This window comes from Microcaecilia unicolor, chromosome 3, assembly GCF_901765095.1.
Source record: "Microcaecilia unicolor chromosome 3, aMicUni1.1, whole genome shotgun sequence".
Taxonomy (NCBI): domain Eukaryota; kingdom Metazoa; phylum Chordata; class Amphibia; order Gymnophiona; family Siphonopidae; genus Microcaecilia; species Microcaecilia unicolor.
The window spans coordinates 240,938,761-241,010,849 of record NC_044033.1 but is presented as its reverse complement, the minus strand read 5'-3'; the positions used below and the strand labels follow the sequence as shown (position 1 = coordinate 241,010,849).

At 43.5% G+C, this 72,089-nt stretch overlaps 2 protein-coding genes across 2 annotated transcripts; one reads left to right on the top strand and one right to left on the bottom strand.

Annotated features, from left to right (window-relative positions):
* Nucleotides 1–64,742: 64,742 nt before the first annotated feature.
* On the bottom strand, nucleotides 64,743–65,907 carry LOC115464504 (DNA (cytosine-5)-methyltransferase 1-like). The gene is made up of 2 exons (XM_030194871.1): nucleotides 65,903–65,907; nucleotides 64,743–65,754 (listed from the first exon to the last, which is right to left on the bottom strand). Exons 1-2 carry the CDS (start codon nucleotides 65,905–65,907, stop codon nucleotides 64,743–64,745), a joined length of 1,017 nt encoding a protein of 338 aa, XP_030050731.1.
* An 86-nt stretch (nucleotides 65,908–65,993) lies between these two features.
* LOC115464501 (vomeronasal type-2 receptor 26-like) lies at nucleotides 65,994–71,196 on the top strand. Its single transcript, XM_030194868.1, has 3 exons — nucleotides 65,994–66,038; nucleotides 66,558–66,684; nucleotides 70,298–71,196. The coding sequence occupies exons 1-3, from the start codon at nucleotides 65,994–65,996 to the stop codon at nucleotides 71,194–71,196; spliced, it is 1,071 nt and encodes a 356-aa protein (XP_030050728.1).
* The last annotated feature ends 893 nt before the right edge of the window (nucleotides 71,197–72,089 follow it).

Sequence of the window (72,089 nt, the reverse complement as noted above, 5' to 3'; positions counted from 1 at the left end):
CTCCCGTCCTTCCTTACTGACTTTGATGCCTGGCTCTCCGTTTTTCTTGAGCCCACATCCCCATCCCTCATTCTTCGTGACTTCAACATACACATTGATAACCCATCCAACTCATACGCTTCTCAATTCCTCACTCTAACCGCCTCCTTCAACCTCCAGGTGAGCTCCACCACCCCTACTCACCAATCTGGTCACTGTCTTGATCTCATCCTCTCTTCTACCTGCTCACCATCCAATTTCTGTGCTTCAGCTCTTCCTCTCTCTGACCATCACCTGATCACATTCACACTTCATCACCCTCCCCCTCAGTCCTACCCAACACTAACCACCACTTCCAGGAATCTCCAGGCTGTGGACCCCCCCCCCCCCCCCCCACCTTATCCTCTATTATCTCCGATCTCCTCCCTTCCATCATGTCCTCTGAATCTGTCGACAAGGCTGTCTCCACTTACAATGCCACTCTCTCCTCGGCCCTAGACACCCTTGCACCATCCGTCTCCCGTCCCACAAGGCGTACTAATCCCCAGCCCTGGCTGACCCCCTGCACCTGATACCTTCGCTCCTGTACCCAATCGGCTGAACGCCTATGAAGGAAATCTCGCACCCATACTGATTTCATTCACTACAAATTCATGCTATCCTCCTTCCAGTCCTCCCTATTCCTCGCCAAACAGGACTATTACACCCAAATTGACCAATTCCCTCAGCTCTAACCCTTGTCGTCTCTTTGTCACCCTCAATTCCCTCCTCAAAGTGCCCTCTGCTCCCACCCCCCCCCCCCCTCACTCTCTCCTCAATCACTGGCTGACTACTTCCGTGACAAGGTGCAGATCAACCTTGAATTCACCACTAAACCTTCTCCTCCTCTTCATCCTATAACCCACTCCCTCAACCAACCAACCCAGGCCTCCTTCTCCTCTTTTCCTGATATCACCGAATAGGAAACTGCCCATCTCCTCTCCTCCTCGAAATGCACCACCTGTTCCTCAGACCCCATCCCCACCAACTTACTTAACACCATCTCTCCTACTATCACCCCCCCTTTCTGTCATATCCTCAACCTCTCTCTTTCCACTGCAACTGTCCCAGACACCTTCAAGCATCCCGCAGTCACACCTCTCCTCAAAAAACCATCACTTGACCCTACCTGTCCCTCCAACTACCGCCCCATTTCCCTCCTACCTTTCCTCTCCAAGATACTTGAACGCGCCGTTCACAGCCATTGCCTCGATTTTCTCTCCTCTCATGCCATCCTCGATCCGCTTCAATCCGGCTTTCACCCCCTGCACTCAACAGAAACGGCACTATCTAAAGTCTGCAATGACCTGTTCCTCGCCAAATCCAAAGGTCACTACTCCATCCTCATCCTCCTCGACCTATCCGCCGCTTTTGACACTGTCAATCATAACTTACTTCTTGACACACTGTCCTCTATTGGATTCCAGGACTCTGTCCTCTCCTGGTTCTCCTCTTATCTCTCCCATCGTACCTTCAGAGTGCACTCTCATGGTTCGTCCTCCACCCCTATCCCGCTCTCTGTTGGAGTCCCTCAGGGATCTGTCCTTGGACCCCTTCTTTTTTCAATCTACACCTCTTCCCTGGGATCCCTGATCTCATCTCATGACTTCCACTATCATCTTTATGCTGACGACACCCAGTTTTATCTCTCCACACCAGATATCACTGCGGAAACCCAGGCCAAAGTATCGGCCTGCTTATCCGACATTGCTGCCTGGATGTCCAACCGCCACCTGAAACTGAACATGGCCAAGACCGAACTTCTTGTCTTCCCACCCAAACCCACTTCTCCTCTCCCTCCACTCTCTATCTCAGTTGATAACACCCTCATCGTCCCCGTCTCATCTGCCCGCAACCTCGGTGTCATCTTCGACTCCTCCCTCTCCTTCTCTGCGCATATCCAGCAGATAGCCAAGACCTGTCGCTTCTTCCTCTATAACATTAGCAAAATTCGCCCTTTCCTCTCTGAGCACACCACCTGAACTCTCATCCACTCTCTCATTACCTCTTGCCTTGACTACTGCAACCTACTCCTCACTGGCCTCCCACTCAGCCATCTATCCCCCCTTCAGTCCATTCAGAACTCTGCTGCACGTCTTATCTTCCGCCTGGACAGATATACTCATATCACTCCTCTCCTCAAGTCACTTCACTGGCTTCCGATCAGGTACTGCATACAGTTCAAGCTTCTCCTACTAACCTACAAATGCACTCGATCTACAGCCCCTCCTTACCTCTCTACCCTCATCTCCCCTTACATTCCTACCCGTAACCTCCGCTCTCAAGACAAATCCCTCCTTTCAGTACCCTTCTCCACCACCGCCAACTCCAGGCTCCGCCCTTTCTGCCTCGCCTCAACCCATGCATGGAACAAACTCCCTGAGCCCATACGCCAGGCCCCTTCCCTGCCCATCTTCAAATCATTGCTCAAAGCCCACCTCTTCAATGTCGCCTTCGGCACCTAACCACCACACCTCTACTCAAGAAATCTAGACTGCATCAACGTGACATTTCGTCCTTTAGATTGTAAGCTCCTCTGAGCAGGGACCGTCCTTCTTTGTTGATTTGTACAGCGCTGCGTAACCCTAGTAGCGCTCTAGAAATGTTAAGTAGTAGTAGTATTGATTCAAAACTGTCTTTTGACAAACACATTTCTCAAGTGGTAAAATGATTTTTATCGTTATGTAGGATCTGCTCTGTTAGATGTTATTTAGACTTTGCCTCTGTTTACACTCTTTTTCATGTTTTCATCTTATAATACATTGACTATTGTAATATTATCTTCCCTGGATTCCCTAACTTTCAACTGCGGCATCTACAGATCCTTCAAAACACAGCCAGAATGCTTTTTTAGGGTTAGATGTTTTGACTCAGTCACTCCTCTTCTTTCCAAATTGCATTTGCTGCCACTTAAGTCGTATTGGAGTTCTTACTGTCATCATTGGCTAAATAAAACCTCCCGTGTTATGCAAAAACCGTATACAAAAATGTGCCAGAACTTCTCTTTTTTTGTATTAAAGCTTCTCGTTTTTTGTAATGTCCACGGCCAACAGTGACCAAAGTTTTGGAAGAATGCTTCAGGGTCCATGGAATAATTTACTTAAGAACTCCAAACATCTAGCTGTTCATTCTCCGGCTTTTTTGTATATGATTTTTGCACAATGTAGGAGGTTTTTTTAGCCAATGATGATAGTAAGAACTCCAATACGACTTACAAAATATAGATAGTCAGGAGTCTGTTGATGCTTTTTCCTTCTTTATATTATTTTAAGGGGTTTGTACTCACAAAATTAGAAGACTTCCAGCCTGTTTTGCTTGATGTACAAATTTGAGTCCTCATATTGATCTCTTGGTTTTGAAGTAAAAATTTAATGTCAAGATGTGCAGAGCAATGCACTTGGGGTGCAGAAATACAAAAGAGATAGGAGGAGAGGGATTGGTAAGCTTGGCTCAGAAGAGGGACCTTGGGGTAATGGTGTACGAGGATCTCAAGATGACAAAACAATGCGATAAGGCGATGGTCATGGCCAGAAGGATACTAGGCTGCATAGATAGGGGTATAACCAACAGAAGAAAGGAGCTGTTGATGCCCTGTACAAATAGTTGGTGAGGCCCCACTTGTAGTAGTGTGTTCAGTTTTGGAGGCTGTATCTTGCTAAGGATGTAAAAAGATTTGAAGCGGTTCAGTGAAAAGTGACAAAAATGGTATGGGGTTTGTGTAGCAAGATGTATGAGGAGAGACCTGCTGACCTTAACATGTATACCTTGGAGGAAAGGAGAAACCATGTTAGCAACACTGCTAACTGGGAAGCAAAGCCACTGTTGGGCAAGACTTCTTCAGTCTATGCCCTGATCATGGCTGAATAGATTTGGATGGGTTAAGTGGAGCTTTTCAGGGGATTTGACAACTTCAGAAATTTTGAACATGAACAGTGCCAGGCAGACTTCTAAGGTCTGTGCCCTGAAAATGGCAAGAATAAATCAAGATCAGGTATGCATATGAAGTATCACATCATAACATATGTCATGAGTTTATTGTGTTGGTCAGACTGGATGGACAAACAGGTCTTTATCTGCCATCTTCTACAATGTTACTATCGGGCTCATTTTCAAAAGAGAAAAACGTCCAAAAAGTGGCGTAAGTCTGCATTTGGACGTTTTTCTCACAAAAATGTCCAAATCAGTATATTTGAAACCTATTTTTAGAGGTTTTTCTCTGAAGTCCGCCAGAAGTGCATTCAAATCTTAAGGGAGAGTTCCATGGGTGTGTTCAGGGTGGAACTTGGGCGTTCCTAAGACTTAGACATTTTTCAGCCATAATGGAACAAAACAAAAACGTCCAGGACTAAAACAAATGTTTTGAGCTAGACCTGTTTTTATTACAAGAAGGTGCCCTAAATAGCCAGTTGACCACTGGAGGAAATCAGCAATGATCTCCACTTATTCCCCCAGTGGTCACTAATCCCCTCCCACTCACCCCCAAAATATGATGAAAAACATTACTTACCAACCTCTATGCCAGCCTCAGATGTTATACTCAGGTCCATTAGAACAGCATGCAGGTCCCTGGAGTAGTCTAGTGTTGAGTAAAGTGCACTGCAGACAGGTGGACCCAAGTTCCTACCTCCCCCTACCTGTTACACTTGTGGAGGAAATTGTGAGCCCTCCAAAACTCACAAGAAACCCACTGTACCTACATATAGGTGCGCCCTTCACCCGTAAGTAACATAGTAACATAGTAGATGACGGCAGAAAAAGACCTGCACGGTCCATCCAGTCTGCCCAACAAGATAACTCATATTTGCTGCTTTTTGTGTATACCCTACTTTGATTTGTACCTGTGCTCTTCAGGGCACAGACCGTATAAGTCTGCCCCGCACTATCCCCGCCTCCCAATCACCAGCCCCACCTCCCAACCACCGGCTCTGGCACAGACCGTATAAGTCTGCCCAGCACTATCCTCACCTCGCAACCACCAGCCCTGCCTCCCAACCACCGGCTCTGGCACAGACCGTATAAGTCTGCCCAGCCCTATCCCCGCCTCCCGATCTTGACTAAGCTCCTGAGGATCCATTCCTTCGGCACAGGATTCCTTTATGCTTATCCCACGCATGTTTGAATTCCGTTACCGTTTTCATTTCCACCACCTCCCGCGGGAGGGCATTCCAAGCATCCACTACTCTCTCCGTGAAAAAATACTTCCTGACATTTTTCTTGAGTCTGCCCCCCTTCAATCTCATTTCATGTCCTCTCGTTCTACCACCTTCCCATCTCCGGAAAAGGTTTGTTTGCGGATTAATACCTTTCAAATATTTGAACGTCTGTATCATATCACCCCTGTTTCTCCTTTCCTCCAGAGTATACATGTTTAGTTCAGCAAGTCTCTCCTCATACGTCTTGTAACGCAAATCCCATACCATTCTCGTAGCTTTTCTTTGCACCGCTTCAATTCTTTTTACATCCTTAACAAGATACGGCCTCCAAAACTGAACACAATACTCCAGGTGGGGCCTCACCAACGACTTATACAGGGGCATCAACACCCCCTTTCTTCTGCTGGTCACACCTCTCTTTATACAGCCTAACAACCTTCTAGCTACTGCCACCGCCTTGTCACACTGTTTCGTCGCCTTCAAATCCTCAGATACTATCACCCCAAGATCCCTCTCTCCGCCCGTACCTATCAGACTCTCCCCGCCTAACACATACGTCTCCCGTGGATTTCTACTTCCTAAGTGCATCACTTTGCATTTCTTCGCATTGAATTTTAATTGCCAAACCTTAGACCATTCTTCTAGCTTCCATAGGTCCTTTTTCATGTTTTCCTCTCCCTCTGGGGTGTCCACTCTGTTACAGATCTTAGTATCATCCGCAAATAGGCAAACTTTACCTTCTAACCCTTCGGCAATGTCACTCACAAATATATTGAACAGAATCAGCCCCAGCACCGATCCTTGAGGCACTCCACTACTTACCTTTCGCTCCTCCGAGCGAATTCCATTCACCACCACCCTCTGGCGGCTGTCCGTCAACCAGTAAGGGCTATGGTCGTGTTGTACAGTTGGGGTAGTGAGTTTTGGGTGGGCTCAGCACACAAGGTAAGGGAGCAATGGTGAAATGTGTACCTGGGGGCAGTTTATGAAGTGCACTGCAGTGCCCACTAGGATGCCCTATTGCTATTTTGAGATGTCAGGGGGACTAGTCTACTAAAAATGCTGGCTCCTCCTACATCCCAATGGCTTGATTTTGTGCATTTTGCACTTAGACATTTATTTTTTCAAAAATGGACCCCCCCAATAAATGTCCAAATCACTAAACGTCCAAAAAACCAAAATGTTCACAGCATTAAAAAAAAAGACGTTTTTCTTTTTCGAAAATGACTTCTTCCCTATTTAGATTTTGGATGTTTTTTGCAAAACATCCAAAGTCGGACTTAGATGTCATATCAAAAATGCCCCTCTATGTTACCTCTCGTACCATGCCGTGCAGTGGCTAGTGTACCTCTTTTAGGAATATTGCACATTTTATTCCAATAGAGTGGGCATGCATGAACCGCAGCGCATACATCAACCATTGCATATATATGACACCAGTGCAATGACAACAGTACAAATGAAATCTTCTGCCCAGTGTGTGGCATTGGCCAAAAAAATGCAAAAAGGATGGTAAATAAGACCAAGAATACTATAATGCATCTGTATCGCTCGATGGTGCAACTTCACTTTGAGTACTGGATTCAGTTCTGGTCGCAGTATCTCAAAAAAAGATATAGAGGAATTAGAAAAGGTTCAAAGAGCAAGCAAAATGATAAAAGGGTTGGAACTTCTCTCATATGAGGAAAGATTAAAGAGGTTAGGGCTCTTCAGCTTGGAAAACAGACGGAAGAGTGGAGGTATGATTGAGGTCTACAAAATCCTTAGTGGTTTAGAATGAGTAGAAGTGAGTCGATTTTTTCATTCTTTCAAAAAGTAGAAAGTCTAGGGCAGGGTTGTCCAACCTTGGTCCTTGAGGGCTGCAGTGCAGTCAGGTTTTCAGGATTTACCCATTGATATATGCATGACACCTATTTGCATGTACTGCCTGCATGCAAATAGATCTCATGCATATTCATTGAGCAAATCCTGAAAATCTGACCAACCAAGGGCTGAGCTTGTACACCCCTGGTTTCTCAAATCTGGTCCTGTAGTACCCCTTGCCAGTCAGGTTTTCAAGATTTCCAGAATGAATATGCATGAAAGAGATTTACATATAATGGAGGCAGTATATGCAAATCAAGAGCATGCATATTTATTGAAGATATCCTGAAAATCTGACTGGCAAGGGGTACTCCAGGTCTGTAATTGGGAAACACAGGTCTAGGGGACACTCAAGAAAGTTACATGGACATACCTTTAACACAAATAGGAGGTAATATTTTTTTCACTCAATTAATAGTTAAGCTCTGGAACTCTTTGCCAGAGGATGTATTAACAGTGTTTAGCAAATCTAGGTATAACATATTCCTCCTTTAGATTTAAACAAACGTTGAATTGTATGTTTTATTATCCATGTATCAGAAGGTAATATGGAATGTACCATAATTTATGGGCGGAGGTTTGAGCTCAAGTCTAACAATATTTAATGTGAGTAGTTTATGATTTATACATATGTATTATAGATATACGCATACATCGGTGATTAAGATCTACTTGGGCTCAGGTGTATGTACATACACGAATATTAGGAGGTGGAACATCATATGTGCAATGATGGTTCCATTGTGACACCACCACATATTCCTCTTGGGGATATAATGGGTGTAAACAGTATGGTCTGAGCACATTTAAAACAATTTAAAACACTTTAGCATTTTTTTAAGTGCATACATATATATATATATATATAAAAGATAAATTATTCTGAACCCAAGTTTATTATAGTGAGTTTAAGGTTTAACTTGGTTTGTTGGATTTGTTCTTCCTGATTTCTTGTAATTTATAAAATAGGTTTGGACAAGTTCCTGGAGGAAAATTCCATAGTCTGCTATTAAGACAGACATAGGAAAGCAAGCCACTGCTTGTCCTTGTATTGGTAGCATGGAATGTTGCTACTATTTGGGTTTCTGCCACATACTTGTGACCTGGATTGGCTACTGTTGGAAACAGGATACTGGGCTAGATGGATCATTGGTCTGACCCAGTATGGCTATTCTTATGTTCTTATGCCATTTTTTGAGCTGCCCATCACTATTTCTGACTAAGCCAAGTCAGATGAAGAAGAGGAAGAGAAGAATATCATGTAAATAGCCAGTTGCTGTTTGCATTTGCCTAATTTTTTTTTTTTTGCTGTTATAAGTACTGTCTTTTATTTCTGAAAGAGATTAATTTTATTTAAAGTTGTAGGTTCAGAATGAATTAGTATTGAAAGCCAAAAGTGTGCAGCAAATGTGGATGTGTACAGAGGGGCTTTAATTTTAAAAATAATCTGTAAAATAAGAAATATAGTACACATGACATTTCTATTTCAAGCTGAATTTCAGATTCCAGAGGTTTGAAAGTATAAATTTTATTTGCAAAGAATAATATTATGGAACACATGGACAAATATAGTTTAATGGGACAGAGTCAGCATAGGTTCAGCAAAGGGAAGTTTTGCCTTACCAATTTGCTTCATTTCTTTGAAGGCATGAATAAACATGTGGATAAAGGTAAGCCAGTTGGTGTAGCAGATTTTGCTTCTGACAAAGTTCCTCATGAGAGACTCCTGAGAAAATTAAAAAGTCATGGGATGGGAGGCAATATCCTATGGATTAGGAATTGGTTATTGGACAGATTACAGGATTCGAGGCAACATGGCTTTAGCAAAGGAAAATCTTGTGAAACAAATGTGATTGACTTGTTTGACTGGGTGACCAAAGAATTGGATAAAGGACATATGCTTGATGTATTTTACTTGGATTTCAATAAATCCTTTGATACAGAACCTCACAGAAGACTCACAAATAAGCTGGGGTGATGGTGTCTGCCCACAGGTGGACAAATATAGAAACCTGCATTTTAACAATCACAGTTGAATGTTATATTTAATCACTCAGATGTTTCTTTCAATATTTAGACACCTCCTCAAGCCAAGTGCAGTGAGAGTTGCCCTCCTGGCTTCAGAAAATTAACAAGGGAAGGCGAGCCCATCTGCTGTTTTGATTGTATTCTGTGTCCACAGGGAGAAATCTCAAATCAAAGTGGTGAGTGATATCATGTGGCATGTCAGTGACTGGGTTTTTTTTTTTTTTGCTATGGTGCTCATTCTCAAAAGAGAAAAATGTCTCAGAAGCAGCACAAAGCAGCCGATGGACGTTTTTCTCACCAAATTGTATACATCGTGACTTTCAAAAGTCTGAATTGGGACATTTTCCTCTGCAGTTCATCTAAACTGCAAGGGGCCATGTTGGAGGTGTGTTTTGGGTGGGACCTGGGTTGGATTTCATTCTGGATATTTTTCTGCTAGAGTGGAACAGAAAAGAGGTCCAGGGCAGATAAGAGGTATGTTTTTCTCTAGACCTATTCTAGTCATGACCTAAATCTAAATATGGTGCCCTAATTGACCAGTTGACCATTGGAGGGATGAAGGCATGATACCCCTTTAATCCCTCAATAGTCACTGACCCCCTCCTACCCCATAAAAATGTAACAGTGACAGTAGATACCAGGCTCTATGACTGCTCCAGATATTATTTATTTATTTTTATTTGTTGCATTTGTACCCCACATTTTCCCACCTATTTGCAGGCTCAATGTGGCTTACATAATACCATCAAAGGCGTTTGCCCAGTCGGTGGATAACAAATACAAAGTTGTATAGTGATTGTATGAGGTATAAGTGGAGGGTCGGAATGGATGAAGATTGCGAGTTGTCCTGTTCGATCATAGCCATGCTGTGTTATAGGTGAGGACCATTCCTAAGACAACAGCACGCATGTGGATGGAGTAGCCTTGTGGTCAGTGCAGTGGACAATGAACAATTCCCACTTGTACTCTTTCAGTACAAATAGGTGACCTGCAAGCCTGAGGGCTATTGTAGCACTGGGCCCATGGGCGTAGTTTGACTGTTTCATTTGGGGGGGGGGGCAAAAGGATGGGGCGGAGCATATTAGCATATTCATTTGCATATATATATATATATATATATATAATATGCAAATGAATATGCTAATATGGAGGAAGGAAGGGAAAAAGAGCTGACTTTTTTTGGGAATATCAACCCAGCTCTTTCTCTCTTCCTTCCTTCCTTCCTTCCTTCCTCCTTACCCAGCACTCCCTCTTCAGTAGTATTTACCCACCCCTTTCTTGTTTCTATCCATCTCCTTCCCCATTCTATCCAGCGTCTCCCCCCTCTCCCCCCCCTCCCCCTTCACAGCAACGACAATGTGGATGCAGCAGCTCACAGGTTTGCTTGCTGTGCTTGAGTGAACGGCAACAGCTGCGCGGGGGAGTGGAAGCAGAGACTTACCAAATGGCTTCCTTCCTTACAGTGGACTAGACAGGAGCCAGCATTTCCACTCCAGCGGCGAACGGGCGGGTGGCTGAGCGAGCGGAGGTTGTAAAAGCAGCAAGCAGGCACGCTCATCTCTGTCCGCTTCCCTGCCTGCCCTCTCAGCATCCCGCCTTCCTCTGATGTCATTTCCTTTCGGGCGGGACGCTGAGAGGGCAGGGAAGCGGACGGAGATGAGCGTGCCTGCTTGTTGCTTTTACTACTGGCGCCCCACCTGCCAGTTCACCGAAGCAACTTCCGGTAAGTTGTCGTCGTTTGGGGGGGCACTGCCCCCCTCGCCCCCCCCCCCAGTCTACGCCCATGACTGGGCCTTAAGTACAGTAGGTTTTCTCTGTTCATGGAAGGCTCAGCATACAATATGAATTTGTACCTGGGTCCCTAAATGTGAAGTCCACTGCACTGACCACTAGGCTGTCCCTCTACACTGCTAGGATGTCTATGTGGTCAGTTCACAAGGAATGTTGCCAGACAGACCTCCCTATGGCTTGTTTTTCTACATTTTTTCCTGGGACTTTTTTTTTTCCAAAAATGGTACTTATAGATAGACGTGTTGAGCCTTAAAACATCTCACTCAAAGCCATAATCAAACAAAAAATGTACCCCCTGTTTACTAAGACACTATCACACGGCAATGACAACACAGTCCATTTAAATTCAATGGTCTCTGTTGGCATTAGCATACCAACAGCCGCTAATGCAGCTTAATAAATGGGGAGGAGGTAGGTGTTTTTTTTTTTTATTTTGATCATGGCTGTGTACTAGACATTGGATTGAAGCGTTTTCAGGAAAACCTCTCAATTCGGAGTTGGACATCATATTGAAAATGCCCCTACACAGCTCCTACCATATAACACTAAGAGGTATGCAAAAAATTATGGAAAATGAGAAATCTACATAGGCCATAGTCATCTATTTTTCTTGATGAGAGTGTATTAATTTGTAGTTTTAGGAAAATTGCCCTAGACAGTAATTCCCAAGTTCACCCTCCATTTTAGGGGAGAAGTTATTAATGTGGATGGGCCTGGGTCCACCTGCCTGAAGTCCACTGCACCCCCTAACAACTGCTCCAGGGACCTGCATACTGCTGCCAGGGAGGTGGGTATGACATTTGAGGGTGAAAATAAAAAGTTGTGAAACATCATTTTTTGTGGTGGGAGGGGGTTAGTGACCACTGGGGGAGTCAGGGGAGGTCATCCCCGATTCCCTCTGGTGGTAATCTGGTCATTTAGGGCACTTTTTGGGGCCTTATTCGTGAAAAACAGGGTCCAGGAAAAGTGCCCTAAATTCTAGCTAAAAACGCATACTTTCTTTCCATTATCGGCGAAAGGCGCCCATCTCTGTTCGGGTGATAACCAAGCCCCAGTCCCGCCTTTACCACACCTCCGACACGCCCCCGTCAACTTTGTACGCTTCCGCGATGGAGTACAGTTGAAAACGTCCAAGTTCGGCTTTCGATTATACCGCGTTATTCGTTTTTGTGAGATAAACGTCCATCTCCCGATTTAGGTCGGAACTTAGGCGTTTTTCTCGTTCGATTATAAGCAGGATAGTGATCCACATCCCATTTATAGGACATAACCCTCGACATAAAAAACTGAATCCAATCAGGCCTCGATATCATGGAAACATGGACATCCACATTCAGACTGAAGTTCAACAAAGACAAGATCAAATTCCTGATAATATCTAATCCTACCAGCCCTAGCATTCAATCTGACCTTGTACTCAATAATCATAAATACCAGTTGGAAAAGATCCTAAAAGTACTCAGAATAATAAAAGACCAAACACATGACCTTCGAACCACAAATATCTGCAGTAATCAAAAGGACATTCCACACACTCTGGAAACTAAGAAGAATAAGTTACCATTTCTCTACCATATTGTTTTGCCTTCTGATTCAATCCCTGACACTATCTCAAATTGACTACTGCAATAGTATTTATGCTGGCTGTAAAAAATCCAGCTTAAAGAAACTGCAAACAGTCTGATTTTCAAGGCTTCACAATATCATAGAGCAACTTCCCTATTGCATACATTACACTGGCTCCCAGTGAGAACGAGAATTCAATTCAAAATCATGACCATCATCTACCAAATTCTTAACAGCATGGCCCATGACTATCTCAGCCCACTCTTGACACTACCACATCAAAATGCTACTAGTGCTAGAAACTACCTACTTCTATACTTGACCAACTGCAAGGGACTAAGACTCAAGTCCATTCACGCCTCGGGTTTCTCCTACCTGGCATTGACAATGTGGAACTCGCTACCATTAGCCGTAAGAAAAATTACAAACTACCTACAATTCTGCAACACCCTCAAAACTTCCCTCTTCAGCAAGTCCTATACAGACAATGGCTAGCCCATAAAATGCAGGGTTACTATTCGCATAATGCCACTACAGAATCGATTATATAAATACACACCTAGAGATGTTTAAACAGTTCTTTATTTTGAAGTATTTTATGTTGACATCTATGGCTACTTTGTTGAGTTGACAGTAATCTGTAATGCTTTTGCAAAATGATGTTTAATTGCCACCAACCTATTATATTGTTGCCCTCCCCAGTCACATTGCAGCCCACTGCTTCATATATTCTACCTTAGTTGCATTGTTAGTTACTATCTCATGTAATCCATATACTCCATCTATCCACCCTAATTACACTGTATGCACATTGACCCAAACTTTGTCTGGATAATGTGGGGTATAAGAATTAATAAATGAAAATGAAATGCAATAATCATTTCTATAGTGCTACTAGATGTACACAGCACTATACATATTATATACAGGTACTTTCTCTGTCCCTAGAGGGCTCACAATCTATGAGGCCTTTTTACAATACTGTGGGTGTCAGCCGTTGTGCTGCCCCAGCACTCGCCATTTCCAACGTGACCAAAAGTTTTTTTCTATAGCAGAGGGTTATCCAGAGGTAATCAGTTAATGTGGGAGCCTTCACTGCCTCCTAAATAGGTGGTAGTAAGCCCCCCCCCCCCCCCCCCCCAGGAAATGGCCACATGGCAAGTGTTTACTTACCATACAGCCATTTTCTTTTTTTTTTGCTTTTTACCCGCTGTGGTAAGCCTTGGCACGTGGCAAATCCATGTGCCAATGCTACCACAGGGCCCCTTTTACCACAGCTTGGTAAAGGAGCCCTAAGTGTTTGCATCTGGGGCAATGGTGGGTTAGTGACTTGCACAAGGTCAATAGGAGATGCAGTGAGAATTGAACCCAACTTGCCAGAATCAAAGCCTGATGCATTAGTCATTAGGGTACTCCTCCACTCCAGTTACCAGAAGATCAAAGCAAAAAAGATGAATTCTTGCCAGAGCTATGAAAACAGCTGCCCTTGTAATTTTATTTTATTTTTTTCTGTCCATTTGAATTATTATAAAACTAGTGGAACCATGCCCGTTTCCTCAACAATGAAACGGGCCCTATAAAGGCTGTCATGTAAGCTTTTTTTTTTCTCTCCCCTGTCCTCCCCTCCATGTCTAGCAATTCTTCCCTCCCCTCTCCTCCTCTCCATGTCCAGCGATTCTCCTCTTCCCTGCCCTCCCATCTATGTCCCGCGATTCTCTCCTCTACTGTCCTCCCATCCCATCCATGTCCATCAATTCTCCTATGCCCTGCCCTCCCCTTCCCTTCCTCCCTCCCCTCGATGTCCTGCAATTCTCTCCTCCCCTTGATTTGTACCTGAACGTTCTCTGGCTGGCTGGCGCTGGCTTCCATTCCATTCGTAACATATCTCTTGATGTCAGCTCGCCTCCAGCGTTCCCTTCCCTCTCAGTGTTCCGCCCTCTGACTTGATGCGAGGGTGGGACAGTGAGGGGGAATGGAACGCTGGAGGCTGGTTGACGTCAGGAGATGTTACGAACCCAGGCAGCCAGACATGGAATGTTGGAGGTGCAAATTATTATATAGGATGAGACTAGGGAGGTGAGATTTATTATTTGGAAGCAATTCAACCAGGTTATACTTTAATTCCTCAACTGCCTGCAGAATACTGACACTTCTGCATAAGTGCTGACTCCACCCCCAGACTGCCCCCAAACTAGCCAGCTTTCATTTTAGTGGTCTGTGATGATATTCAGTGGCACCAACCAGTCAAGAACCAGAGAATATCCACAGATAACCCTGCGCAAATAAATTAACCAATATCAGCCACGTGTGTTTTTATTTAGTGAGATGAGTTGAAATTATTCTTGGCAAAGTGTATGTCTGATTTGTAACTGGTTGATGTCCATCAAAACTACTTCACCATTCTAAACATCAGGATATTATAGAGCAACATTATCTGCTGTAGTCTGAGGTATAGAGAATTAATTTAATGCTCACACATTATCCCAAAACCAATGCTGTTTATGAGATATTGAGACAATATTCATCTTCCTCAGATATGGACAACTGTGTGAAATGTCAAGAGGACCATTGGCCCAATCATAAGAGAGACACCTGTATCCCAAAACTGAAACATTTCCTGTCCTATGAAGAGAGTCTTGGGATAGCTTTGACTACCAGCAGCATTTTCTTCTTTCTTATCAATACGATCATTTTGAAAACCTTCATTATTTACCGAGATACACCTATTGTGAGAGCCAATAACCGGGGCATCAGCTATATCCTCCTCATCTCCCTTATGATCTGCTTTCTATGCTCCTTGATGTTTATTGGCCACCCTGAGCCTGTGACCTGCATTCTCCGCAACACTACCTTTGGGATGACTTTCTCTCTCTCACTCTCTTCCATACTGGCAAAAACCATCACTGTGGTTATGGCCTTTCATGCAACCAAGCCTGGAAGCAAGTTAAGGAAATGGATGGGTTCTAGGATCTCGTATACTGTAATACTTTCCTGCTCTTTTTTTCAATTTATTCTCTGTCTCATCTGGATATTTACTGCTCCCCCATTCCCATATCTTAATATGCAATCAGAAACTGGGGCAATACTAATTGAATGCAATGAAGGGTCAATGATTGCATTTTACTGTGTTCTGGGTTTTCTGGGATTTCTGGCTTCTATCAGCTTCATCATTGCATTCTTATCAAGAAATCTTCCTGACAGTTTCAATGAGGCCAAGTACATTACTTTCAGCATGCTGGTGTTCTGCAGTGTTTGGATAACTTTTATTCCGACATATCTGAGCACAAGAGGAAAATACATGGTAGCAGTGGAGATATTTGCCATACAAGCTTCCAGTGCTGGACTGCTGGGATGTATTTTTATGCCCAAATGTTACATTATCTTTTTCAGGCCTGAAATGAACAGCAGAAAATATCTAACAAAAAACAACTGAAATAAATGTCTTTTTGAAATGCTGTGGAAGTTAAAGATGATGTGCTAATTCAAATTTATGTAATTATTTTTGATTTGGATCTTTAATTAATATGATAATTAATGCTTATACTAAAAGGACCTGATATTAAAAGTGATTTGAATGGGTAGGAAATGCTCCTGACCTCTTTAATCCCCTCGGGCCACCTATTCCCAGATATTCAGCAACACTAAACCAGATAGTGCCACTGAATATCACCTCTGACTGCCACTAAAGAAATGCGCAGGTCAGGGACAGTATGAGGGGGGGGGTGGAATTAGGGAGGAGCACGGGGTTATGCGGGTGCCGTGCCGGCACCCATAAGAACATACAGTAAGTGTTTGCCATACTGGGACAGACCAAAAATCCATCAAGCCCAGTAACCTGTTTTGGCAAGATCCCAAAACAGTGCTTGCCCTAGAAATAAGCAATGGATTCTCCCTAAGGCCATGTTAATAATGGCTTAGGGGCCCTTTTAATAAGCCGCGTGGGTGCCTACGCAAGCCCAATGCGCATCCATTTGGAGTTACAGCCCGGCTACAATGAGGCTCTGGTAGTAATTTTGTTTTTTATGTGCATCTGCCAGAAAATAATTTTTATTTTCCTACGTGTGTCGGAAACCGGGTGGTAATCGTCATTCTACGCACATAGATGATTACCACATGGTTACTGTGTGACCTTACCACTAAGTCAATGGCTGGTGGTAAGGTCTCAGACCTAAAATGGATGCGCGCCAGTTTTAATTTTGCCACATGTCCTTTTTCGGCAAAAATTTTAAAAAGGCCTTTTGTTTTTACAGACGCGCTGAAAAATGAATCTACACGTGCTCAAAACACGAATCTACACTAGCACAGCCAATTTTTCAGCACACCTTAGTAAAAGGACCCCTTAAGGACTTTTCTTTTAGGAAAAGACCCTTTTAAAACCCCACTAAGCTAACTGCTTTTACAACATTCCCTGGCAATGAATTTCAGAGTTTAATTACATGTTGAGTGAAGAAATACTTTCTCCGATTTGTTTTAAATTTACTACTTTGTAGCTTCATTGCATGCCCCCGAGTCCTAGTATTTTTGGAAAGAGTAAACAAGTGATTCACGTCTACCTGTTCCACTCCACTCATTATTTTATAGAACTCTATCATATCTCCTCTCAGCCATCTTTTCTCCAAGCTAAAGAGCCCTAGCCACTTTAGCCTTTAATCATAGGGAAGATTTCCCATCCCCTTTATCATTTTTGTCGCCCTTCTCTGTACCTCTTCTAATTCCACTATCAGGCTTATTTTCGAATGAGAAGAACGCCCATCTTCCGACACAAATCAGAAGATGGGCGTCCTTCTCACAGGAACTGAGTTTGATTCCCACTTCAGGCACAGGCAGCTCCTGGTGACTCTGGGCAAGTCACTTAACCCTCCATTGCCCCATGTAAGCTGCATTGAGCCTGCCATGAGTGGGAAAGCGCGGGGTACAAATGTAACAACAAAAATAAGAGAGATTTACCCAGTGAACGGAGTTCCCGGGGAGGAATGTAGGGAGAGATGAGAGTGGAGAGGTACTGAGGAGCTGCAGAGTGAATGCACTTATAGGTCAATAAGAGGAGTTTGAACTGTATGCGGAAACGGATAGGAAGCCAGTGAAGTGACTTGAGGAGAGGGCTAACATGAGCATAACGACCCTGGCGGAATATTAGTCATGCAGCAGAATTTTGAACAGATTGAAGAGGAGAGAGATGGCTAAGTGGGATACCTGTGAGAAGCAAGTTGCAATAGTCTAAGCGAGAGGTGATAAGAGCGTGGATGAGGTTCTGGTAGTGTGCTCAGAAAGGAAAGGGTGAATTTTGCTGATATTATAGAGAAAGAAACGACAGGTTTTAGCAGTCTGTTGAATATGTGCAGAGAAGGAGAGGGAGGAGTCGAAGATGACCCCAAGGTTACGAGCAGATGAGACAGGAAGGATGAGAGTGTTATCCACAGAAATAGAGAATGGGGGAGGAGGAGAGGTTGGTTTAGGGGGAAAGATAAGAAGCTCAGTCTTGGTCATGTTTAGTTTCAGATGGCACTGAGACATCCAGGCAGCAATGTCAGACAGGCAGGCTGATACTTTGGCCTGGGTTTCGGCTGAGATTTCTGGTGTGGAGAGGTAAATCTGGGAGTCATCAGCGTAAAGATGATACTGAAAACCATGGGATGAGATCAGAGTACCAAGGGAAGAAGTATAGATGGAGAAGAGAAGAGGTCCAAGGACAGATCCCTGAGGTACACCAACTTTCTGTTGCGGGGACGACCAAAGTTCCCGGGGGCGTGTTGGAGGCGTAGCGAAGGTGGGACTTGGGCGTGCCTAACACTTGGACGTCCTCGACCTATAATGGAAAAAAAGGGCGTCCCTGATGAGCATTTGGACAACTTTACTTGGTCCTGTTTTTCTTACGACCAAGGCACAAAAAGGTGCCTGAACTGACCAGATGACCACCGGAGAGAATCGGGGATGACTTCCCCTTACTCCCCCAGTGGTCACTAACCCCCTCCCAACCTCAGAAAACATCTTTAAAAATATTTCATGCCAGCATCTATGCCAGCTTCAGATGTCACACTCAGGTCCATGACAGCGCATGTAGGTCCCTGGAGCAGTTTTAGTGGGTACTGCAGTGCACTTCAGACAGGCAGACCCAGGCCCATACCTGCCCTACCTGTTATATTTGTGGAGGAAACAACGAGCCCTCCAAAACCCAGCACAAACTCACTGTACCCACATCTAGGTGCTCCCCTTCACCCATAAGGGCTATGGTCTTGTCTTTCCTGAGTGCCCCTTTTACCCCTCGGTCATCTAGCGGTCCAACTGATTCTTTTGACAGCTTATTGCTTCTAATATACCTAAAAAAGTTTTTACTATATGTTTTTGCCTCCAGCACAATTTTCTTTCCAAATTCTCTTTGCTTTCTTTATCAGGGTTTTGCATTTGACTTGCCATTCCTTATGCTTTTTTTTTCATTCATCTTCTGAAGGATTTTTTTTTTTTTTTTAGCTCTAATAGCTTCATTCGCCTCACTGTTTAACCATGTCAGCTGTCATTAGGCCTTTATTCCTCCTTTTTTAATACAAAAGCGGTCTTAAATTAGGCCGCTTAGAGATGCAGGCGCCAGCACTAAATATTGGCCGGCACCCAATTAACTTTTTTAATGTGCTTTTTTTGCCATGATCCCCCTGACCCCCCTTCTTTCCCCCCCTCTCGCTTTCCAGACTGTGCCATATATAAACCAAGTTGCTCCCCACCCCCCCTCCATGAGCTGGTGCGAAAGATCACCACAGTCATTTTCTCTGCTGAACCACAAGGGGCAGGAGTGAGGGGGCTGCATTCCTACCCTAATGACCCACTGGACCACCAAGGAGTAGAGATATGATAGAGATGTTTAAATACCTCCATAGCATAAGTGCACAAAAGGCGAGTCTCTTTCAATTGAGAGGAAGCTCTGGAATGTGGTGGTATAAGATGAAGGGATAGATTCAAAAGTAACCTGAGATAATAGTTGTTCATGGAAAGGATGGTGAATTCATAGAATGGCCTCCCAGTGGAGATGGTAGAAACCAAACTGTAACTGAATTAAAGAAAGCTTGGAACAGGTACATACAATCTCTAGGTGAGAGGAAGTAGAGGGTATGGATGGGTAGACTTGTTAGACCATAAGGTCTTTTTCTCTGTTTCTCTGTTTTAATTTCACATGTAAATGAGCAAATACTAGCATAACAGGGATGCACATTATATATTTATTGATACATATGTCTAAATACACAGCAAAACAGGGAAACACCTCTATGTGAAGTCCAAGAAGAAAGAAGATGTAGAGAGTATGACACAGGGAGTGTCTGTCACAATTTCTTTATTGGTAATGTAGAGGATGCTAAAATGTCTTTTAACTTGTGATATTTCTTGAATGTAATAAGATCTTTATTAGCAAAACGAGGTATAGTTTTTATAATATGCCAGCCTCTATGCCAGCCTCAGATGTCACACTCAGGTCCATGACAGCGCATGTAGGTCCCTGGAGCAGTTTTAATGGGTACTGCAGTGCACTTCAGACAGGCAGACCCAGGCCCATCCCCCCCTACCTGTTACATTTGTGGAGGAGACAGCGAGCCCTCCAAAACCCACCACAAACCCACTGTACCCACATCTAGGTGCCCCCTTCACCCGTAAGGGCTATGGTAGTGGTGTACAGTTGGGGGAGGTTTGGGGGACTCAGCACACAAGGTAAGGGAGCTATGCACCTGGAAGCAATTTCTGAAGTCCACTGCAGTGCCCCCTAGGGTGCACGATTGGTGTCCTGGCATGTCAGGGGGACCAGTGCACTAGAAATGCTGCGTTTGGTCGTTTCTGACATGGATGTCTTTGGTTTCAAAAATCGCTGAAAATCAGAAACGTCCATGTCTAGGGACGTCCAAATCTAGGGACGGAGAAATTTAAGTATTTGGACGTCCCTGACGGTATTTTCGAAACAAAAGATGGATGTCCATCTTGTTTCGAAAATATGGGTTTCCCCAACCCTGGATCCGGCCGTTTTGCAAGGACGTCCAAATCGAAACTTGGACGTCCCTTTTGAAAATGCCCCTCAATGTCACCTTAAAATCTTAGGGGGTCTTTTACTAAGGCGGGCTCACGTTTTTTGCATGCACTAAAATTGTGGGCGCACTAAACGTTAGAGACGCCAATGCATTTCTATGGGCATCTCTAACATTTAGCAAACCTACAATTTTAGCGTGCGCTAAAAATATGAGTTCGCCTTAGTGAAAGATGCCCCTAATTATGTCATTGGAAAGGTGATTAAAGAATAAAGGGCAAACTATCTTGTCTAATGTTTTCTTTGGTTCTGCTTTCAATAAGGAATCTATGTCTTTCACATTTGCTTTTTGATATCCTTCATTAATATATCTTTTTGGACAACTTCTTTCTTGGAATCTTTTCAACATATTATTCATGTGGATTGTGGTTTCCACTCTGCCTGAACAAGGTCTCTTCATTCTTAATAACTGGCTATACAGTAAGTTACATTTCAAAGACATACTATGACAGCTATTAAAGTGTAACAGTTTGTTTAAATCTGTCTCTTTGCGAAATAATGTTGTCTCAAATAAACCTTCAAAAATATAATCTTAATATCCAAGAAAGGTATTTCAGTTGTGTCATAATGCAAATCAAATTTCAGGTTCAAGTGTACAGCGCTGCATACGTCTAGTAGCGCTTTAGAAATGATAAGTAGTAGTAGTATTGAGCCATTCATGGAATTCTAACAATCTGTCTACTTTACCTTTCCTTATCAAAAAGATATCATCAATGCATCTGCACCAAAGAATGATATTATCTGTGGTCAATTAGAAAAAACTTTTTCAAAATTTGAGACATACAAGTTGACTATTGATGGGGCAAAAGTTGCTCCCATTGTGGTGCCTTTTATCTATTTATAAAATTTGCCTTCAAACAAAAAATAATTCTCGTGTGAAGCAATGGATGCTAGTTTCATAATAAACGCTGTGGGTATTCTAGAAACTGAAGTCCTGTGTGACAATGAATCCCTAACAATTTCCAATGCCTCTTTTTTTTTGGGGGGGGGGGGGGGGGGCATATTAGTGTATAATACTGTGATATCCACGGTTACCAGAAGTATTTCTATGTCTGTGATAACTAGTTTATTTAAAGTATTGATGACATGAGTAGAATCCTTAATATATGAGGGAATTTGTGGGACTAATGAACAAAGAAAGGTATTTGGACAGAGGTTCAAGGATAGACCCTATTGATGAAACTATGGGTCTCCCTGGGAGATTATTCAAACATTTATGGATTTTGGGCAATATATAAAAGACTGGAATCATCGGGTGTGGTACAGTCATAAATTCATAGTCTTTGGGAGTTAAATACCCTGCCTCTTTGCCTATCATGAGGAAAGAATCAATCGTTTGTTTTAATTCATCCGATGGATCTTTTAGTCATACTGTATAAAAATTAGGGTCCTATATTTGTCTATCAACTAATTGTATATATTTCTTTTTGTCCATGACTACCACTGCTCCCCCTTTGTCTGCCTGTTTGATAAAGATGTTACTATAATTTTAAGTGTCTAAATGGCTTGACGTTCTACTTGTGTTAAATTGTTTTTAAAAAGGGGTTCTTTTCTTTAGCTTCTAATAGAGCTATATCATTCAAAACCAATTTCTCAAACACTTGTATGGTGGGATCAGTGACTCCTGATGGATTCCATGTTCTGTCTTTCCTAATTACTAATGCATCTAAATTTGGAGCACTCTTATTGGAAAAATAATCTATTATTTTTAATTCCCTCATCAATCTGAATAAATCGACCCTGGTATTAAATGCATTAAGCTGTGGTGTTGGAACATAGGACATCCCTTTTTCCAATACTGCAACTTCTGTTGTTGTTAATGTTCTTGATGATAAATTAAAAATTTTCTGTTTGGAACTTTCTGTACTATCAGCATTATCTATTTCCATTAATTGTTGTTCCTTTTGAATTGGTGATCTTGTTCTCTGGACTGATTGTTCACTGATTTTTTTCATGCACTGTTACCTAGCATTGTGAATGGTGTTTGTTTGGTATGTTATTTCATTTATAATTTTTTTCCACTTTAAATGTTTATTGAGTTTCATCATATAAAGCCAACATTGCAATGCAATATAATCAAACATACAATTATGCCTTAAGCACCCTTATTAGTACTCTCCACCATCACTTTGGCGATGGTCTACTTTCACTTTTTATGCTCTATGGGTGTTACATAATCCTTACATATAAAGTCAGATGTTTCAGACTTTGACACCAGGCCCCACATATCATCATGCACCTTTAAACTTACTATTTTACCCACTCTAAGATAACTCCCCCTTCCTGCCTTCCTCCCTGCACCCATCCCTAGCACTCTCTCATTCCCCCCTCCCCCCTTCTACTGAAAAAGCTCAATTGCTAACAAAATTTGGGCTAAGCATTCTTGAAGTTGGGACCACCCCTTCTTGCACCGTAACTTTCCATCTCTACAATACACCATGAGGCATTCCATGACTATAAATTGTCCCAGTTTACATTTCCAGTCCCCCATTGACGGGGGATCAGTAGACTGCCATCTCTGTGCTATAAGGCAGTTTGTTGCTGCTGCTAGCCCCCATCTCATCAATTTGCTCCTCTCCCAGGAGTCACTCTCATTATGCAGTCCCAGCAAACACACTGACGGACTGCACACCAGCGACTCCCCTATCATAGTTACTAGGGCTTTCATTACTGCATGCCAGAATGGGATCAGTCGCGGACAGGTTCACCAAATATGCACAAAGGAACCCGTATGCAACCCACATCTCCAACAAAGATCAGAGGCATTAGGGTACAAGCGCTTCAGTCTCTGAGGGGTATAATACCACCTAGTGAGTACCTTGTAAGCGTTTTCTTGCACTAATGCACATGTTGATGCCTTTTGGACCTCCCTGCAGATCACCTCCCACTCACGTTCATTAAAATAGAAATTGCTATTTAAAGCTAAAGGGGGAGGGATCACTTCCCCTAAAGAATTTGTATAGCACGGAGAAGGGTCTAGGCACCCTCTGCAACAAGCCCCACACATTTTCCAAGCTTTCCTTCTCTTGTGGACCCTCTCCCTTCCACTCCATCGTTCTCACAAAATGTTGGATTTGCATGTAGGGGAAAATATCACCTTCAGGGAGTCCATACTTGGACCTCAACTCCTCAAAACTCTTCATCTTTCCCCCCTGCAACATATCTTGAAAACTCAAAAGGCCTACTTGTTCCCATCTCACAAATGTGGCATTATCTCTCCCAGCGCCAAACTTTGGTTCCCATCTCACAGCCGCCCGGGTGGACACCTTCTCTCTCTCTGTCCCCAACTCTTCCTTCAATCCCCCACATACCCATAAGATGCCTAAGGAATGGATCGTCTATTCCCACCAGCGCTCCTCCCACTTCCTCAGTAGTCCACAAATAAGTTTTCAAAGCTCTATGTGGGCAGTACGCTTGTTCCACCTGACTCGCTGGCTTTAGCTTCCCTCGTTCCCAATCCAAAACCATCTTATTTTGAGCAGCCATATAGTACCACTCAATCCTTGGCACTGCTCTACCACCCCTCTCTATCTCTCCCCATATCACCCGCCCAGCTAGTCGAGGATGCTTGCCTCCCCATATAAACTGCAGAATATATTTTTGCAGCTGTTGAAGTGTCTGTCTAGGAACCGCCACTGGCAAAGACTGAAACAAGGACAGCAACCTGGGTAATACATTCATCTTTACCACAGCCATGTGCCCCCACCAGGACAGCCACAACCCTTTCCATCTAGAAAGTTCTGTCTGGATTTGATCTACTATTTTACCAGCTCAGATCTCTAGGGATTTGGATCCCAGATATCGAATGTGACTCTTAGCCCACTTAAAAGCGAATTTACTTCTCAATCTGTTTTCTTCCATCTGGGTCAGGGAAATCCCCAATAATTCACTTTTATCCATGTTGTGATAAGTATGAGGCTGTCCTATCCAGGGTAGGCCACTAGAGGGCGCTAGTAGGAGAATAGGTGGAGGTCGCTAGGACTGGGGAGAGCCCTGGGATGTCCACAGGTGTAGGAGGTTATGGGCTGGGTCCTGTGTAGCTAATTAACCACTTTATACCCCACCTGAGTTGTGAAAGGAAGAGAAGTGAGCTGGCAGCAGAAGAAGAGAGATCCCCCTGGAAGATACTGGCTAACCCTATGGACTTGTGGTGGACTGTGTGTCCAAAGGAGAGAAGCAGGCTAAAAATCCTGGGGTAAGAAGTCCCTAAAGCATTAGTGTTGGACTGTGTGTCCTCAGTACTTATAGGAACTGTGTATTCAAAGAAGGAAGGACTGTGTGTCCAAAGAAGGAAGGACTGTGTGTCCAGGACTGTGTGTCCAAAGAAGGGGGGACTGTGTGTCCCAGTACTGAGAGAAGCAGGCTGCAAAGCCTGGGGTTGGGAGTCCCCAAAGTATTGAAGCTAGTACTGAGCCCATGTATCTGTGTGGGGTGGCTCAGTGTGAAGACCTATGAAAACATAAAGTATTAAACTAGAAGAAGTGTGCCCAGGGGCTGGAATAAAGAGTTGCCTGAGAAATATGCAGTTGGTGAGACCTGTTTAATTTGCTTAGTGGGAACCAGGTCACCCTGAGTGAGAAGGGGGATATCACAATGTTTACCCACAATCCTGCATGTTTCTCGAATTCCCCAAGTACAGCCAACGATGTCGCCAAAGACCACTCTGGCTCTGCCACATAAAGCAATAAGTCATCAGCAGACAGAGCTTTGCGGTGCTCCCTCTTCCCCACCATAATACCCCGAATATCAGGGTTCTATATAAATGGCAAATAGAAGTGGTGACAGAGGACAGCCCTGCCTAGTCCCTCTACCAATGGGGAAGAATGGGGTATAGTTGCCATTCATATGGAGAAAAGCTTTTGGGTCTGCATATAGGGCCGCCAACCACATATTAAAGTTGCCTCCAATACCCCTATGGTTCATGACCTCCATCAACAACCCCCAATTCACCCTATCAAAAGCGTTTTCTGCGTCAATGGCCAACAATGCCCCTGGCTGTGTCCTCTGTGCCTCTCATAAGAAGTGTAGAGTTCGTCTACTGTTGCCTCCCACCTGCCTCCCTTAAATAAGCCCAGATTGGTCTACATGTATCAATTTCTGTAAGACCCTACCCAACCTATTGGCTAGAACTTTAGCCAGGATCTTCGCATCTATGTTTAACAACGAGATGGGTCTATATGAACCACAAATTGTGGGGTCTTTACCCAGTTTAGGCAGCACCGAAATCCCCGCCTCTGACATAGATCTCGGCAGTCCATTACCCTCTAACACTCCATTGCCCATCTGTGTTAGCTGAGGCCCTAGCTCTCCTACAAAACATTTATAGAACCTTGCTGTATATCCATCTAATCTGGGGGCTTTCCCATTCGGGAGACTCTTGATGACCCCTTGCACTTCCCCCAGACAAATAGGTTCACCCAGTTGGGCCTTTTCCGAATCACTCAGACATTTTAGCTGTATCTGATCCAAGTATTGGGCTAATCCAACCTCTGATTCGCCCCCTGGGTTCCTGTACAATTCCTGATAATATGTCACAAAAACTCCGAGCTATTTTGGTGTCTGTATAATGCCAACCTCCCCTTCCATCCCTCATTTTTTGAATAAGAGATCTGGTTCATCTGGTCCATAGCAGATGAGTCAATAGGGCTCTTGACTTGTTGGCAAATTCGAAATTCTGCTGTTTAAGCTTAGTTCTCATGTAGTCAATGTCTACCATTTGCAGTTGCTCTAACACTCCCCTTACTTTTTTAAGCTCCTACCAAAGTTTTAATGTGGGGTTACGTTTATGTGCTTTTTCTAAACAGACCAGGCGGGTGCACAACTCCAACGACTGCTGACCTTGCTCTCTTTTTTTCTGCGCCCCCCCCCCCCCCCCCCCCCCCCATTTAATCAAGACTCCTCTCACCAGTGCTTTCATTGCATCCCATAGTATGTTATCTGGAACCTCCCCATTGTCATTGAAGTAATAGAATTCTTGTATGGCCCCATTAATCTCCTCCCAAACGTTTTCATCTCCAAGTAGTGTATCATTCAATTTCCATACACCACCCCACTTCCTATCCCCCAGTTCCTCAAGCTTAATCCTCATAGGAGCATGGTCTGAAGCCTGGATTGCCTCTATTTCAGTCACATCCACCATAGGCCAGCTATTATTTATTTATTGCATTTGTATCCCACATTTTCCCACATCTTTGCAGGCTCAATGTGGCTTACAATACATCATGAGTGGTGGACATACATTAGAAAATAGACATTTAGTGTTACAGAAGGATCTTGGGCAACATGATAATGATAAAACATTATTATGATGTGCCCACAGGTTATCCAAACATGTGTATGACTGTGCTGCATGAGAGTAAAAAATGTAATTCTTCTGTATCCCATGCAGTAGTGTCCAACAATCTACCACCTCAAGCTCTTTCATGAATTGCAGCAGCGCCTTACATCCAGGGCCACCAGTTTGCCCTCCCCCCAATGAGTGGTCCAATCGCGCATCTGCGACAATGTTGAAATCTGTCACCGCTGTGGGTGTTCCAGAGAAGTGAGCCCTTGGGCCGCTGCCAGAGACCAGCAACAGCAGGAGAACCACCCAAACTGGAAGCGGGGTCAAACACCAATAGGCTGGTACCAGGTAAAGGAGTCTCGAGCAGGTTTGGCTGGAGAGAACTCTGAAATAGACTTGGCTTGGCTGAACTGGAACCAAATGCTGGAACAGACTTGGCTTGGCTGGACTGGAACCAAAGGCTGGAATAGACTTGGCTTGGCTGGACTGGAACCAAATGCTGGAACAGACTTGGCTTGGCTAGAACCAAATGCTGGAACAGACTTGGCTTGGCTGGGTTGGATTCAGGATACTCAACCAAGGCAGACACAAGCAGGATAGGGCAGAGGCTAAAGACGAACAGAGTGATACAAGCAGGAAGGGAACTAAAGCTGCTTGTATCACAGACACACAACAAGGAACTGAAACTAAAGACACACAGGGCAGCTACAACCAGCAAGGAAGCAGACTGAAAACAAACAAGGCAGATACAAACAGTAAGGAACTGAAGCTACAGACACACAGTAAGGAACTGAAGCTAAAGACACACAGGGCAGCTACAACCAGCAAGGAAGCAGACTGAAGACAAACCAGGCAGATACAAACAGTAAGGAACTGAAGCTATAGACACACAGTAAGGGACTGAAACTAAAGATATATAAGACAAGACTAGCAGAGGTAGAACTGCAACAAGCACTCACAGATGAAAGCACATCTGAAGACCTCTGTTGCAAAGGCAAGTCTGACAATACTCAGGAGCTTGATAAAGGCAATTACCAATGAGGTCACAGGTAAGGCTTGACAGCAGAAACACCGGGGCAAGTCTGGAGTGCTGGAACATCAGGACCAGAATGGAACCTGGAAGATGTCTGAGAAACAGGGAAAAAACAGTCCACAGCAACCACAGAGCCCAGTCACCCGGGGGCAAGGTGAGTGTAGGCATGGAATGCAGTCACAACCGTGACAAAATCTCCCCCTACTACCACCTGACCCTTAATAAAGCCTTGGATTTCCCCCATCAGAGTGTGAAAAAATTGCTTTTGACTCCCATTTGGTGCATATAAATAAATCAGCGTGATCTCCCTACCCTGCAGCAACCCCCTAAGGCCCAGACATCGACCACTAGAGTCCCAAAACTACTTCGTTATTATCAAACCACAGTTTTGTCGCACCAGTGGCGTTCCTAGGGGGGGCGGTGGGGGCGGTCCGCCCCGGGTGCACGCCGCCGGGGGGGGTGCCGCGCACGCCTGCCCTCCGTTGTTCCATGCTTCTTCTCTGCCCCGGAACAGCTTACTTCCTGTTCCAGGGCAGAGAAGAAGCATGGAACAACGGAGGACAGGCGCGCGCAGCACCCCCCCCGGCGGCGTGCACCCGGCGGGGGGGGGTTCCTTCGCAGGGGTGTCCTTTCGTCGGGGGGGGGGGGTCCGCGCTGCATCGGGAGGGGCGCTGCACCCGGGGGGGCGGGGCGAATCGGCGATCCGCCCCGGGTGCCAGCCCCCCTAGGAACGCCACACCCCCTACCCTTTTAGCTCCCCCTCCCTTATGCACTACTACATCTCTAAAAGGTCTACGCCACAGCATATGGGTGTCTCTCGGCCTTAAGTGTGTTTCTTGTAGCATCGTCACGTCCCACTTCAATCTACTCAACTCTTTAAAAACTCGACTACATTCATCCAAAGTCTTGACTCTGCGCGACTTCCCGTCCACCGTAATCCACACTGCGAACGGGAAAAGCCATCTGTACCGGATCTCTTTTGAACGCATAAATCCCGTGACGTCTCGAAATGTGCCACGTTTCTGCAGTGTGGTGCGCCAACTCCTGGTACACCCTGATCTTACAATTTTTCCAAAGTATTTATTTTTGTACATGGGCCAGATTCAAAATCTTTTCCTTGGTGGGGTAGTCCAAAAAGCATGCCACGACATCCCTCGGGTTAGAATCTCTCCGTGGGCCTGCAGCTCGATGCGCCAGTTGAATGTGTATGTCTAGTTGTTGGGCCCCATCTCCAGAAGTCAATATGTAAAGACACAATTCTCGTATTAAAGCTTCACAGTTACTGAAAATGTCCAACTCCTGGATACTACTACTACTACAAATCAGACGTATGCAACGCTTTACAATTGAACATGAAGAAAAGACAGTCCCTGCTCAAAAGAGCTTACAATCTAAATCAGGACAGACAGACAGGACAAATAAGGGAAAAGGGTAGGACAGACAGATAGGATACATAGGGAAAAGGGACTATTGAAGAGAGGAAGACAAGATAAGGGTTAAGAGTAGGTGACAAGTTAGGAATCAAAAGCAGCATCAAACAGGTAGGCCTTTAGCCCAGATTTGAAGGCGGCCAGGGAAGGAGCTTGACGTAATGGCTCAGGAAGTCTATTCCAAGCATAAGGTGCAGCATGATAAAAGGAGTGGAGCCTGGAGTTAGCGATGGAGGAGAAGGGTGCAATTAGGAGAGATTTGCCTAGTGAACGGAGTTCCTGGGAAGGAGTGTAGGGAGAGATGACGGTGGAGAGGTAGTGAGGGGCAGCAGAGTGAATGCACTTATAGGTCAATAAGAGGAGCTTGAATTGTATACAGAAACGGATTGGGAGCCAGTGAAGAGACTTCATAAGAGGGCTGATATGGGCATAGCGATTTTGGCGAAATACCTTTAAATCACAAATTATTGGGACGTGACCTGTTTTCCAGGTCCTCCAACTGTTCCTGAGCTGTTGCAGCTCCTCCTGATCCGCAATCACTTTTCCTCAGAGCTTTTCCACATCCGTTTTGAGGGTCGTCATCCTCTCCTCCATCTCGTCAACGCGGGACCCCAGATCATGAATTTCAGCCCTAATATCTTTTAGGGCATTTTGCACATCTTTCCTGATCCCCGCAAAGTCCACTTTTAAGTCTTGAAACCAGCTCACCACATCAGCTTTTGTGATGTTAGTAGCTTCCTCCATGTCATCAGAGGGCCCTTCTATTTCTGGATTAGCCTGCAGAGACGCCATCTTTTTTCCTCTCTGCCCCAGCTCCGCTGTTTCTCCTTTCGATTTTTCGTACCTACTACTACTATTACTACTACTTATCACTTCTATAGCCCTACAGGGCATATGCAGTGCTGTACACCATACATGAAAAGACAGTCCCTGCTCAAAGAGCTCACAATCTAAATAGGACAGGCAAACAGACAGAACAACTAAGAGGTAAGGGAATTAAAGAGGTGGGGATAAAAGGGTACAGGGCAAGTGAGTAGTGGTTAGGAGTCAAAAGCAGTGTTAAAGAGGTGGGCTTTTAGCCTGGATTTGAAAACGGCCAAAGACGGGGCTAGACATACAGGCTCGGGAAGTCTATTCCAGGCGTGAGGTGCAGCGAGATAAAAGGAATTAGCAGTAGAGGAGAAGGGGACAGACAAGAGAGATTTATCCACGGAATCGTTCCAATGCATAACCTGGGATCGTCACTCTCCTGCCTTTTCCGTGCTCAAATAGCCTGCTTAGATAGTGAAATTTGCTCAATAAAACATCAGCCCCAGCGTAGCCACACGATCAAGCAGCCATCTCGGACCGTGACGTCACTTCCTCCTCTTTCATTTACAATTTTTATTTTTATACATTATCACTAAAGATTTTGACTCTTTATTTTAAACTTTTTTTAATAGATAATTTTAGATTTATTGATATGTTGATTTTAATTATATTCTCTGTATGTCTGATTAACAGTATACTGTAAACCCTTGATGCAGCCTTTTGAGGTAAAACGTTGCCACGTCGGGTATCTGTAAACAAATTATCTCAGATATTTATCCTTTAGTCTGCTTTGGTTTGTTTGACATTGAATCAGACATGGCATCAAATGGTCATTCTTTCCCCCAAAATCAACTTGGTCGCTGCATTCGGAAGTGTCTGCAACCTATCTAGTTGCTTTCGAGGAAGATCCATAAAAACTACTTTGCAATAGTCTAGTGTTGCAAAAATTATTGACTGAATTATCAGTTGAAAGTGATTCATTTCTAAGTATCATTTCAACCTCTGCAACATCTTCAATTTAAAAAAGCATTTCTGTTCTATACTGCTAATATGAGACTCCATAGATAACCCAGGATCAAGCGACACTCCTAGAAGTTTTATTTCTGAAGGGAATGTAATTTCACTGATTATAATCATTTTCTTCTCACTGAGATTTTCTATATAATTAATTTTTGTTAATTAATTAACATGCAATTTCTATAAGATATATGAAAGCAAAACAAAATATCAAAAGTATATTTAATGTCAAACACATATATCTGGAGAAGACATCCCTTGAGTCTGAATCTTTCAGGAGCAGGACTCTATAAAGATTTATCTGTGCCCTCACCAGCTGCTGAATCAGAGCTAATAATACAGAGATCTGTGCAAGATCAGAATGAGACGTGCTGTCTTTCCTCAACCTCCTGTGTGTCTTTGCACAGATTTAGTGGTCTGCACTTTGAAAATTCTTGGTCATAATATGACTTTTTTTCTGCATATTATTTTAATATCCAAGACCTCTTAAGCTTCCTCCTCATACTACAATTGCAGAGCAGGACAAGCAGGTGTTTGTTTCATAGGAAAAACTGATTCACAACCTGAAAGACGGCAGCAATTCTGGTCCTGATTTTGATACATTTCTACATTCCATGGAAGACCACAGAGGGGCATGGTCCACCAATAAAATATGGAAGCATAAAACCAGGATACCACAAGAATGGAGACTTCATGATAGGAGGAATTGTTACAATGAGAGATTTAATAATCTCCAAACCACCGTCCTATACAACTTTTCCCACATGGAATTATATTTACTTGTAAGTAGCACAGTAGTTCAGTTCCTATTGGACACACACTTATGATTAATATGTTTAGGATGGTCTCTGACTTTAACTTCCAATTTGATTTGTAGCTTAATGAAGGATCTTTAGATAAGAGAGACTTTCTTGGAATTTTGCATTTGCCTAACACCATTCAGTGGGATGCTAAGAATTTAATCGTAATCTGATGGTTTACAGTTCTAAATCAGGGTCTGTCAATAAATTAATTGCCATTAAGAAAACACACAGAGGTAGATATTCAAAATCATTTAAGCAGTTAACTTCTGGTATAACCACATTAGTCTTTTTTTTTTAAACCTTTATTAATCATTTAATGATTGACACAGCAATGTGATAATACAATTCACATTGAAATAACAAAAGAAATTCTTTACAAAAAGTGGTATGAGGAAACAATAAACACTTTTTTCCGTCCACAACTAAAGAAAAGCGATTCCAAGAAAAGGAAAAAAAATGAAAAAAAAAAGCATTAGATTATTATTACACACTTACTATCTCTAAATTCAGACTCCAGCCTGCTATGTAGGAGGGCATGTAACAGTCACTTCAACTCTAGCGTCTAGAAAATCTTTAAGCTGTTTAGGGTCTACAAATTGAAATTGTTTGCCCTCAAGCATAACAGTACATATACAAGGAAAACGTAAAACAAAATAAGCTTTCAAGGCTTCTACTCTGGGACGGAGTTCCAAAAAGGCCCTGCGTCTTACTTGTGTCGGCCTAGAAAGATCAGGAAAAATCCTAACCTTGGAGCCCATAAACAGATCATCTAAATGTCTCAGGGAAAGTCTTAGCACAGCATTCCGATCCGGCTCCAGCACAAAAGTGACTAACATTGTAGTCCTGTAGGTAATCACATCCAGTGAACTTTCCAGGAAGGAAGATTCATTTCTTCATCCATTTCTCGTCTAGGGGGATCTCCAAATGTCCCCTTAATGTTCCAGATATAGTGGGCTCGAGTTATGGGAGGCAATGAGTCTTTGTCCATTCCCAGAATGTCAATCATGTATTTTTTCACCATTTCTATTGAGGAAATTAAAGGAGACTTGGGAAAATTAAGAAACCAGAGGTTAAGTCTCCGAGACTGATTTTCAAGGTATTCCAAACGTTTATGTAAGAAATTATTGTCCTTAACCAAAACGGATTCCAAAGACCCCATTTTTTCAATCTTAGAGGACTGCTGTGCTGTCACCTGTGCCTGAATCAGAACTGCTTCTGAAAGAGTTTTAATATCTTTAGTATTTTCTTTTAGCATACTTTGCATAGAGGAGTGAGTATTATATACCATATCCCACAGTGACTCAAGTGTCACAATAGAGGGCTTACTTATTCCACCTGTTGGCAAAAGGGAGTGTGGTGGGATCTTGGTAGAAGAAAGTCTATTAATAATAGCTCGCGGGAGTACCTTTGAGACCAAATCGGCCGAAAACGTAAAGTCCGGGGTCCCACTCGATTTCGCCACTGTCCTCCCCTCTGGCAGCTCAGAATTCACCCCTTTGGTATCGGATACTGTCTGGGCTGCGGCGAGTAATTCATTTCCTGGCTGTGGAGGTTCCCTGCGGTCCTCGGGGCTCAAGGAAACCCCGTCTCCGCTTTCCATCAACGTCATCACGTCGACAGTGGCAGAAGGAGTCGATGTACATAGAGGTCCCGGCGGCGTCCTGGGGAACTGCAAAATCGTTTGCCTCAAAGCCGACGAAGGTCCAGGAACCGAGGGGAGCTCCCTCACCTTCCACCTCCGCTTTCCCATCGCGAACGACGGGACGAGGGAGCCGCAAGAGGAAACAGTTCGCAGCGTCCTCAGGGAGCTCACACAGGTGCGTGTGTGCAAAACGCCATCTTGGAATCGTCTGGATCCAGTCAACCACATTAGTCTTTTTTTAATTTTTTTTTTTTTAATTTGGAGCTATCAAACTGAAAACCTTAGGTTAGATAACAAAATATCTTGTCTGAGTTATATGTGTAAAAGGAGAGTAGTGATATTCATCCCCTTTTTGTTCAAATTTATTCCGTTTAAGTTTAGGACTATATATTCATTGGTCCTGTATAAATGGATAGTGTGAAGCAGTCAAATAAGCCATTTGCTTATCTTTATGCAGAGACCACCCTGCTGAATATCGACCTTACATTGTCCAGGTAAACAGATGAGAAACTTCTCAGCTGAATTCTTATTTAGCTGAAGGTATAAAATGAGCAAAACTAGTGACCATAAAAATGTCATATATGCAAATTTTTTCATCACCATAAAAATCTAAGAGGTCAGTATTCAAAGTGGCATCCAACCAGTTAGTGCTGCTAAATATCATGCTAACCACTAAAAACAAAACGGCTATTTTGTATGTTCAGAGAGCAGAATCAGCACTTATATGTTAGTAGTAGTAGTAATGTGGTTAAGTGCCGCTAATCAGCACTTACATGCATATGATGACCTCATGAATCGGACTGGTTAAAAGACTTCTAGTTATTTCTATGACCATGTTTCGTATGGAGCTTGTAGGGATCTGTATCCAGAAAAATTTCAGTTTGGTTTCCTCTTTCATTTGCTTTTGAATCATGAAAGATCATTTGTTTCCATTAGTGTCCTGGTTAACCCCCTTTTGAAGAAACCCTCACTTGATCACCAAATTATAGACCTGTTCTTCCTTTCTAAAGTGGTTGATGAAACAGTTTTCTCCCAACTCCTATGCATTCTGAGGCCACAAATATTTTCCTTCCACAACTATTTGGCTTTTGTGTAGATCATGGCAAGGAGTCCATTCTGCCTGGTTCGTCAGTGAGATTTACTCTATCCTTGATAAGAGTCAGATTGAACACCTCATCTCTTTAGATTTATCATTAGCTTTTAATCGAATGAATCACAAGCTTCCTCTTTGCTGTTTTGTGAATTCTGAGTTCTCTGGTATGGTATTAAAGTGATTCAACTCCTTTCTTACTGATCGTGCTTCTCAGTCTGTGCCCATTCTACTCTGTCCACCCCTACCTTCACCTGTGGTGTTCCTTGGGTCACCCCTTCTTTTCCAAAATATTTCTTAGTCCTCTTGTCACTGATCTTCAGAATGAAGGTGTCTTGTATTATTTCTATGCTGTTGACATTCTTAAGTTTGTTCTGCAAAGTGATCTTACCCATGATCTTTCCTAGATTCAACATTGTCTCAATCCAATTTCTTTTTGGTTTCGACCTAATCACTTGACCTTGAATGCTTCTAAAATGGTCACCTGTTGAGTGACAGGTGCAAAGGACTGCCTCTCATTTTCCCTTTGTTGACTAATTTAAATACCTTGCAGTTTACATCAACCAGCACCTCTCTTTTGAACCTCACATCTCTCATGTTATTCATATTTGCTCATGACCATAGCAGCAGTTTAGATAAATGTAGTCTTATGTTGACCAAGAATCTCAGATTATGTTCCTGCATGCTCACATCATATCTCAGTTGGATTACTGTAACACTGAGTATGTCAGCTTTCAACATATACTTCTTCATTATCTTCAATCAATACAAAATACCAGAATCAGACTTTGTCATGCACATAGGTCTGATCACACCACACCACTCCTCTGTTGCTATTATTGATTTCAAATTCAGTATCCCTCCCTGTTTGGCTATATTTATCGTACCATACTCATCTTCCCTTCTTTTACGTTCATCAAATTCCTTTTGGCTTTTCATACCTTTGTCTTCACTGATGCACCTTGATACCAGTACACAAGCAACAGTTTTCTTTTTGTTTTTACTTTGTGGAATTTAGGAGGAAGTTATCAATATGGGCTACCATTAAGTCAGGTTATTTTACTGTTAAGCCGGGTTATTAGTTACTATTGCATAGAATGGGACATCTGCTCAAATAGAAGATGTTAGCAGTAGAATTATTCATCTTAATGGCAGCCCACATTGATACCTTCCCTTATTAGTATCCATTTAGCCATTGAGTGGGGTTTGAACTTGCTGAAGAAAGAGGGGACCTGGAGAGAGAGAAAATAAAAGACATCTATTGAACTATATAAGAGTAAAATTTCCCAGCTTAATATAATTATATTTTCAAACCTTTTAAACTGGCTTTTAAAAACACACTCTGACCACTGGCTGTGAAAATAGTTCCACCGCTTTCTTTCCATCCTTCAGTGAGTGATTAATTGTCTGATCTTCATTGTCCTACAGTTTTCATGAAGAAAACTATTTTGACTACCTGGCCTTTGTTTCTGCAGTGGAGGAGATTAACAACAGCTCAGAGCTCTTACCCAACATCACATTAGGGTTTCATCTTTATGAATCTTATCTCAATCCATTCTTTGTGTTTGGGGCTGCCATGAGTATATTTACTGGTATGGACACCTGGGTTCCTAATTACCGCTGCAAAACATCTGGCAAGCTGGCCGCTATCATTGAAGGCCTTACATCAGAGCAATCAAATCAAATGTCCAATATGTTCAGGATGTACCACTATCCACAGGTAAAAGGACTGTTCTGTTTTCTTTTACTGTATAATCCATTAAGAAAGAGTGAAGGATGGGGAATGCTGTGATACATCAGTTTCAATTAAAAAGAGCATTGGAATGGGGAAGTGTCTAAATGCATTTAGGTCTTCTTTTCAGTGCCTATGTTTTTCTTACCAAGGGGCCTCTTTACTTAGCTGCTTTAGAAAGTGGAGCTAGCATGCCCTTGCATTAAAGTTTTCCCTAAAAATGGCTTTTTTCTAATTTTTCTATTAATGACCATGCGTTAATGTTGCCTTTAGTGTGCAGCCATTAAAAAAAATTAGGTGGTAAGAGCTCAGATGCGATCCCTGTGCTAATCAATAAGGAGGAAATTAAAAATATAGCACTGAACATTTGGTGCTGATAAAACTGAGCACTGTTCTATACAGGGAATACACCCTTTATAGAATTGTGTCTGGTATGGATCCAGCACCTAACATTTGGAGCACTGTACTTATGCCTGTGATTGAAGTTAAGTACCGTGCTTTATAGAATAGCATGCAGTGAGATGCGCACACAAATTTTAAATACTGCAAATTAATATCAATAATTGGTTGTCAGAAACCCAATTACTGATGCTCATTAGTCAATGTATACACAAAACTGAATGCGGATATTTGGGCATCACATATAAAATCTGGGGGTTAGTGCACAGTAATAAAGCTGCATTAACTGATTAGCACAGGAACACTCACTCTGCATATGCCAACCAATTAACGCATGGTTAGTGCCTCAGCCCTTTCACTTGCTAAATAGGTGTCGGTAGAGGCTCACGCCCTACTACTACTACTATTTAACATTTCTAGAGCGCTACAAAGTGTACGCAGCGCTGTACAAACACAGAAGAAAGACAGTCCCTGCTTAAAGAGCTTACAATCTAAATAGACAAAAAGTAAAGCATTTAATATTTAAGCAGTCAAGCACAAGAGAACAGTCACAGAAGGACTGAAGATGTTGAAGGGTGGTCAGTGTGATTAGGTGTAACTCTGGTTGGAGTAGTGGGAGAAGGTGATAGAAGAATAGAAATGGGTGAGGTAAAAGTAATGAGTGGGTTGATAGGGAGGTTATATAAGACATATCACTCTAGGGGTGGGTGGGTAGAGGGGTAGGGTGGGCGGGACTAAGTCTAAAGCAGGAGAAGGTATTCTCTGCATCCTATCTGTAAGATGGAAAATGCTCTCTGAAGCTGCTGCTATAAGTTGTTAGTTTTCTCTCCCTGAAAGAGATCCAAGCCACACCCACAAAGTTCAAACTGTCTGTGGGGAGGGGGAGGGGAGGAAATGGCAGTGCTTGATGAAAAAGAGAGCTCAGTTTGATAGGAGATATACTATAGGATGTCATTCTGAGGCCAGGCTAAGTCTACTTTCTTTTGCCTCCTGCCAGATCCTTCAGTACAGTGTGCTCGCTCTCGAGATTACTCTTATTTTATGACCTGGTTGTGGAACAAGGTTCCTCCCTTTGTGAGATCTAATAATGATATTTTGAGATTTCATAAGGTTGTTAAATCTTAATTGTTTTAATCTAGCAATTTGATAAGTTGAAATGGAAATTGTCAGACTGGAACCATTGTTTAATTTAATTTTGTTATTTGTTGTACTGTTTTATTATATTATGAATGCAAACGTGATGCACATTGAGAAGAATAATCCGAATCATAGTTACCTAATGCTAGGGTCCACTTTAGGAGTCAGCACGCAAGAAAAAGATCTAGCTGTTATTGTAAACAATATGCTGAATTCTTCTGCCCAGTGTGCCAAAAAAGCAAATAGAATGCTAGGAATTGCTAGGAAAGGGAAGTAAAATAAGACAGAATATTATAATGCCTCTTTATCACTCCATGGTTCAACCTCACCTTGAGTATTCAATTCTGGTCTCTGTATCTCAAAAAATATATAGTGGAAATAGAAAAGGTTCAAAGAAGAGTGACAAAAATGACAGAGAGGATGGAACTCCGCACATATGAGGAAAGTCTAAAGAGGTTAGGGCTGTTTGGCTTGAAAAACGAATGAGTTAAAGTGAATCTATTTTTCACTCATTCAAAGGGGAAAGGAAAAGGGAAAGGCACCCTGAGACCCAGGTCATAAACAAACAGACCAGACGGGGGTATTGTCACTGAGCTGGGCACAGGCGGTGGCAGAACTTGCTCTGGTAGGTCATAGGGTATTAAGCCACTATATTATTTCAATTTAGTTTCCTTTATCAGTCTAGGCGCAAATAACTTCACTCTCACTCCAAGAAACACTTTCCACTCCAAGGTTTGTATTTTATGCAAACAACTTTACTAAAACTCTGTACATAAGTAATGCCACACTGGGAAAGACCAAGGGTCCATCGAGCCCAGCATCCTGTCCATGACAGCGGCCAATCCAGGCCAAGGGCACCTGGCAAGCTTCCCAAACGTACAAACATTCTGTACATGTTATTCCTGGAATTGTGGATTTTTCTCCAGTCCATTTGCAACAGGAAGCAATCCAAAGTCCAACTTGCTTTCACAACATGGTTTACTGATATCAAACCGTGTCTCTTACATCCAACAGTGTGCTTGCTGAAGCAGTTTAAATATCAGTGAGTTTCTAAGGGACATTTCCCTTATCTATTCAAGTTAATGATCTCTTATTAATCTTATGAGTATTCACATATACAATTTGATCGATCTACCAACTAGAAACACTTCCGAATCAACACGAACGTACCTAAATCTGCACTTACCCAGCTACAAAGGACTCAAATACAATCAACGTACGCATCCATTTCTCCTACATAAGCACACAATTGTGGAACGCACTACCAAAAGCCTTGAAAACCACGTTCAACCATGTAAACTTCCGGAAAAAACTAAAAACTAACCTGTTTAAAAAGGCATTCCCTACCAATCCATCATAAATGCCTGATCTCTGCAACACAACAAAAACTAAAGACCGTGATTGACATAACACAACTCTTCATCATACGATCCACTAATGTGGCTGTGCCACGTGAACTTATCTTATCACAACATCTCTTTGTAATTGTTTACACCGGAGGTCTGGTAACATCTGGGAATATCCTAATAGTCTGCCAAAAGAATGGAGCATTCTGTTTTCAAAAATAAGTTTTCATAATTACAAATTCATGTTCCTCTATCTGGATATACAGCAACAAAGTAGCTCTTTTAAATGGGTCCTAAGAAGACTCAGGGTACCTAAGATCCCAAAAATGTGCAATACATTTTATGCAGCTTATCTTATAAACAAGCAGCAGATTTTCCCCAAGTCCATTTTAATAATGGTCTATGGACTTTTCCTTTAGGAAGCCGTCCAAACCTTTTTTAAACCCCGCTAAGCTAACCGCCTTTACCACATTCTCTTGCAACTAATTTCAGAGTTTAATTACACATTGAGTGAAGAAACATTTTCTTCTATTCATTTAAAGTTACTACTGTGTGGCTTCATTGCATGCCCCTAGTCCTAATATTTTGGAAAGAGGTAAACAAGAGTAAACGTCTACCAGTTCCACTCCACTCATTATTTTATAGATCTCTATTATATCTCCCCTCAGCCGTCTTTTTCCAAACTGAAGAGCCCTAGGCGCTAAAGCCTTTCCTCATAGGGAAGTTGTCCCTTCCCCTTTATCATTTTTGTCATCCTTCTTTGTACCTTTTCTAATTCGTCTTTTTTGAGATCCGGTGACCATGGGTGTGGTCACACCATGGAGCAATACAAAGGCATTATAATGTCCTCATTTTTGTTTTCCATTCCTTTCCTAATAATACCTAACATTCTATTTTCTTTCTTAGCCGCCGCAGCACACTGAGCAGAGGGTTTCAACATATCATCAACGATAACTCCTAGATCCCTTGGTCGGTGACTCCTAACGTGGAACCTTGCATTACCTAGCTATAATTTATCATACATCACTTTGCACTTGCTCACCTTAAACGCCATCTCCCATTTAGACGCCCAGTCCTCCCAGTCTCATAAGGTCTTCTTGTAATTTTTTTACAATCCTCTCGCTGTTTAACAACTTTGAATAACTTTTTGGGCTCATTTTCAAAAGAGAAGAATGTCCATCTTTTGACGTAAACGGAAGATGGATGTCCCTTCTCCCAGGGATGTCCCAATCTTTATAATCGAAACCCGATTTTGGATGTCTCCAACTGCAGTCCGTCACAAGGACGCCCAAAGTTCAAGGGGGCATGTTGGGGCATAGCGAAGGCGGGACTTGGACATGCCTAACACTTGGACGTCCTTGACCCATAATCGAAAAAAACAAGGACGTCCCTTACATATACTTGGACGTTTTCACCTGGACGTGTTACCCCCCCCCCCCCCAGTGGTCACTAACCCCCTCCGGTAACGGAATTCAAACATGCGTGGGATAAGCATAAAGGAATCCTGTGCCGAAGGAATGGATCCTCAGGAGCTTAGTCAAGATTGGGAGGCGGGGCTGGTGGTTGGGAGGCAGGGATAGTGTTGGGCAGACTTATACGGTCTGTGCCAGAGCCGGTGGTGGGAAGCGGGACTGGTGGTTGGGAGGCGGGGATAGTGCTGGACAGACTTGTACGGTCTGTGCCAGAGCCGGTGGTTGGGAGGCAGGGCTGGTGGTGGGAGGTGAGGATAGTGCTGAGCAGACTTATACGGTCTGTGCAAGAGCCGGTGGTTGGGAGGAGGGGCTGGTGGTTGGGAGGCGGGGATAGTTCTGGGCAGAATTATACGGTCTGTGCCCTGAAGAGCACAAGTACAAATCAAAGTAGGGTATACACAAAAAGCAGCAAATATGAGTTATCTTGTTGGGCAGACTGGATAGACCGTGCAGGTCTTTTTCTGCCGTCATCTACTATGTTACTATATGTTACTATGTCGTGCCAGCCTCTATGCCAGCCTCAGATGTCATACTCAGGTCCATGACATCGCATGCAGGTCCCATGAGCAGTTTTAGTGGGTACTGCAGTGCACCCAGGCCCATACCCCCCTACCTGTTACATTTGTGGAGGAAAAAGTGAGCCTTCCAAAACCCACAAGAAACCCTCTGTACCTACATCTAGCTGCCCCCCTTCACCCGTAAGGGCTATGGTAGTGGTGTACAGTTGTGGGTAGTGGGTTTTGGGAGGCTCAACACACAAGGTAAGGGAGCTATGTACCTGGGAGCAATTTATGAAGTCCACTGCAGTGCCCCCTAGGGTGCCCAGTTGGTGTCCTGGCATGTGGGACGTTTTTGACATGGACATCTTTGGTTTTGAAAATTGCCTAAAGTCAGAAATGTCTAGGGATGTCCAATCTAGGGACGTCCAAATTTAGGGTTTTGGACATCTCTGACTGTATTTTCAAAAGGAAAGATGGACGTCTATCTTGTTTTGAAAATACAGGTTTCCCCACCCCTGGATTTTGCCATTTTGCAAGGATGTGCAAATTGCAACTTGGACGTCCCTTTCGAAAATGCCCCTCTTTGTGTCATCGGCAAATTTAATCACCTCACTAGTTACTCCTTCAAATACATTTTATGAATTTCTAAGGGAGCCAAAAAAAATTTTAACAGCGAAATTTAAAAACCTTAAATTTAGAACCCTAGACATGTTCTCCAAGGACTCCATTCGTAAATGAATGACTAGACAATCATTGGTAATTGCAAAAACAGCTGATTAGTAGAAGTCTAGACTCATGGACATTACATTTTGCAACAGCTTCCTCTGTAACTTCACAAAGGAAGATACATTTTTATGCAGTGATTTATCCATTTTATTAATTGCTATCAGCAAATCCTTTAATGAAACTTCCTGCTGATTGGTCTCAACAGAGAAAATAGGAGTAGACATCAAAAAAGAAACTGATGAAGGTATCTTAACCTGGGCAGTCTGTCCAATCTCCTTACCAGGAGTTGAGGAATTAGAGAGGGAACTCCTTCCGGGGGTCAAACCTGTAAGGTCTGCAGCATCCTGTCCTCTAAGAACGTCAGCTGATTTTTAAAAAAACAGCAGGTTATGGGGATGGGGTTTGTACCCCAGAAGAAATGGAGACATTGGGAGAAGAAGACAAACTCATAGACTTTGAAGGTAAAGAAGGCATTGCAAATCTAATGTGCTGGTCCATAGGCCCATTATTATCAGCAGGTTGTAGAGTCCTGCCTTTGTCCCCTTTCCATTTTCCATTGGAGGGGAGCAGAGTGACATGTTTCTTGTTCCTCACGGGCTCTGAAGGGGTACAAAGGTATAAGACCTGTCATTTTGGTCATGCCCCTTTGGGTGCATGCCAACCAGTATGATCAGGCGACCCTCAGGGGGAGGAATGCTGGCTTCGGCCTAACCCCTGGTAAGCCTTTCCTCAGCTGATGAGGTGCCCAGCTCTACCACCAGCTGCCTTTCAGGTGCTGTGGAGGACTTGCAGTTCACTGCATATCCTTACAGCCTTCTCCGGGTAACACCCAGGTCCACTCCGATCCACTCAGGGCCTCCGCTCTAGCTGCCCAGCGCTCCCACCAGGTGCTGTGGAGGACTTGCAGCCCTTCTGCATTTCCTCACAGCTGTATCCAGGGTGACTCCCAGGTCCACCCCGATCTTCCCAGGGCCCTCGCTCCAAGTGCACAGAGTTTCCAGGTGCTTTTTGGCTAGGATCAGGCGACCCTCAGGGGGAGGAATGCTGGCTTCGGCCTAACCCCTGGTAAGCCTTTCCTCAGCTGAGAGGTGCCCAGCTCTACCACCAGCTGCCTTTCAGGTGCTGTGGAGGACTTGCAGCTCATCTGCATATCCTTACCCAGGTCCACTCCGATCCACTCAGGGCCTCCACTCTAGATGCCGCGCGTCAGGCATTTTTCTCTTTACATCTAATCTTCTTCCCAGTTGCTAAAGTACCTCAGTCATTTATGGCCCCTATTCACATTCTCTACCTAGCCCTGTCCCTTCCTAATCTTTTCCCTCACCCCCTACCTCTCTCCGCTACAGGAACTTACTGCCCATCCATCGACTTCATCACCTCACCTTCTCTCCTACCCTCTTCCTACCTCTTGGCTTTTAATCTCCGTCTCTTTCTTCCCTCCATTTTGCCTTCCCCATTCCACCTAAATACCTCTTGCTTTCGACGCCTTCATGGCCACACATCTCCTACTCTCCTCCGCTCTCTTTTACTCCTTCTCTTACTCTGAGCTGGTGACATCAATCCCAATCCTGGCCCTCCTCACCAACTATTATCCCAACTCTACAGATCTCACCGCAACCTCTCTAACCTCATCTCTATTCCTCTACTCCCCTCCTCTTCTCTGCCCTTCTCTTGCGCCCTATGGAATGCCCACTCTATCTGTAACAAACTCCCCTATATCCAGGACCTCTTTATCTCGTATCACCTCCATCTGCTCGCCATAACAGAAACCTGGCTCTGCCCTGATGACTCTGCTTCAGTCGCAGCCCTCTGCCATAGCGGTTATCTTTTTTCACATACTCCTCACCCTGCTGGTCGCGGGGGCGGTGTTGGACTACTTCTCTCTCCCTCCTCCAGATTTCAACCCCTTCTTCCACCTCAATCTCACTGTTTTTCCTCCTTTGAAGTCAACTCTATCCGCCTTTTCTCTCCTCTGCCTCTTCGAATAGCGGTCATTTATCGTCCCCCTGATAAGTCCCTTTCATCCTTTCTCAGTGACTTTGATGCCTGGCTTGCCTTCTTCCATGATCCTTCCTCTCCCTCTCTCATCCTTGGTGACTTTAATATTCCTGCTAATGATTCTTCTAACTCTTATATTTCCAAGTTACTCGCTTTAACATCCTCCTTTAATCTCCAACTATGCTCCACCTCCCCCACTCATCAAAATGGTCACTGTCTTGATCTTATCTTCTCCTCTAACTGTTCACCCTCTAGTTTCCTTGCCTCTGATCTTCCCCTCTCTGATCACCATCTTATAACTTTCACACTTAAATCTCCTCCCTCCCAGTCCCGTCCTATCTTATCTAATTTATCTAGGAATCTTCACGGTATTGACCCTTCATCTCTATCCTCCCATGTTTCAAACCTCCTCTCGACTGTGGCACCATCCACGTCTGTCAACGAGGCTGTTTCTTCTTACAACAATATTCTATCATCTGCCTTAGACACTCTTGCACCTTTGATGACCCGCCCTATAAGGCGTACAAAACCCCAACCTTGGCTGACTTCTAATATCTGCTACCTACGTTCCTGTACCCGCTCCGCCGAACGCCTCTGGCGGAAATCTCGGGCCCTTGCTGATTTCTTACACTTTAAGTTCATGCTGACCTCCTTCCAATCTGCTCTTTTATGCGCCAAACAGGATTATTATATCCAACTGACTAACTCTCTTGGCTCTAACCCTCGACTTCTCTTCACCACATTGAACTCTCTCCTCAAGGTGCCCCCTCCCCCAACTCCCCCTTCATTATTTCCTCAGACCCTTGCTGAATTCTTTCACGACAAGGTTCAAAAGATAAACCTTGCATTCTCTACCTCGCCACCTCTCCCTCCACTAGTCTGTTCCCCTCTCTCTCCTTCCCTCATTCCCTTTCCTCCTTTCCTGAAGTTACTATTGAGGAAACTACACTTCTCCTTTCTTCTTCAAAATGTACCACCTGTTCCTCTGATCCCATTCCCACCCACCTTCTTAATGCCATCTCTCCTGCTCTTATTCCTTTTATCTGTCACATTCTCAACCTCTCACTTTCCACTGCGACTGTCCCTGCTGCCTTTAAACATGCTGTGGTCATACCAGTGGCGTAGCTAGGGTAGTTGACACCCAGGGCCGGTCATTTTTTAACACCCCCCCCCCCCCCGAAATCCAGTACTAGGCATACCGAGAATACAAAACACTCAGGACCTATAGAGCAATTCTACCATACCATAAGCAGTAATTTGTACAAGTCACACAAGGAAAAGGAAAGCATTTTAAACACTACAGTGAGCACTAGAACCTCAATTCACCTATTGTAAAACGAAAACAGACAGATTAGTACAGATTGTCGATCCTGCACAGTCAATGCCAACCGAAAGCCATGTCTTTTTCACAAATATAGATACACCCTAATCCACTATAGAATAAGTAATCATAAACTTTCTATTTAGACAAAAATTTAACTGAACCCCCGATGCCAGACTCTGCATACAATGCAACACCACAGAAACAGAAAATGTCCCCTAGTACTGTGCAAAATATAAAGACAGCAGATGTAAATTTGAAAAAACTAACAAATACCAATCACCACTTTACAAATTAACAAATAGAAATAAAACAAATAATATCATTTTATTGGACTAATACATTTAGCTTTCAGAGGCCAAAACCTCCTTCCTCAGGTCAATTCAGTATAGTACTGTTACAGTGTCCTATCCTGACCTGAGGAAGGAGGGTTTGTTCTCCGAAAGTAAAATGTATTAAAATTAGTCCAATAAAAAGATTACCTTATTTACATGTTCTATTATAAACATTTATTAACACAGCTACAATACTACTTTATCCTAAAGCAAAAAAATAAAAATATATATTTACAGTTCGTTGTCTCTGGTTTCTGCTTTCCTCTTCTTTTCACTGTCTTCCTTCTATCCAGCATCTGTCTTCGCTCTCTCTCTGCCATCCAGTGTCTGCCCTGTCTCTCTGCCCCTTCCATCCACTGTCTGCCCTCCCTCACGTGCCCCCCTTCTATCCAGGATCTGTCCCCTTTCTCTCTCTGCCCCCTCTTTTCAGCCCCCAGTTCCAGTCCCCTTCATCCACCACATGCCTTGCATCCCCCCCTTTCAACCCCAGACCCATTCTCCCACCTGCCCCAGGCATGGACCCATTTTCCCTCCTGCCCCCATGTCAGACCCCAGTTTCAGCTTCAGACCCCTTCTCCCATCTGAGCACTCCCCTCCCCCCTCTGAGCACCCCCACCCTCCCCAATCTCCTTCTCCCCTCTCTGAGCACCCATCTGAGCTCCCCCACCCTCCCTAATCCCCTTTAAGCACCCCTCTGAGCTCCCCCACCCCTCCCCAATCCCCTTCTCCCCTATCTGAGCTCCCCACCCTCTCTAATCCCCTTTAAGCACCCCTCTGAGCTCCCCCCCCCCTCCCCAACCCCCTTCTCCCCTCTCTGAGCTCCCCCACCCTCCCTATCCCCTTTAAGCACCCCTCTGAGCTCCCCCACCCTTCCCCAATCCCCTTCTCCCCCTCTCTGAGCTCCCCACCCTCCCTAATCCCCTTTAAGCACCCCTCTGAGCTCCCCCACCCTTCCCCAATCCCCTTCTCCCCTCTGAGGTCCCCCACCCCTCCCCAAGCCCCTTCTCCCCTCCTTGATGCTCTCCCACCCTCCCTAATCCCCTTTAAGCACCCCTCTGAGCGCCCCCATCCCTCCCCAATCCCCTTCTCCCCTCTGAGTCCCCCCCCCCGAGATCCGTTCTCCTGCTGCTCCTACCCTGTCCTGCCTTTAACACTTTTTTTTTCGAAGCGCCGGAGAGTGGCAGGCAGCATGCCTCGCGTCTGCTCTGCTAGTAAAGAAGATCTCGCTGACATCGTCGCCCTTCCCACATTGAGTCCCGCCCCCCTCTGAGGCAACTTACTATTACCGCGAGGGCGAGCGGGACTCAGGGAAGGATGACAACATCAGCGAGATCTTCTTTACTAGCAGGGCAGACGCGAGGCGCGCTGCCTGCCACTCTCCGGTGCTTCGAAAAAAAAATGTTAAAGGAGGAGCAGTGGGAGCGGAGCACCCCCCCCCACCCGATGACACCCGGGGTGGACCGCCCCCACCGCCCCGCCCTTGCTACGCCACTGGGTCACACCTCTCCTTAAGAAGCCTTCACTTGACCCTACTTGTCCCTCTAATTACCGACCCATCTCCCTCCTTCCATTTCTCTCCAAATTACTTGAGCGTGCTGTTCACCACCGCTGCCTTGATTTTCTCTCCTCACATGCTATTCTTGACCCACTACAAACTGGTTTTCGCCCTCTCCACTCAACCGAAACTGCGCTTACTAAAGTCTCCAATGACCTATTACTGGCTAAATCCTGAGGTCAAAATCCATCCTCATTCTTCTTGATCTTTCCGCTGCTTTTGACACTGTCGATCACAGCATACTTCTCGATACCCTGTCCTCACTTGGATTCCAGGGCTCTGTCCTTTCCTGGTTCTCTTCCTACCTCTCCCTCCACACCTTTAGTGTTCACTCTGGTGGATCCTCTTCTACTTCTATGCCTCTGCCTGTCGGCACACCTCAGGGTTTTGTTCTTGGTCCCCTCCTCTTCTCTATCTACACTTCTTCCCTTGGTTCATTAATCTCATCCCATGGCTTTTCCTACCATCTCTATGCTGATGACTCCCAAATCTACCTTTCTACCCCTGATATCTCACCTTGCATCCAAACCAAAGTTTCGGCGTGCTTGTCTGACATTGCTGTCTTGATGTCTCAACGCCACCTGAAATTAAACATGACCAAAACCGAGCTTCTCATTTTTCCCCCCAAACCCCAACTTCCCACTCCCCCTGTTTTCTATTTCTGTTGATGGCTCTCTCATTCTCCCTGTCTCCTCAGCTCGAAACCTTGGGGTCATCTTTGACTCTTCTCTCTCCTTCTCTGCTCACATCCAGCACATCACCAAGACCTGTCGTTTCTTTCTTTACAATATCCGTAAAATCCGCCCCTTTCTTTCCGAGCACTCTATCAAAACCCTCATCCACACCCTTGTCACCTCTCGTTTAGACTACTGCAATCTGCTTCTTGCTGGCCTCCCACTTAGTCACCTCTCCCCTCTCCAATCGGTTCAAAACTCTGCTGCCCGCCTCGTCTTCCGCCAGGGTCGCTTTACTCATACTACCCCTCTCCTCAAGTCGCTTCACTGGCTCCCTATCCGTTTTCACATACTGTTCAAACTTCATCTACTAACCTATAAATGTACTCATTCTGCTGCTCCCCAGTATCTCTCCACACTCGTCCTTCCCTATACCCCTTCCCGTGCACTCCGCTCCATGGATAAATCCTTCTTATCTGTTCGCTTCTCCACTACTGCCAACTCCAGACTTCGCGCCTTCTGTCTCGCTGCACCCTACGCCTAGAATAAACTTCCTGAGCCCCTACATCTTGCCCCATCCTTGGCCACCTTTAAATCTAGACTGAAAGTCTACCTCTTTAACATTGCTTTTGACTCGTAACCACTTGTAACCACTCGCCTCCACCTACCCTCCTCTCCTCTTTCCTGTACACATTAATTGATTTGATTTGCTTACTTTATTTTTGTCTATTAGATTGTAAGCTCTTTGAGCAGGGACTGTCTTTCTTCTATGTTTGTGCAGCGCTGCGTACGCCTTGTAGCACTATAGAAATGCTAAATAGTAGTAGTAGTAGTAGAACCATGGGCTATGGGCCACAGCAAGGATGTTGTCAAGCTGGAACAGGCAAATACCTCAATGACTGTTGTCAGAAGGCAGTGGATAAAGTGGTTTCACAGATTCTCAAACCATCTACAACAAGGATGCTGAGATATACCTGGGATGCAGGACCCTACAACATGGCAAGCTGGAACAGTCATCCAACTTAATGCCTGATAATAAGAAGACAGTGTATAAATTGGTCTCACAGGTTCTTCCTCATTTACGATTCCTAACTTTTTAACCTATTTTTAGTAAAGCATAGAATCCTAAGGGGGTCTTTAGTAAAAGACACCCTAAGTTTACTGCTGAAAAATCACCTAAATGAAGGAGTTTAAAAGTTTCTAGAAATTATTTAAGATTTGATCTCACAGTAGCAAAGATGATGATGTACTAATTATTAATATTATTTTTGAACAGATCAGTTTTATCTCGCAGAGTCTTCTAATGAGTGACACAGTTAAGTTTCCTTTTTTATACCGGACTGTCCCCAATGAACTGCACCTCTGTGCTGGGATTATAAGGTTACTGAAACATTTTGGCTGGACCTGGGTTGGTATCATTGCATCCAATGATTATAGCAGCCTGAGGGTGATTCAGACCCTGAGAGAAGGGATTGAGCAGAATGGTGGCTGCATTGCATTCATACAAACCTTCAGGCTGAGCAATTCCATGATACTAGAGGAAATATTTCAAATACAATTGATCATCAACATGTCATCAGCTAAAGTGATCATTCTCTATGCTAATACTAAAGCTAATGCTAATACATTCCATCTAGCCATATCTATGATGATCACTGGGAAGGTCTGGATCACAAATACTGAACTGAATGTCCTCAATGAAGGTTTTGAAAAACCTTATATAAAGAGCAACACCTTATCATTTTCAATTGTAAAGAAGAAGATCCCAAGCTTTACAAAATTTATCCAAGAGGTGAACTTTACCCTGTTTCCAAATGATTATTTTACTAATGAGTGGTGGACAGGCCTGTGTGACAGCCAGTGTCCGAAATACATCAAAAGATCCTGCAGTTCTGATGTAAATTGTCAGATGTTCTACCCTGTAAAACCAACGACATTGGGAACAGCAATAGTGTATATAACGCTGTGTATGCCCTGGCACACGCACTGCATGACATGCTCATGCCTGTCTCTAGAAACAACACCACAAGGAGTAGAGAAATGTGGAAATTATCTGATTATTTGGCATGGAAGGTAACATCATTTGTTATGTTGTGTTGTTCAGAAGAAAAAGAAAGCAAAATGTGGAAGGAAAGACTTTGAGGAAAAGGAGGCCGAGTGCACTGGAGACTCTCAGGTGAATTTTCGAAAGAGAAGGGCGCCCATCTTCCGACACAAATCGGGAGATGGGCGTCCTTCTTGCAAAGTTGCCCCAATCGGCATAATCGAAAGCCGATTTTGGGCACCCTCAACTGCTTTCCGTCGCGGGGACGACCAAAGTTTAAGGAGGCGTGTCGGCAGTGTAGCGAAGGCGGGACAAGGGCATGGCTAGGAGATGGGCGTCCTTGGCCGATTATGGAAAAAAGAAGACCGTCCCTGATGAGCACTTGGACGACTTTACTTGGTCCCTTTTTTTCACGACCAAGCATCAAAAAGGTGCCCGAACTGACCAGATGACCACCGGAGGGATTCGGGATCACCTCCCCTTACTCCCCCAGTGGTCACTAACCCCCTCCCACCATTAAAAAATTGTTTAAAAATACTTTTTTGCCAGCCTCTATGCCAGCCTCAAATGCCATACTCAGGTCCATCGCAGCAGTTTACAGGTACCTGGAGCAGTTGTAGTGGGTGCAGTGTACTTCAGGCAGGCGGACCTGGGGGGGGGGGGGGTGGGGGCTCAGCACACACAAGGTAAAGGAGCTATGCACCTGGGAGCAATTTCTGAAGTCCACTGCAGTGCCCCCTAGGGTGCCCGGTTGGTGTTCTGGCATGTTAGGGGGACCAGTGCACTACCAATACTGGCTCCTCTCACTACCAAATGGCTTGAATTTGGTCGTGTTTGAGATGGGCGTCCTCGGTTTCCATTATCGCCGAAAACCAGGGACGACCATCTCAAAAATGACCTAAAGACGACCATCTCTAAGGTCGACCTAAATTTCATGATTTGGGCATCCCCGACCGTATTATCGAAACGAAAGATGGACGTCCATCTTGTTTCGATAATACGTGTTGCCCCGCCCCTTTACGGGGCCGTCCTGCGAGGACACCCTCATGAAAACTTGGGCGCCCCATTTGATTATGCCCCTCTCTGTGATCTCAGAGAGACACTGAATCCCCACAGTCACACAATGCTTTCTATGATAAGATCCCTTACAAGAAGAATAGCTAAAGAAGTGGGAAATGAATTGGGGAAAGCATACAAAGCATGACTAATGTCATTCTTTTCATCTTTTTCCCACATATTCCCCCTAATTTTATATAAAGTGCTAAAAAATGTGCATGCAAATAAGTTTTAATTAACATGTTCGCGCATGTGATCTGCATCTAAATTGTACACGAGTCAGAAAAGGGGGAGATGGAAATGGGAGGAACATGGGCAGATCAGGAACTTGACGTTTAGTTACAAAGGTATCTACAGAATGAGGGGGCTCCAAGCCTACATATAATCACAAGAATTTACACCAATATTTAACGTTGGTGCAAATGGATGTGCTTAAATGTATGCACAATCAATGGGCTTAAGCGTTATTTTATAAAAGACACATAACTTATGGGTACAGTTAATAGAATCTCTCTACACATTTCCTTTCAGGTGCATTTATTAATTTACCCCCATAGGGGTAGATTGAAATAATGGAGCAAAAAATAGGTATGAAAAATATTAGCATGAGACGGCATCTGTATGTAACTTCAGGCACAAGCAACTTACACCATATCAGCCATGATAGAAAAGATGGGATATTATTTGCTTGTATGTCACAATGGTCTCTGTTCAGAGGAACACTCATACCAAGCAGCTGTCTTGGTCAAGCTCTCTAGCTCCTACTCGTCATGAACTTTTAGCAAGGCAGAGAAGGGTGATTAATTGTAAATGACAATATAAGGGGATTATTTTGAGATGTGTACCTAGGACCTTTTATGTGAAGTCTATGCAGTTCCCCCTAGTGTGCCCCACTGATCTGCTGTGAAGACTGTGTGGTCAGTCTACTAGGAAAGCTGGTTTCTCCTATGTCCCCATGGCTTGGGTGGGGGGGGGGGGGGGATGGTCCAAAAAAGGCAGGAGTACTATGCACAACAACATCTAGAAAATTGTCATTTTCAAAGAAAAAAAGATAGACGTTTTCCTGGTTTCAAAATAGTCATTTTCACTACTTGATTTTGGAACATTTTCAGCAAAATGTAAAGTCAGATTTAGATGTCATATTGAAAATGCCCCTCTATTTATCTTGGCAAATTGCTTTGACAATCTTCCTCAGTATCACTAGCTTTCGGCCCTCTCTTTCTTTCCCTTTCCCAATTCTCTGTTTTTTTTCTTTATTTTTTCAGACTATGAAATCTAAATAAGCATGTATCAGAAATCAGATTTTAAATATTTGATTCTTGTATACCACTCTCTCTATATTTTTTTTTATATTTTCATAATGATAATCATACTGTCACCTGGTATTGAAAGAACAGTGATTCACACCTGCTTATCCTTTTTTTCAATAAACAGAACAGAGAGGGGCCAAAGTATAAAAAACAATCCAAAACACACAAAATAAAATGTACCAAGAGCCTTCAAAAATGGGACAACTCTTTTATTCCACACATAGATTGACCTTGTATGTCAAGAACTTAGTCTTGTACATCAATGACCCGACATGCTGGAACTGTCAGAATAGTGCTTGGATATGGTCCTACTTCTTGCCCTCAACTTGGACACTGGGCATGTTCACAAGGGATTTTTGACTTCTAACGACTCCTTACATAGGTGCTGTGCACAAAAACAGGGTCCATGTCAGGTCATTGATATACAAGATTGAGTTTTTGACATACAAAGACAATCCACCTTCTGGAATAAAAGGACTTGTCCCATTTTTGAATGCTCTTTGTAATTCTTTTTGTGTTTTGTCCTTTTTTTTCAATTGCTATTCAGTCTGGTAAATTATGTGCTAAGGAGTTTTAGGATAAAAAAATGGACAAGCATCTAACACATATTAAACATGATTTAATGGTTGTTTTAAATAAGAATAAGCAGGTGTGAATCATTAGCTAATAAACAGCAGGTAAAAGTAGAGTTGAAGAGAAGTGTCTGTGGAGAAAAAAAGCAATAGTAATGCTAGTAACACCTTTGGTGCAATCCCCAGTAACCTGCACTACTATATGTAAACACATTAGGACAGGGGTGGGAAACCACAGTTCTCAAGGATTTCCACAATGAATATAGTGGAAGCAATACATGTAAATCAATCTCATGCGCATTCATTGTGGAAATCTTGAAAGCCTAACTGGGTTGTGGACCTCCTGGACTGTGATTGTCTTCCCCTGTTTTACATATTAATAAAATTTCCAGATGTCAATTTCAAAAAGCAGACCTACTTGGCACAAACCATATCCTATGACTATACCTCTCTGTCTTCATGGCTCTTGGAAAGAGTCCAATATCTAGAGACCTATATCCAGTCTCTAAAATCTGGTAGGCTGTGTATATGAGCAGAAATATGTTTGAACTTGGCAGTTAACTTGACAGATAAGTTCACTATTGAAATTTTAATTTTTAGCTTCATCGTTATCTGAAGATTGTCCACTTTAAGAACAATCTGAATGAAGATATCTTTTTTGATGAGAATAGAGACCTGAACACTGCCTACAATATTATAAGTCAGGTCTATCTTCCCAATGGAATACAGCATTATGAAATTGTTGGAAGTTACAATCCTTATGCTTTCCAGGGGCAGGATTTCATCATCAATGAGAAGGAAATTGTATGGGAGCGTTCATTCACCCAGGTCAGATTTAAGAAACATTAGAAAAATGAGGAAAGGCACTGGATCATGTTGCATCATCCATGTTGTTAACTGCAGCTGTGTAACTGGATTATCTCAATTTTAAACGAAACAGAAATAATAAAGGAGTAGATCTTGCAAATAGGTTTTGAATTGATAAAGGCATGAATATTTATGTTCAGAGAAAGTTGAGAATAAGGACAATTCTGGAAGAGGATATTAGAAAGGGTCAAAAAGGTTAGACAGAAGGCCAGCTTTCAGACTAATTTAGTTGGCTAACTAAAGATTTAGCTAGAAAGACCAAAGTCTTTGAAAATTGCTATTTAGTCTTCAATATTGTGATATCCCCCTTCTCACTCAGGGTGACCTGGTGCTCAATATGCAGATCATATGCAAATTAGTGTGCTACCCCTTCTAGCTCAGGGTGACCTAGTTTCCACTAAGCAAATTAAACAGGTCTCACCAACTGCATATTTCTCAGGCAACTCTTTATTCCAGCCCCTGGGCACACTTCTTCTAGCTTAATACTTTATGCTTTCATAGATCTTCACACTGAGCCTCCCCACACAGATACATGGGCTCAGTACTACCTTCAATACTTTGGAGACTTTTAACCCCAGGCTTTACAGCCTGCTTCTCTCAGTACTTTGGACACACAGTCCTGGACACACAGTTCCCTCTTTGAACACACAGTTCTGGACACACAGTCCTTTCTTCTTTGGACACACAGTCCTGGACACAGAGTCCTTTCTCTGAACATACAGTGCTTCCTATAAGTTCTGAGGACACACAGTCAAACACCAACGCTTTAGGGACTTCTTACCCCAGGATTTTTCAGCCTACTGTTCTCCTTTGGACACCCAGTCCACCCCAAGTCCATAGGGTTAGCCAGTATCTTCCAGGGGCTCCCTCTTCTTCTGCTAGGTCACTTCCTTCCTTTCACCCCTCAGGTGGGGTATAAAGTGGTTAATTAGCTACACAGGACCCAGCCCATAACCTCCCACACCTGTGGACATCCCAGGGCTGTCCCTGGTCCTAGCACCCTCCACCTATTCTCCTACCAGCACCCTCTAGTGGCCTACCCCAGATAGAACAGTCTCCTACTTATCACAATATGCACCTAACATTAGCTGTTCAAATTCCAGCCAGTCCAGGGGGTATGATTGAGTGCAATATTCTTAACTTAATGTAACCCTAAGGGGTTAAAATAATCTTACCTGAGCTCCTGCAGAGGAAAGAAAATAAGGGTTCTATAGTGACATCACTCTGGGACAATAGCTGAGCAAGCTGAGACCTGGTTGCCTTGGCAACGGCTTGCTGGTCAGTTGGGAGTTGGGCAGAAGAAAAAAAGGGCAAGCACTGAGAGTGAGAGGATGTGTTGATGGTGGCTGTGAGAAAGAATGAGAAAAGTTGGAAATGTTATTTAGGGGAAGTGTAAATGCTGAGGAGAGGACAGCTGAGATTGGTTGTGAGTGACTGGTAAGAAAGTAAGGGGCTGAGTTGTCTGCTAGTGATGATATTAAATGTGAACAGTTATAAGGATGTTAGGAAAATAGTGTGACAGGATTGAGAGTGTGCAGTGTGTTGGGGTTCTGGGATAGAGAATTGGGATCTGCCTGCATAGTGTGGGGTATCCAGCGCTGCCTATTCATGTGTATGCTGTATTACCAAGATTGATCTGCCAGTTATAAAGAGTAATGCTGTGTATTTCTATGAAGTTTATGGGATGGAATGTTGGATTACCTTCTGCATATGAAGTGTGTTACTGTGTGAGACCTTGAATGCAGTGCTGGAGCCTGCTGCAGCATTAGAGAAGGGAATCAATAGTGAGAGGCTTGGTAGTGAGAAATCCTCCAATTTATTTGGTTTTTAACTAGTGAGTGAGGCCACAGTATTGTACACTATTTAATGTCACCAGAGGGGTCAGTTCCTGGACAAAAATAGAGAGTTTAGGGTTTTGCCTCCCAGTTTATTTTCTTTTAAGAGAGGTTTAGGGAGAAGAAAGCCAGGAATGATTCCACATATAAGAGAAGGAAGCCGTGAAATATTTCACACTTAAGACTTCTACAAGAGCCCCCACGTAAGAAAAAATTTGCTCCAATTGGCTACAGACTGAGCAAATACAGCTAAGTGCCAATTTTGCAGGACAACTGTGTGCGGGAAAAAAAATTAATAAAATACTTACCTGAGATGAAGATGGTTCTGTTGCAGGAGTGAAGGGGAACTGTAAGAGAAGAGTTACACAGAGAATCAAATTCTTGATAAATTCTGAGAAAAACTGAAATAAATAAAAAGGTTAATTGTGTTGTTCTTTAAAGAGAAATTATTTATCTGATGTTTAGGTTTCCTGTCTGAAGAGTATAAATTGACCTGTTGAAATACAGAGCAGACTAATGTTAAATGTCAAGTTACATGTTAAGCCAGATTTGTTAAGGGAAGAAACATTATTTCAAACACTATATAGCTAAATACGTACTTTGACTCAGAAATATAAAAATAAAAGGAAATAGCATGGACATGCAAAGTTAAAGGTTTGATTCTTTAAAGATTTAAAGTACTGAGCCAAATTGGGAAAAGAGTTGTGTCAATTTCCTTTCTCATCCTCTTAAAATGAGTCAGGAGATTAGTTTTTTTTTTTTTTTAATCCCTCGCCCTACTCCTGCAGATGATTCAGAGTCACTGGCACGACTACTGACACAGGGTACTCTGATTCACTTGATAAGATCTAGACTGCCTGAGAGGAGGCGAGCCCTACATTAATCAATCAGGATTAGATGTTGTAATAGCAACCCTAAATCTACAAAGAGTACTCTCCATCAGGACTGACTGATAATTTTTGGTGTGTGTAGAGATGCATGAGCTGACTTCCCACCACTACAATTATCCTTATTCACTCTCATCCTTAAAGAATCATGGGGGAATGCCAGATCTTTGTGGTCCTCTGTTTCTCTTTCTCCTATAGAATTTTGTAAGATTAGCTGCTTAACTGCTAACCCCATGAGATAACACTCTCTCCCAGCAATTGTAAAATATGACCAGCCATTTCCTTTTGAAACCTCCAAGGCATGCTGAAAATTTCCAAAATCTCATCACATTTCACAAGCTGTACTAGAACGAGGACTTATTCTACTCTTCTGCCAGCTAGGCCTGCAATGTTGCTATGGCAATAACACTAGCAGTCATGCTGCATGGCATGGTGATACGAGGGAACAGAGAGTCAGACACTGGTGGTTTTCGTAGGATCTAAGGTTTTGGATGTGTAAAGTGGTGCAGAGGGTCTGGACTAAAGGGGGCAGTTACACAATGGATTAGTGCAGCTTTCTTTTGAGTTCAATTTCATTATTAAGGTGCCATTTTACTTAGCTGTGGTAAAAGGGGGGCCTAAGCTAGCATCAGCGCATCTTTTCGATGTGCGCTGAAGCTCCCTTTATTACAGAGGTAAAATCCTGTCTTTTTTGTCGAAAAGAAATGCCCATGTGGTAAGTGAACCATGTCATGGTTGTGGCCGTGTCCCTGCGTCCAGACTCACCTTTTTTTCCAGTGATCTGGCTCTGTGGCTTCTTTGAACTGCCTTGTCCCTGCATTGATGCATCTGCTGCCTGGTGTTCCTTCATCCAAGCCACGCTCTGGTTTCCCTGTTTCCAAGCCTCACGATAGTCTATTCGAGCCTCATTCCAAGTTGTGACATCATCAGCAAAGTCCTTTATAATGCACCTTTGAACTTTCATGCTTTGCCTTTGCAAGAGGTCTCTAAACCTTATCTTTGTGTTCCCTGTTTGGATACAATTCCTGCTTGGCTTTATTCCTGCATGCCTTGATTCCTGCTTTGCTTTGTTCCTGTGAGTCTTGTTCCTAAATACTTGTTCCTGTTTGTCTTGATTCTGAACCATGTTCCTGAAAGCCTTGCTTTTTAAAACCTTGTTCCTGAAGCTTTACTCCTGTGTAGTCTTGTTCTTGTTTCTGCTTACCTGTGTGTCTATGAGTCTTGTACCTGAAAGCCTTGTTTCTGACCCATGCTACTGAAAGCCTTGTGTTTGCAAACCTTGTTTATAAATGCCTTATGCCTTGATTCCTGCCTGGCTTTGTTCCTATGAGTCTTGTCCCTGAATCCTTGATCCTGTGTGTCTTGCTTCTGAACCTTGTTCCTGAAAGCCTGGCTCTTGCTATAGCCAAACCCTTTGTGTTTATCCAACACATTTTTGAATTCTGTTACCGTTTTCATCTCCACATCTCCTGTGGGAAGTCATTCCAGGTATCCACCAACCTCTCCGTGAAAAAGTACTTCCTGATATTATTTCTGAGTTGCCCCCCTCACAACCTGAATTCATGCCCTCTAGCTTTACCACCTTCCCATCTCTGTAAAAGGTTTGTTTATAAATTAATACCTTTCAAATATTTGAACTTCAGTTTCATATCACCGCTGACTCTCTTTACTTCCAGGATATACATGTTCAGGCCCTCAAGTCTCTCCTCATACATCTTGTGTCTTTCATTGTTCCAATTCAATTCTGAAGTCAAAGTACAGAACTGGATGGCATAACTTCCCAATGTTTGTGATCCCAGTCTCAGACACAGAAGTTCAGAGGCTGCAGAAGACACATTCCCCGATTCTTAAATGACCTTTCAGAATTGTTCCAGGAAGCCATTAAGGCTGTTGAACACTGGATCGCTCCATTCCCAGAGTGGTGAAGTCCGCACAAGGGCTTGACCCATCAGTAAGGAAATGAAGTAGGCAACATGGGCCCGTTCAGACAGGAACTCTCTGAAAATTATTAGGCACTGATTGACAAGCCCTCTGCAAGTTTCAGAATTGCCGTCATATCTAGGAAGCGGTGCCAGACGGATACCAGAGTATGCTGAAGCGGTTATGGACACAATTAGTTCTGGGGCAGAGGCAGTTGCACCCTGAGGTGACATTGAAACCTTAGCTGATCCATATGAGAGGACAGGTTCTGGACGGAACTATGCAATTGCTGAAGCTTCCACTTGCTGGAGCAGCCGCAAGATGGGTGGCTCACCCGAGCTTATGGCCTTCACAATCTGTCACACTGGGGTTGATGAGCCCTTGAGCTATAGCCAGGTTTGTGCCACCTACTTGACCTAGAGGTCTTGCATGGCTCGACTGGCAGTAGGCGAGTCGTGCTGTGGCTAGAGTGGACTGGACCTGGGAACTGGAAGATGTACTGGGACTAGAAACTGAGGGAAGTGGGAACTGAAGACTGGTAGGTGTACTGAGGCTGAAGGTCATATGGAACTGAGACTGGAGACTGGACAACCAGCAGGCGCTGAAGGCTGGAGAGAGCTGGAGCAGGAGATGTACTGAAGCTGGATGGAGCTGGAACAGGATATGTACAGAAGCTAGTAACTGGAGGGAAATGGAACTGGAGACGAAGACAGTGCTGCAGCTAGCTGCTAGAAATTCTAGACAACCCATTGTGAAGGCAAGGAGGAAGTGTCCCTCGGCTCCCTATGAGGTCCTCGCTCCTCAGACCTCTGACATCATCAAGGGTGCTCCCAAAAGCGCTGATCCTGGTGCTAGAGTCAGCAAAGGAAGATTGAGCCTGAGCTGTGGCCAGCACCAAAATGATCCTTAGCGCTAGGAAGGCAGCAGGGGGCCTTGGAGCTGCTCGACCCCATCACCGAGGTGAGCAGAGATGTGGGTAGGCATGACTAGAGCCATGAAAAATGCTTCATGCTGTGGTGGTAAGAGAGAACCGAGTGTCATTCTGCTAGCCTGAGTACAGGCACTGGTGCTTTTGTAGGATCTCAAGGATTAAGGTTTTGGTCCCTGCTTTTTATGGAAGCAGGTTGGTTCAAGCACTGACAAAACAGTTGACCTTTAAAGCATAGTGTGGCATTAATCAGACCCTTACCTCCAATCCAATACCTCTTACAATCCCACCAATCATATATCTGGTGTCTAGCAGCACTTACCCTGATCCTACATATCTAACCCCCTCCTCTTCATATTTAAAAAAAAAAGCATCCTGATGGTATAGTGATCCCATGGCCCCTTTCATTACCTGAAATGACCTCCTTCTTCTAGCATTAAAAAAAAGCCCTTGAAGACTTCTGGGTCCATAGCCCCCTACCTCCCGCCGACTACCCCCCCCCCCCCCATACACACACACATACCAATTTCCTTGTAGTCTAGTAGTCCCCTCTTTTCCCACCAATTCCTCCCCCAAATCTCTGGTAGTCTAGTGGCAACTCCCACCCACCCCACAAAGCCAAGCCTAGCCCCCCAACCCCATACCTGGAACAAGGCAGGAGTGATGCCCACTCACTCCTGCCTCCGAGCACTGTCATTTGCAAAATAGTGGTACCCCATCCCACACCATACATCCATGAAAAACTCCCGTATATTACTCTGCATAGTGCATTATAAGATGCACCGCATGAGGCAAGGCAGAGCACCAACGTTTTGCAAATGACAGTGCTCGGAGGCAGAAGTGAATGGGAATTGTTCCTGACTTCTTTGAGGTATGGGGTTATGGGGCTAGGTTTGGAGTCCTGCTAGACTACCAGAGATTTTGGAGGGACTGGGGGGAGGGTGGGACAACTAGAATACCAGGGAATTTCTGTGTGAGGAGATGGAAGGTGAGAGGGCAGGTGGCCACTAGACCACCAGGGCATTTTTGTAATGTTAGTGGAAAGGGAGGTCAGATCAGGTTGGGTCAGATGGGGCCATTGTTAAGCTGAGGAGGAAGAGTGTTTGGATAGGGTTGGAACTGGTGCACAAAGCTGTCCAGGGCACGGTGGTCAGCTTGGAGAGATAAGGGGTGCTGCTAGACATCACTCCTCTCAATCAACTCTTCCATGCCGCCCCAGACCTGGCAAAAATTTTCCCATGCACAAGGCACATAGCCCGGGAATACCAAATGACCAAATTAACATAGTTTTAAATGTTAATACCTGTACTGAAACCATGTGAGCATTCCTTGCCCAGTAAAACTGGATTAAAGCCATGTTAATGCTTTGTGAATTAGACCCCTTTAGTTCTGACCCTCCTGCTGCATCTGACCTGTGAAACAAGCAAGTGCTGCCACCTGGAGTTCAAGGAGGCCAACGCTAATCCCTTCTTCAGACCTTCATGAGCAAAAGCCAGAATATGAGCAATAGATAAAATGTGGAAAAGCCCTGTCCATGCACCAGCTCTCCACACTGTCACACAGGCAACCCAAGTGGAATAGGGAAAACATTTCTTGCTTTGAATGGAGCCCCAAGAGAATAGCCCATTGTGATGTGGCAACTGCAGTGTCTAGTGAACCTCTTTTAGAAAGATTGCACTTTTTTTTTCAGTAACAATAACTGTGTTTCTTATCCTTTGGAGTCCACTAAAAATTTTAGGGGTTGTTGTTGATCGGCACTTTACCTTTGAATTTCAGGATTCCATGGTGGTTACTAACAGGGGCGTAGCCATACCTCGAGGTGAGAGGGGGCCAAAGCCCAAGGTAGAGGGGGCACATTTTGATTGCTGCCTCGCTGCCCCCCTCTGCCGCCGCTGTACATCTGGCTGGCGGGGGTCCCCAACCCCCACCAGCTGAAGGACCGCCGTCACAAATACCTTGGCTAGCTGGGGTCCCAACCCTCACCAACTGAAGACTTCACCCAGCTCTAGTCTCCGGCTCCGTCACTGCAGAATTGCCTTCCCTGCTCTCTCGTCCCCTTATGTCCGGCATGCTCCTTTTAGTGAAACAGAGCATATTCAATTTCACTAAAAGGAGCATGCCTGATGTGAATTGACAGCAGGTCAGGCAATGCGACGGTGATGCTGCAGACCAGCGCTGGACGAAATAACCCCCGCCAGTCAACAAGGTGCCCAGAGCAAATTTGGGGAGCCAGGCCCCCATGGACCCACATAGCTATGCCACTGGTTACTAAATCTTTTAAATTACTTTGGAAGCTGAAGCACATTAGGCCATTTTTTTTCAATTGATATTTTCAGATTACTTGTCCAGTCTCTTGTTTTGACCCAATTTGATTACTGTAATTCTATCTTTACACGGTGAAAAGAATGTATCTTAAGGAAACTGCAAACTGCCCAAAATGCTGTGGCTAGACTTGTCATGCATGTACCACGCTTTGAGAGGGCTACTCCTTTGCTGATACATTTGCATTGGCTTCCCATTAGGGCCAGGATTGTATTCAAACTCTGTGATCTCATATTTCAGATTTTGTATGGTATTGCCCCTGACTATATGTTGCCCCTTGCTAGTCTGCCTTCTCGCAATTCAATCTTTGGTGCAAGAGACTACCTGAAAGAAAGTAGTTTATAAATCTATATAATCAGCTACTTTTTCATACTAAAGATACTAAGTGGTGGAATTCCTTGAAGAAAAATATAAGATCCCAACTTGATTATTTGGTTTTCCATAAGTTTTTGAAATCTTTCCTTTTCAAAAACATTTCTGTCAATTGATCCTGGTGCCTAATCTCCCCCTTCCAATCTACCCATTATGCTGCTTGATTGAACCCTTTATATATTACAATTCTTTCCTTATTGATATGTCTGAGTTTATGTATTTTGTTTCATATTTTGTAATGACTTCTTTTTAGCTTGTTAGCCACATTGAACTCGAAATTGTACTGGAAAATGTGGGGTATAAATGTCATAAATAAATAGTGTGGGCATGCATGAACTGCGGTGCATGCTCAACCATTGCACATACATGAACCATTACACATGTACGACATTATAAGGGAAGAATATACTCTTTCTGAAATAGTATACCCTCTTTGCCAATAGTGCCCACTCTTTGGAAAGAGGGTACACTATTTCTGAACTATGCACACTCTTAATGACATTGCCCTACAACAAATTGAAGACTATCTAAATCAAAATAAAATAAATAATGGTGCAAGCAACATGGCAAATTAAAAAAAAAATTCTGAGCTGCCATCCCTATTTCTGACTAAACCAAGACAAGAGGAGAATAATGTGTAAATAGCCAGTTGCTGTTTCCCTATGCCTAATTAGAACATAAGAATAGCCATACTGGGTCAGACCAGGGGTCCATCTAGCACAGTATCCTGTTTGCAACAGTGGCCAATCCACCGGTTTTGCTTACCAATTACCAATATTGCCACCCAATCTCCGCTAAGATTCCGTGGATCCATTCCTTCTAAGCAGGATTCTTTTGTGTTTTTCCCATGCATGTTTGAATTCCATTACCTTTTTCATCTCCACCACCTCTTACAGGAGGGCATTCCATGTATCCACCACCTTTTCCATGAATGAATACTTCCTGACATTACTCCTGAGTCTGCCCCCCTTCAACCTCAATTCATGTCCTCTAGTAATACGGCCTTCCCATCTCTGGAAAAGGTTTGTTTGCAGATTAATACCTTTCAAATATTTGAATGTCTCTGTCATGTCACCCCTATTTCTCCTTTCCTCCAAGGTATACATGTTCAGGTCGGCAAGTCTCTCCTTGTATGGTTTGCAATGAAGATCTGGAATCTGAAATTCAGTTTGAAACGTTGTGTGCATAGGCGGTCGGTGGCCCAACTGTTTGGGGAGGCTAAAGGGGGCGGTGTTAGGGGTGGGGCCGGGGCGGGGTTTACATCCATAATTGTCTCACAACACACAGAAAAAAAATATAAGTAAAAATAAAATAATCACAATTAATACCTTTTATTAAATTTAGGTATTAGATATGTATCATATGTCAAAGCATAAAGTGGTTGCTCAAAACATATACTAACCACAATCGCTCAACTGCAAAACTCTATGCACAACTTTGTGCAAAAACACACTCATAACCTTACTGTACCATAAATATTACACTGGGCAGACCTAATACACCAATATACCACCATACGGAAAATGCAGACCGTCAACAATATGAAACAAGGGATCATAATACCACAATTCTCATGTAGAGCCACAAAACACCCTTTTAGGGTGGATAGTGTTCACAATGAGCTCCTTTTATTAATGACCATATATAGATCCTTCAAGAGGTAGTGTGTCATGATTTAGGCTCTACACCCTTTCTGATGTTTCGGTGCCACCTCAGTAAGGCCAACACACAATCTCTCCACTGCAAAACACTATACACAAACTTGTGCAAAAACACACTCATAACCTTACCAAACCATAACAGTACTAATTCCAAGGACAGGACGAGCTACAACCATATGTGTGGAAGGCAGCACTATAATTACACCTGGCTCTAAAACACCAGTACACAACCTAGTGAAACAAACAAAAAAAAAGGGCTGCAAATACTACACGCTAGCAGAATACTGCATCTTGATCACACATGAAAAACACATGACACAACAGATATGAAGGCAAAATGCTGAACTGGAAAGTTTCCTCAAGAAGCCAGACTCAGCATGCAGCAATACAAGAAAAATTGAAAATTGCATGCAAAATATCACAGATGCATATTTCCAAAAGCTGACATATTCCAATTAATAAATTCTGAATTAAAAAAATGTTTTCTACCTTTGCTGTCTGAGCATTTAGTTTTTCTATTAGCTTTGGTCCCAGTGTCTTCTTTCCATTTGATATTTTTTCTCTCACCATGTCCACCATCCTTCTGTGTCCTTATGCGTCCTGTCTACCATCTGTAGCCCTGTCCCTATCCTTTCTCCATTTTCAACATCTGCCCTCAAAGTGTTCCAATCCAGCCCTTAAATTCAGGAATTTTCCCTGCATCCATATCCAGCATTTCTCATCACTTCACTCCCCTCCATTCATGTGCATGTACTTCCTCTGTCTTCCCTCCATGTCCAGCATTTCTCCTCTCTCCCTTCCACTCCATCCGTGTGCATCTTTCCTTCCTTCCATCCTTGTCCAACATTTCTCCTTTCTTCCCTTCCCTCTCCTCCATCCATCCATATCCAGCAAATTTCCTCTCTCCCCTGCCCCCATTTATCCATCCATGTCCAGCAATTCTCCTCTCCTCTGCTCTCCCCTCCATCCATCCATGTCCAGGAACTCTCCATTCTCCCCTGCCCTCTCCTCCATCCATCTCCAGCACTTCTCCTGTCTCCCCAGCCCTCCCCTCCATCCACCCATGTCCAGCAATTCTCCCTTGCTTCTCCCCCATTGCAATATCTATCCCTCTCCCTCTTTCCCTCCCGAATGCAGTGTTTATCCTGCTCCCTCGTTCCTCCCCCCCCCCCCCCGGAATGCAGCATTTATCCCTCTTGCTCCCTCCCTGTAGTGTCCATTTTTTCCTGTTTAATGTTTCCTGCTGCATCTTCTCTCAGCTTTGCAAGATGACACAATTTCAGCTCCAGTCCAATAGCTTTAGCTAAAGGAGGGGGTACTGCATTGCCAACCTGTCTATGCTTATCGAAAATATTTTCAAACAATCTGTAGGTATCTGGAAAACCCTGGGACCGGGCACACTCATGTACGCTGACCACACGATGCTGCTCTAGATGAAGAACACGACCCTGTTTGCCCATAGGCTCTGGATTGGTGACGGTGGTACTGAAGAAGCCTGCCCACTCTAGGCTCCCATACAAGCCTGCCCAGTGGTTGTGTCTGTTACCGGTGTGGGGCAGGCACCAAGGGATAAGGGTGTTGAACTGTCTGTCTGCTGGGTCACATGGTATACCTTCTGCACAGGAGCAGATGCCTCTGAGCACACCGGTGCTACTGCGCCCATTCTTCTTCTGGTGGTGTGTATACCTCAGTTTCCTGGTGGTTGTACCATCTGAGAGCCGCACCTCTATGTTTGGCAAGTTGCGCCAGTCTGAGCCAGGAGCCAGAGGAACATACCTCATGGGAGCAGCTATCAGCGCACTCATATCCTTGCAGATGTGGTCCCTAAGAATGGGCTGGTACTGAGAACCTCTGATTTGCCTCTGGAACCAGGACTGAGGTTCCCCATTGTAGGAAATCTTGAGGGCAGAAGCCCCATTCCTAATCTCCGCCAGGTCTGACATGGTGATGGTTCGGAACAGACTGGAGTTTAGTCTCACAATGTTGCTGACAAACGTCTTGTCATCTACTACCACACTGAGCTGACAGGCCCGAGGTGCAAAGACATGCAGTGGCTCAGGGAACATGGGCAGCTTCTCTCCTGGAGCTGCTGCCAGAATATTGGCTCTTCTCCTCGTCTGAGCTACTCCATACTGCCCAGCCTGCAGCACACCAAACGTGCACTGGTAGCCCATGCGCACGAGGGACTGCAGGGAGGGACTGCGAGGGATAAACAGTGCATCGGGGGGGGGGGAATGAGAGAGAGCGGAGAGCCTGTCAGTAGCGGTGGTGTCGCGAGCTGATCAAATTATAGGGACTGTGGCACGCCAACCTTATTACAACTTGCTTCGGGGCTTCTCAGCCTGACGGCATGACGTGCCCCGCCTCCTCTGACCAGCCTTCCTGCTTCCGCGAGGGCTGGACGTATCATAAGGAGGGCTGGTCAGAGGAGGCGGGGCATGTCATGCCGTCAGGCCGAGAAGCCCGAAGCAAGTTGTAATAAGGTTGGTGTGCTGCTACCGGCAGCGATGGGCGATCAAAATCACATTGGAGGGAGTGAGAGGGATAGGGACTGCACTGCAGGGAGGGAGTGCGAGGGATAAACGGTGCATCGGGGGCTTGTGGCTGGGGAGGCTAAGCCTCCCCAAGCCTCTTATACCGGGCGCCTATGGTTGTGTGTACTGATCTTTCTTATTTTACAGGGTACGTTTAAAATGAAGGCCCCTCTTTACTAAGCTACACATCCATTCATGCTTCTTGCTTTTAATAATTCAGTATAGTCTCAAGTTGGAGTTCTGAACCAGCAAATTTACTTAAAATTTATCTCTTTCATCAATATAGAACAGTACTTATAACAGAGACAAGAATGTTGCTGCTGTTTAGGTTTCATTTACTATGTTACTATATGTTAGAGGCTTGAAAGTAGGAATTGGCCCATAGGTGGACAGAAATGGAAACCTTCATTTTAACAATCACATGTGAATGTTATATCATATTACCCAGATTTTTCTTTCAATATTTAGACACCCCCTCAAGCCAAATGCAGTGAGAGCTGCCCTCCTGGCTTCAGAAAATTAACAAGGGAAAGCGAGCCCATCTGCTGCTTTGACTGTATTCCATGTCCACAGGGAGAAATTTCCAACCAAAGTGGTGAGTGATATGTGGCATGTCAGCAACTGTGGTTTATTTGTTGGTGCTAATTTATAAAAGAGAAAAATGTCTCAAAAGCAGCTCAAAGCGACGAATGGATGTTTTTCTCGCCAAAACATCTAAAACATGATTTTCAAAACACAGAGTTGGGACATTTTACTCTGCAGTTCATTTAAATTGCAAGGGGGCATGTTGGAGCTTTCTTTTAGGTGAGATTTGGGAAGGCTTTAATTCTGGATGTTTTTCTGCTACAATGGAACTTGAGAAACAAGGAAAAGTACCCTACGAAATAAAGTCCATTCAATAAAGTAGGGAAGGGATGTAGCTCTACCAAATGAAGGGGAATCCAGAGATGAATCCATAGAAGTCTTTATTGGTAAAATACAGATACAGTGGACTCGACACGGTCCTGTGTTTCATCAACATGCCTGCGTCAGGAGTCTTGGTATCTACATATATGAAATGCACAAAAACAAACACAAATATATACACTTATAAACAGCTAAAAGATACATGATGTTAAAATGTGATATAAAATTACAACTTAAAATTATAATAATCAAGCATATATAGAGGGATATTCAATTTGTGCCATGTACAAGAAATATCAAAAACACTTGGGGATCTGTTTAAGGAGCAGCTCTAGCGGCTGTCCATGTCAAAATGAATGGGCCTTGTTGGCCCTAGCGCATGGATAGCCGCTAGCGCTGCTTAGTAAACCAGAGCATTGGTCAACAACGTGATTTACGTATATAAAGGTGTCCTTCAGCAGTGAGCAGACTTAAAACCATTCCCAAAAGGAATAAAGTAAAATAAAATATATATTGAATAAGAAAAGAATATGTGTGAAAAATTTCTTAAATTGAAATAACATATAGTAAAAGTGAGTGATGTATAAAGGGCTTAAATATAAAATATCATATCTAAAACATAGATAATATGAAAAAGGTTGATAAACGTGAAATTGAGAAATGCTATAACAGAACAGAAAAAAAGTCCATGGCAGAAAAGAAGCATGTTTTGGTCTAGACCTGTTCTAGTCATAATTAAGGGCCAGATGCACAAAGCTTACCGTGCTACTAACGTTTGCTTTAGACTGGTTCTAGCCAGTTTAAAGCAAGCGATTATGTGGTTAGCAGTGTAAAATGGGGTTTTCCATGGTTAGCAGCTACTGTGAACCAAACGCAAATGTATTACAATGAGCTCATTAGTATTCTAATATGTATTCCAAGGGATGCACAGCTCCAGAGTAGCTGTAATTTAACAAGCAAATTTTATGGCTGCTCTGGAGCTGTCGGAGAGGAGAGAAGCACAAGCAGGCAGCTGCAAAGGCTGCCTGCTTGTGCTTCCTACCTCTCACCTCTCGATGCACCCCCCAGCTGAGTACCACCATGAACTCCCACCCCCCTGAATATTTTTATTAATTTCATTAGTTGTCCAATGGACACCAGCACCCCCCTCCTCCCACATACACATACACACACACACACATTCTTAAGACATTATTTAGTATTATCCCAAGAAACACTATTCACACCTATATACATAGTGTCCATTCATGTTAGCTTTGGGCCTACTTAAAATGTGAAGACTGGCTACGCCACTGGTGTACAGTTGGGAGTAATGGGTTTTGGGTGGGTTTTGGGGGCTCAGAAAACAAGATAAGGGAGCAGTGCTGAGATGTGTACCTGGGAGCATTTTTTTAAGTCCACTGCAGTGCCCCATATGATGTCCCATTGCTCTTCTGGGATGACTGGTGGACCAGTTTACTAAAAATGCTGCTCCTCCTATATCCTAATAGCTTGATTTTTCTACGTTTTTCACATGGACATTTCTTTTTAATGGTCAAAAAATCACATACAAAGCACAAAACCTTATTCGAAAAAGTATTTTTGGAAAAAAAATAGATGTTTTTCTTTTTCGAAAATGACCTTTCCTGTTCTGATTTTAGATGTTTGTGCAAAACTTCCAAAGTCGGACTTAGACATCATATCAAAAATGTCCTTTCACACCTTCTATTTTAGTAAAGATTGTAATAGTTTAATAATGAATAGAAATGCATCAAGTAGAGTCTGAAACGAAATCAGACCCTCTGAAGAAGCTCATACACTACTCTTTACTACTAAAATATGATTCAAAAAAGTCCATCAACCTTGGCCAAGCAGGGTACAGACTGTGGAACTCAGCTGCAGCTGCCAGAAGGTCAAAGCAAAAAAGATGAGTTCAGACTAGAGCTATGAAAATAACTGCCCTGGTAAATCTTTTAAAATTTTCTGTGCATTTGTATACTATAAAGTGAGACTGGGGAGGTGGGATTTATTATTTGGAAGCAATTCAGCCAGGCTATCCTTTCAATTCCTAAACTGCCTTGATATGAAACCATCCTGACCCTATTGTCTCAGAATTCCTTCCTTCAGATCCATGTGTCTGGTTGATATTATCTTTGGTGGCACAGATATTATAACAATGCCAACAAAATAGATATTCTAACCCATACTCCTGGTAAATATTCCATGTTTTGATTTTCTAAAAGAAACAAAATGATTTCTTGAGATACTGATTGAGTTTCCCATTTGGCTTAATCCTGATTGTTTTAGTTGGACACCAAACACGCAAGGGTTAATATTCAGCTAGTGGTGGTGAGCGTTTTTTTTATAGCTGCCACCAGCATTATTCCCGGATATTCAATCCTGGGTCATGTCCAAGGATCAGCATTGAATATCAAGGTTTATGTGGCTGACTTTCTTATATTCAGCATTTAACTACCTAAGTGACACTGCAAAAAGATAGGACTGTGATTTGGCTGCTTAACTTAGGGATGTAGCCAGACCTTGATGGGGAGGGGGGGCCAGAGCCCAAAGTGGAGGGGGCACATTTTGGCCCACCTCCCCACTGCCGCCCCCCCCCCCCAACATGATGGTACCTTGGCTGGCAGGGGTCTCCCATTCTCCACCAGCTGAAGCATTTATCTCTCGCTGGTCTTGCATTGCCTACCCTGCTCTGTTCTCAGTCATGCTGTACATACTCATTTTAATGAAACCGAGAATGCTTGAAGTATTGCACATGCTCAGTTACAGTAAAACAAGTGTGAATGGCAAGACTGAGAAGAGCAGGGTAGGCAATTCGGTGAAACCTGTGCGGGACAAACACCTCAGCTGGCTGGAATTGGGGACCCCTATCTTGTTTTGATAATACGGGATGTCCCGCCCCTTCGCGGGGACATCCTCAGAGATGGGCGCCCTTAGAAATGGTTGTCCCCATTTAATTATGCCCCTCTTTGAATATGTTAATGTTGCTCACTTTCTAGAAAATAGAACAAAAATAAAAGGAAGAAAAGAAATCAAATATACAGGAAACAAATATCAGCCATGTGTTTTTTATTTAGTGAGATGAGTTGAAATTATTCTTGGCAAAGTGTATGTCTACTGTACATACTGATTCTGATTTGTAACTAGTTGATGGACGTCAAAACTACTTCAGCATTCCAAACATTAGGATATTATAGAGAAACATTATCTGCTGTAGTGGGTATAGAGAATTAATTGAATGTTCATGCACCATCCCAAAGCCAAAGCTGTTTATGAGATATTGAGCCAATGTTCATCTTCCTCAGATATGGACAACTGTGTGAAATGTCGTGAAGACCACTGGCCAAATCATGAGAGAGACACCTGTATCCTAAAACCAATAATTTTCCTGTCCTATGAAGAGACTGTTGGGATAGCTTTGACTACCAGCAGCATTTTCTTCTTTCTTATCAATACAATCATTTTGGGAATCTTCATTATTTACCGAGATACACCTATTGTGAGAGCCAATAACCGGGGCATCAGCTATATCCTCCTCATCTCCCTTATGATCTGCTTTCTATGCTCCTTGATGTTTATTGGCCACCCTGAGCCTGTGACCTGCATTCTCCGCAACACTACCTTTGGGATGACTTTCTCTATCTCACTCTCATCCATACTGGCAAAAACCATCACTGTGGTTATGGCTTTTCATGCAACCAAGCCTGGAAGCAAGTTAAGGAAATGGATGGGTTCCAGGATCTCATATACTATAATACTTTTCTGCTCTCTTTTTCAATGTATTCTCTGTCTCATTTGGTTATTTACTGCTCCCCCATTCCCATATCTTAATATGCAATCAGAAACTGGATCAATATTAATTGAATGTAATGAAGGGTCAATGATTGCATTTTACTGTGTTCTGGGTTTCCTGGGATTTCTGGCTGGTATCAGCTTCATCATTGCATTCTTATCAAGAAATCTACCTGACAGTTTCAATGAGGCCAAGTACATTACTTTCAGCATGCTGGTGTTCTGCAGTGTTTGGATAACTTTTATCCCAACATATCTGAGCACAAGAGGAAAATACATGGTAGCAGTGGAGATATTTGCCATACAAGCTTCAAGTGCTGGACTTCTGGGATGTATCTTTATGCCCAAATGTTGCATTATCCTATTGAGGCCTGATAGGAATAGCAGGAAATATCTTACAAAAAACAACTGAAATGCTGTGGAAGTTAAAGATGTGCTAATTCAAATTTATGGAATTATCTTTGATTTGGATCTTTCTATCTCTTAGTCTTGCATTCACTCCTAGGACCCTAATACTCAAAGGGCCCGACGGTTTTAACCCCTGATATTCAGCGGCACTAAACCAGACAGTGCCACTGAATATCACTTCAGACTGCCACTAAATAAATATAGGCAAATCAGGAGCAGTAAGGGGGGTCCATTAAGGCGGAGCCTGGGGTTATGCGGGTATCTTTAATATTCAATGCCATCACCTTTAACAATCAGCAGCCTAATTTAGGACAACTCAAAAGCTATCATAAATTAAGCCTCTGAGAGATGCAGGTGCCAGCACTGAATATTGGCTGACACCTGATTAACTTTTTTTTAATTATCTTTATTAATTATTTATATTATACACTCCAAGAGATAATATAGAAATTGTAAAACACTTTCAAGAAAAAAAATGTCCTTATTTTCATAAGTTGAAATCAATATTATTCTATCGACCTTAAAATAAAACTAGAAATTACAGATCCAAGCAAGGAAAATAGATTATGTGGTAAATAAAAATTTAAGAAATATGCTCCTGACCCAATCTCTTTTCCCAAGTTATCTTATACAGTGTGCATTCTGTTACTCATACTACTACATTTACATTCATTGTTTCCTTTGAAATCAGAAATTCTTCTAATTGTTTAGGTTCAAAAAATTGAAAAGTCTTAGACTGAAATAATATTCTACATAAACAAGGAAATCTAAGTACAAAATTAGCACCTAGGGCCAGAGTTCTCTGGCGCGAGGTCAAAAAGGCCTTACGTCATTTCCGTGTCTCTTTTGACAAATCTGGATATATTCTAATTTGTGATCCCAAAAACTCTGAATCTA

What these genes read in the sequence shown, in the direction of transcription:
- LOC115464501 (XM_030194868.1), top strand. Translation starts at nt 65,994, where the DNA reads ATGTCATGCCGTCAGGCCGAGAAGCCCGAAGCAAGTTGTAATAAG. An exon ending in CCGAAGCAAGTTGTAATAAG is followed by an intron (nt 66,039 to 66,557) that starts GTTGGTGTGCTG and finishes TTCAATATTTAG; the next exon opens with ACACCCCCTCAAGCCAAATG. An exon ending in AGAAATTTCCAACCAAAGTG is followed by an intron (nt 66,685 to 70,297) that starts GTGAGTGATATG and finishes CATCTTCCTCAG; the next exon opens with ATATGGACAACTGTGTGAAA.